Source organism: Anabrus simplex, chromosome 11, assembly GCF_040414725.1.
Source record: "Anabrus simplex isolate iqAnaSimp1 chromosome 11, ASM4041472v1, whole genome shotgun sequence".
Taxonomy (NCBI): Eukaryota; Metazoa; Arthropoda; class Insecta; order Orthoptera; family Tettigoniidae; genus Anabrus; species Anabrus simplex.
Window position 1 is genome coordinate 42,106,954 of NC_090275.1, and position 72,089 is coordinate 42,179,042.

General features: G+C 38.6%; 2 protein-coding genes across 4 annotated transcripts; one reads left to right on the forward strand and one right to left on the reverse strand.

The window, feature by feature from the left end:
• Positions 1–605: 605 nt before the first annotated feature.
• On the forward strand, positions 606–33,331 carry Tpt (tRNA 2'-phosphotransferase). 3 transcript variants are annotated; one of them, XR_010861232.2, is made up of 6 exons: positions 606–765; positions 939–1,202; positions 7,581–7,812; positions 24,186–24,293; positions 27,980–28,085; positions 30,930–33,331. XR_010861232.2 is itself a non-coding variant. In XM_067155558.2 (5 exons), exons 1-5 carry the CDS (start codon positions 754–756, stop codon positions 28,000–28,002), a joined length of 639 nt encoding a protein of 212 aa, XP_067011659.1. In that variant the 5' UTR covers positions 606–753; the 3' UTR covers positions 28,003–30,909. The 3 variants fall into 3 exon arrangements, 1 of the variants encoding a protein (XP_067011659.1); XR_010861233.2 differs by having other exon boundaries at positions 27,980–28,072; XM_067155558.2 differs by lacking the exon at positions 30,930–33,331 and having other exon boundaries at positions 27,980–30,909.
• A 6,131-nt stretch (positions 33,332–39,462) lies between these two features.
• LOC136883318 (SAP30-binding protein) lies at positions 39,463–41,261 on the reverse strand. Its single transcript, XM_067155557.2, has 2 exons — positions 41,211–41,261; positions 39,463–40,674 (listed from the first exon to the last, which is right to left on the reverse strand). The coding sequence occupies exon 2, from the start codon at positions 40,647–40,649 to the stop codon at positions 39,792–39,794; it is 858 nt and encodes a 285-aa protein (XP_067011658.1). The 5' UTR covers positions 40,650–40,674; positions 41,211–41,261; the 3' UTR covers positions 39,463–39,791.
• Between the last annotated feature and the right edge of the window lie 30,828 nt (positions 41,262–72,089).

Genomic DNA, 72,089 nt, shown 5'->3' on the forward strand with positions numbered 1-72,089 from the left:
GACCAGTTGACCCGGGTTCGATTCCCAGGCTTGTCACAAATATCAGGATGGAACAAGAAACCCTCAGTCTCACAACAGAATAGAGAAGTGGGTTAAGGACCAGGACAATTCTACGCAAAGAGGATCCTACGGCTGGTTTTCTGTGGCTTTCTTACGTCAACTTTAAGCGATTGGCAAATGCCCGCCTACCATCCCGAATGTACAGTACAGACAACAGCCGCCAACCTCCAAATTTTAGTCCCAATTAATAACAAATATAGTACAAACACCGCCAACTCAACACATTTTGCGTTACCAGGATAACTCTAAAAAGAGTCAATATTTAGATCAATAACCGACTATCTACTCTGGGCAAGTGATATCCCTCGATCGGCAACCTATTTTTGGCCTATCCGATATTGCCCTTATAAGCGACATCATAACCTAAAATCTAACATTAATTCGTACAGTAAACGTTGCCCACAGATTAATCTTCATAAATAAATTCGTATAGATTTCATTATTTTGTGTTGTTATTTCATATTATCTAACAAATATAAGATGTTTTAGTTTCTAGATGCTTCCGAGTTATTTTGAGAATGAATATTCCTCTCTTTGGAATAGGCTATACGATGAAACCCGACAGCACCAGTTCGAAGCAGTCTTGAATTTTCCCCCCGTGGTTTTACTGCGACTGTGATTAGAAATTCGGTATTTCATTCCCGTATTTACGGCGTAATTGACGCGAGAAATGGTTAATAATGCAAGACAAATATGAATCGAAGGGTAATAGTTCTCTATAACTAGAGCTACTTTGCATTTAATTAAAATGTTTTTAACCTAAGAATCAGTTTTTGTTTGACATATTTTAGCCACCTGTCTTCGGTAATGGAACCGGAGTAAAATGAGTTGTTTTCCTCGTTGATAAGATTTTAATCTAATCATATTTTATGTTGCAGCCTCTAAGCGGTAGAGATAAAGCACTGAGCAAGACCTTATCTTGGCTGCTGCGCCATGGAGCAGTAAAGGAAGGACTTCCGATCTCGGTAGATGGATATGTGGAAGTGTCAGAAATCCTGAACCATAAGTCTTTAAGGAACAGATACACTATCGAGGATATTCAACGAGTTGTTGATGAAAATGACAAGAAACGTTTTACGTTGACTTCTTGTACCGAAACAGGTCGTCTAAAAATCAAAGCCAACCAGGGGCATTCCATTCAGGTACCGGTACAGAATTTCGTTTCCAGCTGTCGGTTTTCTCCACATGTCCCCTAGAAAATGAACGTTAAATAATTAATTTCATACCACTCACATGTTTAATAGGTACGAAGTAGGCCTATGAGATTAAGTTGATACCCTAAGAGTTTTGTTATCTGTAGTCTATTCCAGATAACAGTACCGTATTCTGTTGATAGGTACCGTACAGATTTACCTAAGTGGATTAGGCGTGAATACCCATTCATTCTCTTGAATTTACATAAATTAAATGTGAATTTAGTGCATTTCAGTATTGGGTTATCTTCAGTCTGGTGTAGGCTACAACATTATAGGTATAATGCTTTGTAGACTACTTCCAATGTTCTCTTTTGCTTTCACTTGCCTGGATGAAGAGGAAAAGAGCTTGTAAACTATAAACTCTGGATCAGACATTTAGTTTATAGTCTAATATTGTCCTTTCTCTTTTTCCTTTCTAACTTAACCAAAATATACACTAGATTGTGCATTTCTTGCTTTCTAAGAAACTAATTAAAATTTTGTAAGGGCTATTGATCTATAAGAGGAGATTGCATGCTGATACTGATGAGGTTAAACCGTACAATTCTGTTGATAGGTACCATATCGTACAGATTTACTTAAGTGGATTAGGCGTGAATACCCATTCATTCTCTTGAATTTACACAAATTAATTCACACTAATAAATGTCATTGTATTGATAAGGTGGACCCCTAATAATTTTAATTATTGTAATCCCACTTCAATACGGATCACGAAAAAAATATTTTAGATATCAAAGTACAATTCCTGTCAGAGACTTGTAACTGGTGAGACATGATAAGGTAATTACAGGACCCATGGGTTAGTGGTGTGGCGATACAGAGGGTTGAGAAGATTGCGTTTCTAGGCAGCGTCATCAATGAGCTCTATGTTCAAGAAATAAAGTGCCATATTGAAAAGGCCAGAGCTTCCTTTACAACCCTATGCCAAGTGCTCTACAGCCAAGAATTGCCACTGCAGTTGCGGGTTGAAATCGCTCGGTGCTGTCTGTTTTCCATCATGTTGTACAGAATCGTATTCTTGACCAAGAATGTAGCCACCATGCAGAGACTTGAAGTATTCGAAATGTCGGTCTACCATTGCATGCTTTGTATCAGCTGGGTGGATAGAATGCAAAATGAAGAGGTATTGGCCAGACATGCAGAGAAAAGGAACTCTGTAGGGCTGTTAGGATAAGAAACTCTCCTACTTTGGTCATATCATGAAGCACCTGTAAACTTACAGCCTCCTGCAAATGATAAATGCAAAGAAAGATCGAGAAGAGTGGTCCTAGGAGACCCCACATGACCTGGCTGGAGAACCTTAGGCAATGGTTCAGATAAACGACCACCTCGCTGATCTGCACAGCCACCTGCAAGACTATGGTAGCCAAAATGATTGGCAATACAGAGAAATGTGTTTCAGATTCTATGTGAAATTTGAAGTTCCATGGCAACAAACAAAGTATCAATAGTCACATAAAACTGCAGCTTGTCTATCTTTCATACTTCCTAACTTCCCTTGATCTAATCTTCTTCTTTTTCCTCTCCTCCAAGCTCATTGTGGTCTGTTAAGTCTTTTAAGTTCTCCCACCTTTCAGGGCATTTCCTTTCTTTTACAGAAATCTTCATTCTTTGAGGGGTGAGAATTTTTCCACTTCCTTCTAAAATTCATGTGAAAAGGGACTGATAAACCTGTTCCTTTCCCTTATAATATTAACCACCATTTCCACTTCCATAAAGCTCTAAAGATTCTTGATTTGTTATCTTCTATGCTGGGTTTTAGAAGTATCTCCAAAAAACCGATGTGACTACATCCTCAGATCGAAATATAAGCTAACAGGAGTGAAATATAGGAAGTATAGGAAACATGGCAACTCACTGCTCTTGCATCTGTTTCCTGTATGTAGGCATAGGCCAAAAGATTAAAATATTCTAGTGCTGTACTGGATTTGAACCAGTCATTGTTGATTTATATGGCTAGCAGATGTGCTGTATAATGTCAAGATTTGAAAACCTTCACACACACACACACACAAAAAAAAAATAAAAATAAGCTGAACTGCTTTAGTCACTCCTCTTCCTTCTGTCCTAACATACCAAAGACCTAAGACTCAGATTTGCATGTTAAATTACCAGCTAATCACATCTACCAGAGCCCGTTTTGCTTAGCCATCCCCATACAGAAAATCCACAGCCTGTTTCCAGTCATTCGATCGGGTCAGGAATGGAATGAATGAAGCCCCCATCTAGCGGTGAGGATAGGAATTGTACTGGCTGCCAAAGCCTGTCGCTCTCCTCTGGGGCAATGATTAATGAGTGACAATTGAAATGATAATGGAGAGTGTTGCTGGAATGAGATATGACAGGGAAAACCGGAGTACCCGGAGAAAAACCTGTCCCGCCTCCGCTTTATCCAGCACAAATCTCACAAGGAGTGACAAAGTCTCTCATAGTGCATTGGCACTGCTGGTGGTTCCAAGTAGCCTACGCAATGGCCTCCATGGTATGCACTAGTCATGTGTCTTGGTAGGTGTGCTATTTACCAACTAATGAGCCCAACTTAGCATACTGGGGCGAAATGCTGGCAACCAGGAATGAGTTAGCTGGAAAATTTATAATGTCCAATAACAGATCATTTATATTGGTTATTATTATTATTATTATCGTATGGCATTTACAAAGCATAATCTGTAAAAATATACAATTAACATACAAATTAAAATAAAATAAAATGAATTATTCATCCACAATAAATGTATTGATCGGTGGAACATTTTTCTTATCTATTACATTGAATCCAATCAATACGGAATATGAAACTTATAAATAATAAAACTCTGCATGAATTGACACCAAGTGCAGTGGACTGGTTGTCGAAGCTGGACATTCTAGTTCAATTACCTCTATATTTTAAGTCTCCCACAACTTCTTCCCAAAATATCTGGGTGTCACACTGGATCGGTCCTTGTCATTCAAACAGCATTGCTCGAATCTGTCAAAGAAGCTGAGTACAAAAGTAAATCTACTGCATAAACTAGCGGGCAGCAACTGGGGTGCAGATGCAAACACTCTTCACACTGCTTCACTTTCTCTAGTATACTCGGCTGGTGAGTACTGCGCTCCTGTGTGGGAAAACAGCGTACATTTGAGCAAGATTGACGTACAGCTCAATGAAACCATGAGAGTTGTTACTGGTACAGTGAGGTCCACTCCTACTCAGTGGCTGCCTGTTTTAGCAAACATTACTCCTCCAGATCTGATGAGAAAAGCAGCAAAAGTACAGTTGCTCAAGAAGACCTTTGCACACAGGAACTCAATTTTGTTCAATGCCTTACGAGATCCACCTGTGATGAGGTTAAAATCCAGGAATCCACTCTGGACTGATCTACACTCCTATGAAAAATTCAGTGTAACAGCAGAATGGAGACAGCGATGGGAACAATGTCCACCCACCAACGCCTTTCTGATTAAAGACCCAATGAAGAAAGTGCCAGGTTTCGATCTTCCTCGACATGAGTGGTCAAAACTCAACCGTTTCAGAACAGGCCACGGCAGGTGCCAATATATGATGAAAAAGTGGGGATATTGTGAAAGTGCTGTGTGTGAGTGTGGTGCTGAGAAGCAGACATTGCTTCATGTTGTTGAGAGCTGTCCACTGTCAGCATTTAAGGACGGTTTACGGACTCTGCATGAATTGTAATAGATAAGAAAAATGTTCCACCGATCAATACATTTATTGTGGATGAATTATTACACTAGTACCGGTTTCGACCGGCCTCTAACCACTAGGTTCTGTGGTTCAAATCCCGGTCACTCCTTGTGAGATTTGTGCTGAATAAAGCGGAGGCGGGACAGGTTTTTCTCCGGGTACTCTGGTTTTCCCTGTCATATCTCATTCCAGCAACACTCTCCATTATCATTTCAATTGTCACTCGTTAATCATTGCCCCAGAGGAGAGCGACAGGTCGAAACCGGTACTAGCTACTCTAAGTCCCTCACTAATAAAAGCACAGAGCTGGTCATAGGCTTCATTCACGTCAGTAGATAGATTTGTACATGTATTTTTTATGAAAAAATAATTTAGCTTAGTGTAATTTATTTTCATGTTTGTTTGTACATTTGCATCACTACTGAATGGAGAGCTTTCTTTAATTTGTGTTGTTACTTCTAGAATTAGAATATTATGATCACTAAGGTCGCTTACTATATTATATACATAGTAATCAGCAGTGGCAAAGTTTGAGTGTATATGATCAATTAAAGTTGGGGATGTGGGTGTTATTCTTGTTGGTAGCTTTGTATTGCAGGGGTAAAAATTGTAACAATTCAATAAGGATGTATACTTCCTATAAATATTGCTATCTTTTAGAAAATCTACATTATCGTCTCCTATAAGCAATGAGTTTGATTTTCGGGTATTGCACAAAACAAGTTCAAGGTCTATCATAAAGTTAGAAATATTACTCTCCTTTGGGTTGTAATATGAAATTATGTTATATCTCTGGTTTTTGCTAAATACTTCTATTTGGAAAATACTGTGATAACTGTTAATGACCTTAATGACTTTAGTTGTCCATTTTCTTGATACATACACTGACAGTCCCCCTCCAGTACCCTCTGTAGCTAGATGGTAAGATTCAAAGCTAGGTATGTTATAATAGGATGTTTCTTCATCTGATAGCCAATTTTCTGTTATAACTATAATGTCAAGTTCTGTAACCTCATCAATAATAAGCATAATATCCTCAAACTTGTTCCTAACACTTCGTGCATTGATACAGATACATTTAAATTTAGAATGTAAAGCTTAATTCTTAGTTTTTAATTTATAGTTTTCTATAGTATCACACTGGATCTCAACAGAAATTATTTCCTTACTGCTATAAATGTCCTGTACCATTTAAAATCAGTATAAATTCATGTGAATATAGTACCTGCAGGGTTTACTGTCCGAGTTTATTCTCGAGGTGTGCGATCTGATCTTTTCTCCGTTGCTGATGAGCGTGCTTGGTCCATCCCTAGCTTCGCGGATGTAGACCTTGCAGTCCCTTGTCCATGTGGCAAATATTTTGCCATTCTGCTTCAGTAGCCTGCACCTTCTTGCAATGTTCTCATTCTTGGGCGAAAGATGGTCATTAATGAGTACTTTGCATGATGGGCAGTTCAGTCCAATATCCTGGTTGTTCAACACTCTGCTGTATTCTTGCATTCACTGTTTCGTCTTTCTTCCACCTGTTAGTGAATTTCACCATAATTCTTCCAACGTCCTCACCTCTTGACGGCAGACGATGAGCGACGTCAATCTCCTGAATACCCAAATCAACCCCCAATGCCCTGGCTGTTTGTATTACTAAGTCATACACATTTTCTTTTGCCATTTCTGGCATTCCACTGATTAACAAATTGTTCCTGCAGGTGTTCTGTTTAAGGTCTTCTGACCCATCTAAACCCTGTTTGGTATCATTGCTTTCACTCGCCAGAGATTTTTCTAATTCAGATGTTCTTTTCTTCAACTCGCCTGTGAGCGTTTTGAACTTCTCAAACTGGTCATTTATAAATTCTGTTGCTTCCTTAATAGCACTGAGTTCAACCATGAATAAAGTTTTCAGTTCTGTAACAGATAATTGTATCTTCTCCGTTACCTCCTTAACTACGTCACATTCACTTGGGTTAGGTAGCGGGTGGCAATCGTCACGTTTACATTTTCACACCTTTTCTGGATCACTTCTTACCGCTTCGTAAGCCTTCTTTGACATTCATGTGCATTAAAACAAGTTCTTTTAGAATCACCAGTAAAACTATGAAGAAACATATTTATTATACTTGTTTCAACAGTCCCAATTACACAACATGCAAGATTTAATCAAAAACTAAATAATATGCAAAGTTTTAAAATTTATGAATGAAACTATGTTAAAAATTATCTAGATATTTCTTCAGTACTGAAATAACTACCTCACAGTACACTTATTTGACACTGTATAAGCTTACAAGGAATGTGATTACAGTATTAAAATTGCTTTCCTCTTCCCCCTTCAGCCTTAAGTCCATTAGAAAAACAACTTCCAAGAGGAAAGCTATCCTCGATTGTCTTGCCGACCTTGCCTCAAACAGAGGATGACCGAGCTTGCAAATACCAAAAATATTATCAGTCCAAATTACACGGACTTCCTGTATGTACTACAAAAATAATAAAATTATATTTTCCAACTTAAGGTTTCATTTCCAAGTGATTGTCACATACATGTAGAGACTGTAAATTGCAAGTTGTTCTATGCTTACCATCAAGTATAGGAGAGCTTAAGAGAGAAATGTTGTAAAGACTTGCTTATTCTTTTTTAGGCTGTGTCTGATGACAGTTTGACACCCATCACACATCCTACTGAAGTCTCTGCAGTCATACATGGCACTTACTTCAAATTCTGGGATAAAATCAGGACAGAAGGATTAAGTCGCATGTCTAGACTTCACATCCATTTTGCCCCTGGTGAACCTGGTGATAATCAAGTCATTAGTGGAATGAGAGCATCCTGTCAGATTTATATATACATCAATATGGAGAAAGCTCTTGCAGGTTTGTTTCTTTGATATGTAATCAGACGTCCCAACTACCCCAATTTAAGCAGAAGACTCTCTATTTTTAGTCCTTCCTCCCTCTCTCCTGATCACAGAGACTTATCTCCTGATTTTGACAACAGATGTAGTATTCCTGTTTTTTTTAAATCCCAGGCTGTTTCTCATTCTTTAAGTAGTTGGGGAGAATTGATGTTCGGTGGGCACTGGCAAGATAGATGCAATCAGTTGGTAGTGTTCTTAAATATGACAGAATCTCTAATGTAATGCTTTTTATTTTATTATTTCCACATAGCAATGCCGGTTGTGAGAATATTTTTTAGCATATTTACAAGGATAAAAACTCAGTTCAGATCAAAACTTTCCGAAAAAGAATTCTGGAAAAAAATTAAGCCATAAAACCTGTTTAATAAGACCAGTGCTTTGAATATAAATCTAGTTCAGAAATTTATGAAGAGGCCTAAGGCAATGAAGAATCATGTGTTCTAAAGCTCAGATACATGCAATGACTCAGTATTTATAAATTAATATATGAATTAATTAATAAGAGAAATTACAAAATTGAGTAGTAGGCTATAATGTGTTAAATATTCTTCAAATTTGTCATGTGTCATAACATGTTGGGATATTCCGCAAAAGAAGAAACTCCTGGTCTGTATAATACAGCCTTATACAGGACTAGAAATAAGTAATGAGACATGTGAATTGTTGAAGTCCCAGATAATAGACACTGTGTATGCACAAGGATGCAAAGCATTGTTTACATGTTGGTGCAGACCAAGGATCTGGTATTTGCAGTAAGTCGACCGTTATCGTAAGTCATATCTAAATGCAGATAAAAATAGGAGTAAAATTATGATTTCATGACCGAAAAAGTTATTGTAAGTAAAATGTTACGTGGAAAAAAATAAATAAATAAATACTGTCGCTGCAGGGTTTGAACTTTCAACCTTGGAGTGAACATGCTACCACTGAGCCTACTAGACACATTGAGTGAAGCTTGAGCTACAGAGACACATTGGGCAAAGACAAGCATCACCATCATCATCTGGGTATCCTTCCAGCGGGCCGGGTAGGACTTCCGTGGACAATATGCCTCAATCAGTTCCTGTCATTATAGAGTTCCTCTCCTTTCACATCCTTCGGTGTTCTTTTCTTGATAAGGTCTGCATTTATTTGGTCTAGCCACCTTCTTCTGGGACGTCCAACAGGTCTCCTTCCAGGTACTGCCATTTCCAAGTATTGTCTGGGGGTTCTGGTCTCTTCCATCCTTTTCAGATGCCCAAACCATTTCAACCGTGCAATGCGTAGTCTTTCTTCCATCATACAGATTACTTGCATGTCATTTCTAATGCACTCATTTCTAATTCTGTCTCTTCTTGTTTTTTGCATAGCAGATTGTAAAAATTTAATTTCACATGCTTGCAGTTTGTTGATGTCTCTTTACAATAACACACAGGTCTCCAACCCATATGTCATAATTGGCGGGAGGTAAGATTTGAACATTGTTTGTTTGGCTTTTACGGGAACTGCTTTGTCCCACACTAGATTTCGTACCTGATAGAAGAACGTGGAACCTTTTGTCACTCTGTTCTGGATTTCCAATTTAGCACTCCCTTGGTTCGATACAATACTTCCAAGATAGCTGAAGCTTTCTACACATTCAACTCTCTCTCCATGAAGTTTGACGTTACATTCGCTGGGTGTTCTACTAAATTTCATTGCTACTGTTTTCTTCTTACTCACAGTTAACTTATATTCCTTAAATTTGTTGACCCGGCAATCTAATTTCCTTTGGACTTCTTGCTCTGTATCTTCCCAGATGGCAACATCATCTGTAAACACTAATGCATTCAAATCTCCAGGTTCTGCAGCTTTCATTTCTTTAATGATTACACCCATGAGTGCAAGGAAAAGTAGTAGAGATAGTGCACTGCCTTGTTGTAAACCTCTCTTTGTTTGGAACCATTCAGATCTACCATTCCCTATTTGTACACTACTTTCACAGTTTTCATACAGCAGTTGGATCTTACAAATTAGAGAACTTGGAGCCCCTAGTTTATGCAGACATTCGTATTTTTTGCTCCTTGGAACACTGTCATAGGCTTTTTCTATATCTAGGAACACTACTATCAGATCTTTCCCTTTTTCCCAGTACTTTTCCATTAGTTGTCTAATGGCAAAAATTAAGTCTATTATTTTTCTGTTGCCTCTGAAGCCGTGTTGATCTTCTTCAAACTGATGTTCTATCCTTGTTCTTAATGTCTTCGCTATGATCTTTTCCAATATCTTGAGGCAGTATGGTAGCAGGGTAATTCCTCTGTAGTTAGTACACTTTCTTCTGCTTCCTTTCTTGAATACTGGTATGGTCGATCCTTTTTTTGATTTATCTGGTATCTTATTTTCTCTCCAGCTTACTCCTAGTGTTCGATGTAGCCTCTGAAGACCTCATATACCTGCCGCTTTGATTCTGTCTGCAGGTAATCCATCTACTCCTGGTGATTTTCCTTCTTTCATAAGCTTCAGGGCATTTTTTGTTTCTGACCACGTAATTGGTCTTTCTTCTTCTCCATGTTTGATAGGTTCATTGTTTTCGTGCTTCTCTTCTTCATTGCCATTTAACAATCTGTTGAAATAGTTTCCCATTTCTTCTCTGATGTTTTCTATATTCTGGATTAGGATTCCATCCTCTGTTTCAATTGCTTTAATATCTTCTTTGTCTGATCTCCCACTCTTCAGTAATCCATACATCTTTTGATTCCCTTTTGAGTTCTCTAGTTTTTGTGTGAACATCTCTCAACTCTTATCCTTCTCTTCCTTCACAATTCTCTTCACTAATAATTTCTTATCTCTATATATTTGTTCGAGGTTGGCTATTTTTTGGTTATCTTGTGGTAAGAGGGAGCCTCCGTAGTAAGACACCTTGCAACTTAAAACTGTGTTATGATTATACTGTCTCAAAGTTCATATTTTCTACAAGTCCGAGACTTGCGAGTCTTAAACCATAAATTGATGAAAACATATGCAAACCGGTTTGCTCTCTTATAAAAATAACATGGATTTAAATAAACAACAACTTAAAAATAAAATAGTCTTGAAGAAACATTAGTTTAATTTATCACACTTCTTAAAACGTGACATAGAATCGTAGTAAAATACTTCAATAAAATCTTCAGATTCGCTTTAATGGAGCAAGGTGGATTGCTGGTAGTAGCGCAGCGAGGGCTGTGAAATCAGTCAGTTGGTGAGTGTCGTGCGAGATGGAAGTAACCCGTGTTGAGCAGTGTGCTTACATCAAAATAGCCATTCTCCGAGGGATAAATGCGATGATGTTACAGTGAATTAGTGGAAGCCCTTGGGAATAATGCCCTACCATACTATACAGTAGCATGGTGGGCAGGAAAGTTTCAGCAAGGACGTGTGTCAACCAGTGATGAGCAACGTTCAGGATGACCTGTCAGTGTGTGGACCAACGTGGCACGTGCCGTCATCGAGCAGCTCCTGGATAAAAACAGACGATGGACGCTACTGGAGTTAGAGAGGGCAAGTGGCATGGAGAAACGCACCGTCCACAGCATATTGTGTCATGAGCTGCAACTGCGCAAAATCGCATCGCGGTTGGTACCACATGCACTGAAGGAAGTTCAAAGATGGGTGCGCTATGCAATATGTTCCGACCACCTTGCACGCTGGCAACAGGACGGCGATCAATTCTTGTCACAAATAATTGCCATCGATGAATTTTGGGCCAGGGCATACGAACCAGAACCGATACGTCAGTCCGCGGAGTGGCGACATGACGGATCACCAAGGAGGCAGAAGGTCCGCCAGAATCCTTCCCTAGTCAAATTGATGGTGATCGTCACGCATGACGTCAGGGGTGTCATTGTTTGCCACTTTGTTCCACATGGCAGAACAGTGACCGCACAGTACTACAGGAACTTTCTGGTGCGACAGGTACGAAGTGGCGTTCGGGAGAAACGTCTGGATCTTGTGGACAGTGCAATGATCCTGCATGACAATGCACAACCACATAAAGCAGAGTGTGTAGGGCAGCTACTGCAACGTTGGAGATGGGAAGAATTGGAGCCCCCACCGTACTCACCCTATATTTCGCCCTGTGACTTTGATCTCATTCGAAAGATTAAGGAACCACTATGTGGTATGCGGATTGGAACTCGAGAGGATATTGCTAATGCTGTGCGCCAACAGGTGACCCGATTCACACATGGTGTGGCAAATGCTGAGGCAGATGGTATTCAGCGCCTCCCACATCGTTGGCAGCGTGTGGTGTCAGTAACAGGGGACTACTTTGAGGGTGTTTAGGCCCAGGTTTGTCATGTCAACTTTATATGTACTGTGTTGTCATTCTTTTGCACCGGGAAGGCCATATTTTCCTGTATACTACCATAATAAATTACTGTGTTACGATATTTCAGTGCTATTCATTGTCCACTCATGTAGTTATCACCTTGTCCTTTCTTCTGTATATGTCACATTTTCCAGCCGGACTGGTATCTTCAAGAAAAAAAATAGTTGCCATGACTTTTGCCCCAATCCTCGTATGATGCTACAACCAAAGGCAAAGCATATTCCTCTCTTATATGCCTGGCCATGGCTCACTGAAAGTTCCGGCCTGCTACACACGACAGTTCCATAGTGATGACGTCAGCCGTTTAGTGCATTGGTATGGAGGTACGAGTCTTGTTTTCGTGGTGGTTTGGTAGCACATTGTTGTTATTTCAATGTTATTAGAGGTGTTCGTTCGTGTTTCCAAGTGATAACTGTATAAAAATGCATCAGTAAAAGATGTATTTTCAGCACTAATATGTGTTAAATACTATTGCATTGTAATTTCAGCAGTCTAGTGTTAGGAAGTGTTGCTAGGTTATGCGAACTCACTGAGCTATTATGAACTGTCTAAAGTTTATTATTTAATTATGATGATTATTATAATATGTTAGTGTAGTGTATGCTCCTTTTTGCAAAATGGGACAAACGTGTAGTGTGCCTGGATGTACATCCAATTACCATTCAAATAAGGAGGTGGCTATCTCAACATTTGCATTTCCTTGCGATAAGGAGAAGCGAGCTGAATGGATACATGCTATACACCGAGATAATTTTGATCCCAGTAAATATGCCTGTGCCTGTAAATATTTTTCCGAAAATGAAATAATTTTTGTTGACACTGCAAAAAGACCAGACGGATCCGTTTCAACTGTGCCTAGTGTAAAGCCAAAATTAACTGACGATACTGTGACAACTATATTTCCTGGGCAACCGTCATAGGGACATTAACTGTTTGTCTAGTGACCATTATACTATATTTCAAATTATTGTGGAGAGTTACGCGTTAACTGAGACCTTGATACCTTATTCAAAGATGCATTTTTAAACAGTAGAAATTGTAGGGATGTTTCTTTCAGTGTTTTCATAATGAAAGTTGAAGTACCTGGTAATTTCTGTGGGTGTGTGCAGTAGAGTTAATGAGTGTTATGGCCAATATCTATCATATTATTGCAAATATTTTTTCTGTTATTCATAAATAATTAATACCACTATGTGCTCAAATAAATGTAATATAATTACATTTTAGAGACAGCAACAGTTTGCCTAGTGACCGTCCTTTTTTTTTCAAATTGTTGAAAGCTACACATTAACTCAGACCTTGATATCTGATTCAAAGATGCATTTTTAAACAGTGGAAATCGTAGGAATGTTTCTTTCAATGTTTTGATAATGAAAGTTGAAAAACCTCTGACAAGTGTGGATATGTGCTGCTGAGTTATTGAGTGTTGTGACCAAGATGTATCATATTTTGGGAAATACCTTTTTATCAGTTATTCGTAAATAATTAACAAAATCATGTGCTCAAACAAGCATAAAAGAATGACATTGTTTTGAGAGAAGGCCTGTGTCCAACCGATTTCAACGAGCTTAAATGTACCTGTTGGGAGACACTCAACAGTAACTTGTGTATAAGTGTTTAGGTCAATACGCTTTTGTTTCCAAAACAATTGAGGACAAATTTCATGATGCAGGATCCGCTTTGGACCAGGTGGAGGTGATAGGAACACTAAAAGATGAGCACATTTTACTTGAACATGTCAAGTCCGCACCTAATTATTTCTGAAGAATTGATGAATCCCCCGATCCCAATGCAATGCATATATACTTGGAGAGTTACAACATAGTCCAACGGAGCGGTAGCCAAGTGGTCATCATACTTATCTACAAACCACAATGACATGAGTTCGAGTCTCACCGTAGCTATATTCCTTTGTACAAAATAAATTATTATTTGAGGGAACGTGAAGGTAAAAATGCAAATAAAAATATTAGGCAAACTGTGTATCCCGCCAACCCAAAGGCTTATGCTCCAGGACACTGCCCTTGAGGCGGTAGAGGTGGGATCCCTCGCTGAATCCGAGGGAAAAACCAACCCTTGAGGGTAAACTGATTAAGAAAGAAAGAAGGCAAACTGCAGTGAACTTTATTTTCTCCCTCAAATGAACATATACCTACGAGGGTCGAGTCATAAGTCATGGCAACTATATTTTTTCTTGCGAACAGGAGGTACACGGAAAATCTAAGATATGCATTTGGAAATATAGGGCATGTGCTTATGCGTAGTGCCTGAAGACAAATTCTGACTGCAGGAGATTCTCGTTGGAAAGTGACAGAACACAGGCCATTGGTAAACAATGTTTTATTATGGTATAGACAGCAAATACACAAGACTACGTATAAAGGACAGGTCTCCACTGGTTACAGACCTTCGAAATAATCACCCAAGGTTTCCACTGTGCATTGCCAGTGGTGGGGCAGGCGCTGAATACCATTCACTGCATGTGTATCGCTAACGTGTGACACCTCTCTCTGAAATGCTGTTACGGTGTCCTCTTTGTTAGCAAACCATTGTCCACGTAATGGCTTCTTGACTTTGGGGATTAGATCGTAGTCACATGGGCTCAGATCAGGCGAATAAGGCGGGTGTGGAAGAACCTCCCATCCCCACCGTTGTAAGCTACGCTGAACGATGGCTGATGTGTGAGCTGTCGCGTTGTCGTGTAGGATTATGGCGCTGTCCAAAAGATCTGGACGTTTGGTTCGCACTGCACGGCGCAGTTGGTACAACAAAAAGGAATTGTAATAAACTGCATTGACAGTGTGCCCCTCACGCACTGGATGACTCACAAGAACATCTTGAACATCGTATGCCAGGATTACCATAACCTTATTGGGCGACTGATTTTGTCGAAACTTGTGTCTCCGTGGTGACCCCTGACGATGCTATTCACTGGCCTGTCTCTTCAGTTCAGGTTTATAAGCACGTGCCCATGTTTCATTGACTGCAATAATGCGATTCAACATGGCTTGTCCTTCTTGTTGAAACCTCTCCAGATTGATGCGACATGTTTCGTAACGAGTCCACTTCTGTACCTCAGTTAAGTGACGTGGCACCCACTTTGCACAAAGTTTATGCATCTGTAGGTCCTTGTGTAAAATGTGCCGTATTGTTGCTGCTGGTATTGCTGTACGTTCTTGCGATTCCGCTAGAGTCCAGCGCCTGTCCTCATGTAAACACTGATCGATCACCATTATCTGTACATCTTTGTCCATTGACACTGGATGGCCTGGGCGAGGCAAATCGGCAGTCGATACTCTTCCCCGTTTGAACGTCTCCACCCACCTTGCCACTGTTCTATAGGGCATGGCATGCGCACCTAATGCTTCCCGCAGCTCTGCATGGCATTGGTGTGCATTTCTGCCGTGGAGAACTGCTATTTTAACCCTCTTGGAGCCAGGAGCCGATCTGGTCGGCCGCTCACTAGCAGCTGGAAGAGGCCAGAGCTCCGCCTGCACTCTACTACTGTAAAGTGCCAGGCCGTTTTTAGTAGAATTACGTGCATTTTAACATTCGCGTATATCTACCGGTGTATGTCAAATACCGGCAAGAAATTTTCTACACGTCGACTACATAAAATAAACAACTGATTTAGAGTGATATAAATAATTAAAAAGTATTATTGTTGATATTATGGTTGTCGATAACGTTTACTTTTAGGAAGAGAAAAACATTTTTGCACTTTCTCTCTCAATATCTACTTTGAAAATATCATCTACGATACAAAAGAATATACGTCTAAATGCAGAATTTATTTCCAAATATAATTCTATAAAATAATTATTTTGAACGCGAAAAATAAAAATATAAAAAATTAAAATTCAAACGTATGTCCCTAATGAAAATAAGACAATTTTACTCACCGATAACATTCATGTATATATCGATGTATGGCAAACACTTAAGATAAATTTTATGTATGTGGTGTAGATTGTATAAAAATAGTTCTGAGTTATTAAAAAGTAAAAAATAATAGTTGAGATTATAGTTTTTATTTTATCGGAAATCTCCTTTTCTAGTTTTCTGTTTCAGTATCTATTTTAAAAAACATCTTACAATACAATACAATATGCGTAATTAAAACATCTATGGCACTAAAGCCCTGATGGGCCTTGGTCTACTAAGCGACCGCTGCTCAGTCCGAAGACCTGCAGTTTACGAGGTGACGCATGGTCAGTGAGACGAATTCTCTCGTTCATTATTCATGGTTTTCTAGACCAAGGTAGCTCTCTTAGCCTAAGATCTCTCCTCGATTTCATCACTTAGTTTGAGTTTACCTCGAACCAACACTCAGACCCAGGTAAAAATCGTTCACCTGTCCGGGAATCGAACCCATGACCTCCGAGTGAGAGGCAGGCACACTACACTTGACCCGTGGGGACCGGCATTTACGTAATGATAGAGAATTCATTTATGAACAGAATAATTGCTCTGAACGAGAAAAAGAAAAACAAAAAATGCAAACACAAATTTACTATGTCACTAGTAAAAAAGAAGGAAAATGACAAAATAAATTTACTCACCGAAAATTTTTGAGAAGAAGACTCGTCACCGCTATATAATGTTATTCAAAGTTTGAGACCACTGTTGAAGCACTTAAGGTTATTTACACTAACACTAATCACTTATCACTAACACTAACCACTTATCACTAACACTAATAGGAACAATAGAAAGCGTAACGCAACGTCATATAAAATCTCTGTGGATCCGTGGTAGAGTGTCGGCCTCCGGATCCCAAGTTAGCGGGTTCAAACCCGGCAGAGGTAGTCGGATTTTTGAAGGGCGGAAAAATTCCAATCGACACTCCATGTCGTACGATGTCGGCATGTAAAAGATCTCTGGTGATACATTTGGTATTTACCCGACAAAATTAATTAAATCTCAGCCATAGACGCCCAAGAGAGATCCGGTTTACTCTAGGTCCGCTAGATGGCAGACAGAGTAAACCGGAACGTCGAAATTGACGAGCAGACAGCCAGATGGCGTCAAATCGAAATGTCTGCAAACGGTAGCTGAGGCCATACGATTATTATTATTATTATTATCTGTTTTTTGTTCAAGTAGAAGTTTAAATATATTTTGTTTATTTAGGGCATTTATGAAGAGCTGCACACATAGTATGCAGGCCTTTATCGCACTTGATGCACACAGTTCGCGACCTCTTTCTCTGTTGCGGAGAGCTACATACAACGCACCGTCTTTCTAATGTACCTGACAAAAGTTTTACGCCACACACGGGAATATTCGTGATAATCTTTTGTCTATTCTCAAACCATTCAGTACTCAGAGATTCAATTATACTGGAGTACAACTGGAGCCTAGTCATTTTCTTTCCGTTACAGTTTTCTAAATACATCAAATAAGCATTTAAGACCATTCTCGAAATTATATTGAATGCAACTTTTTTCCAGAATTTCAAAGTTCTACGTTCATCTAAATAAAAATACACCATCATGTCATTTGTATCAATGCCACCCATATAACGATTATAGTCTAAGATCACGTTAGGTTTCCTCTTGGGTTGATTAATGTTTCTAGCAGTTGCAGGCACTTCTGTTTCTATTGCAGCTCCGCGTGTACTTATAAGCACCACCTGATTTTTCTGAGATTTTTTCTGTTTGGATCCCACTAGTAAAATTGGCCCCTGTCTGAAATATTTATTACAAACTAATTTAAATGGCTTTTTCACAGCATCTGGTAGTCCCTTCCTGTTTCTTCGTATAGTGCCAGTAATAAATGTTCCAAGTGAGTATAAATGTTTTGCAAGGGGGATTGACGTAAAATAATTATCTGCGTAAACGTGAAAACCTTTCATAAAATAATTCCCTAGGGACATGAGTTTGGTCACTACAGTGTAGGCCAGTACATTAATTCTGATTTCGTTTCTGTCTTCAGTGGATCTTGCTCCTCGGTAGGTATAAAAACCAACACAATACTTACTAACTGCATCACACAACATCCAAAATTTTATCCCCCACTTGTGATGGTGCTTATTCGGCCTGTATTGGAGTAGTTGTGTATGGCATTTAGTTCCAACTAAACTTTCGTCTATGGAAAGTTGCTGATGAGGAGTATAATGATGTCTAAATAGCCTATTAGCATGATCTACAAGAGGCTGGAATCGAGCACAGGGATCGTAGTTTGGAGAGCCAGGAGGAGAAAGCTTACTGTTGTCAGCTAAATGAAAAAATTTCAAAATAAGCTGAAACCTATTCCTTGAGAACATTTCACCAAACCAAGGGGTAATGAAATGGTCTACAGTACTCCAGTACGAAACAATGGTAGGTTTTCTTATTAGTCCCATATTCATGATGACAGCTATGAACGCCCTTATTTCGTCAATTGTAGTGCGTCTCCAACATCGAGAGCGGGAATTAGGTGACAGTTCATTACAAGTAAGGAGTTGGTCAGCATAGCGATTGGTCTCGGTGACTATAAGGTTTAGCAGAGAAAAAGTGAAAAATAAATTGAAGTATGATATGGGCGGAGAATCAGGCGCAGGGGCATGTTTAGGTCCAGCAAGTTCCATGAACGAAACAGGAGACTGAGGGACGTTGTCAGGTTCATTGGGAGAAATTTCCACAAAATGTTCTCCAGAGACATCATCATCATCATCATCATCTTCGTCATCACTAGTTTCATCAACAACAGTATTCACAGTAGCCTTACTGCCATTAGAAACAAATAAACGCCTCTTCTTTAGCTGTGGTGATCCCGGGGGCGTGTCTGGTATAATTTCATCACTACTCTCTGAACTAAATTCACTATCGCTATCCGATAAATCATCCGCGTTCATTTCGCATTGTTCCAAATATTCCATTAATTTATCGTCATCAATACCTGCTGAAAATATATCACGTGAACTACTTGCCATTCTGCTGTCAAGAATCCACTCACTGCAAGGAGCAATCACGTACTGACCGGTTAGCGGTATTTCTAAACACAGGAAACAACTCTTGTGAAAGCTAGAACACCCTCTTAGAAATTCCAAAGCAAGGTCAGATACACAATAACTTGTAGCCCATTTACTACAGGTTGTCACAAAAGTATGCACGTCACTATAGACTGCCAAAAAAGTATGTATATCACAGAATTTCCAGCCGGCCGATGTAATCGGCTCTGGCAACTTCCGCACGGATATTTAAAGGCCGATCTCATCGGCTCTGGCAATTTAAAGGGCGGACGCTCGCAGTACCGCCTGGCTCCAAGAGAGTGACGCTCTCACTCGCACACTTAACTTGGGGCATGCTTAGACCCACACTGTTGTTTACATACACCATCTAGTGGCATCGTATGCAAGTACGTACTGTATGTTTCCAAATGCATATCTTAGATTTTCTGTGTTGTCTCCTGTTTGCGAAAAAAAAAAAAAAAATAGTTGCCATGACTTACGACTCTACGTACACATATATAGAGTGAGAGAGAGAGAGAATTTCAGCAATAACTGTGAGGTCATTTAGATCTGTATTAATAATTTCAAGTAGAAAATAAAGTTTACTGCAATTTGCATAATATTTTTGTTCCCATCTTTATCTTCATGTTCCCTCAAATATTAATTTATTTTGTGCAAGAAGTATAGCTGCAACGAGACTTGAACTCACGTCTTTGAGTTTCGCAGACAAGTACAGTGACCACAAGGCCTCCAATCCGGTTGACTGCAATGGAACTCTCCAAGTACATATGCATTGCATTGTAATTGAGGATTCATCAAGTTTTCAGAAATAATTAGGTTGCGGACCTGACATGTTTAAATAAAATTTATTCGCCTTTTAGTGTTCTATCATCTTCACTTTGTGTGAAGCGGATCCTGCGTCATGACATTTGACCTCATTTTTTCCAACAATGAAGGCGTATTGGCCTAAACCCTTATACACGAGTTACTGTTGAGTGTCCCCCACAGGTGCATTTGAAGCTCGTTGAAATCAGTTGGATGCAGGGTCTGGCGTCTCCTTGTTAGCCTCCAGTATTTGGTTTGGTATCCTTCTTACTTCCACCTCTTTCGTATGTACAAATTATATTTCTTTCCATTCTGTCTGAAAGCTTTTCTACTTGGATTTCCTTCCTGATATCCTTATTTGTTTACAGTGCCCTTTCTTTTCCTTCCTATCATACTACTTTAAAATTTAATATCGTTTAAATTGATCTTTGTCGATAGCTTTTAAAGCTGTTACATCTACTAATCATTCAACATCCTTGCAGACTGGCTGAAATCTACCTTCATCAACCTGCCAAAGAAATCAAATTCTAAATGATACAGTTATCAGGCTAAATAGTCTAATCAGTCACACTGAAAGTATTTTTGAGATTTCTTCACTCTGAATTATGGACAAAATTAGAGGAAAGAATTAGTGAAACTCAGTTTGGATTTAGAAGTGATCTTCATTGATTACAGAAAAACTTTTGACTGAGGAAGTAGACAGTGAAAAGAAGGTCATTTATGAACCAACCGTCAAGTATTGTAAGGAGAAGCATAGTCTTCGAGATATATTTATTAAAGGACTCACGATTGATGTGCAGGGAACAGTGCCGAAACTTTGGATGAGCCAGGGTTTGGACAAGGAACTGCTAAATTCAATTGCTCTCACTTCTCACTTCCTTAAGAGGATCAATTTTTATTGTGAGGAATCATCTTTATAGCCTGTAATAATAATGATTAATATTACAAATGTATTTTTTAAAGTGGTAATTGTTTATGTATTATATTTGGTCACAAGGTAGATCTCAAATGAGGAAAGTTTAAATAAATAAATTGAGAATCTGTTTGAGAGTTCTTTACACTGAACAAACTCAGCTTGTTCTTGTGTTGTCTGTTGCTGAATGGATGGTTTTAGGTATTGGTGATTTGGAGGAAACCCTTACAGACAGACATGTGGAATTATTGGTCCAGTTCAATAAATCTGATAGCACGTAGTTGGTTCTTTCTTGTATATTGATACAAATAGTGATATGGCCATTTTCTACTGTCCCAAATTTTGTTACAATATTGAATGGAGGATATCAATGCCATTTTCACCCATATGGTTTATCATCTCAGCAGAAATGTTATCTAATACAATGACCTCATATTCTTTTAGACGTGACTGCGTAGTAGGCATATTTAGAGAGATAGGAACATACAGAGCAGAGTGTTAATGCGCTATGGTTGTGAAGTCAAGCTCTACATTCGGGAGATGAGCGAGTTCGAGCTCCACTGTTTTCTGTGTTTTCCCATTATCACTGCCAGGCAAATGCCGGGACAGTTCCTATTCATAGGCCACAGCTATTGATGGGCAGTGCTCTCGCTCGAGACTGTCATCGCAGATCTTGAGACTGATTCTCCTGTACTGCAATTTGTGCAACGTTCCGGTAACTACAAGTGTAAGCTTGATAGTATATTAGCAGTTATATGGAAATGTATGTGCTGATAAATTTTGTCAAAGACCTGGAAAAGTACCATGAACCTCTTAATACCATTAACGAAAGTGAAAACAGAATGTCATTATCTTAAACTGTTCACAGCTTATTTGAGGTGGACATCTGAGCTGAATAATCCTGTATAATTTGTGAATAACTCTAGACAGGATGTACACCTGCCTGGATATTAGAGGCGTGCATTATTCGAACGTGAGATGGGGCAAGATGTGCCTTGCTGCATGTGCAACCACCATTACTCATGAGTGGAACTTGTAATCTAAAATGCCTGAGTTTGCTCCAATTCTTTCTACAGGGAAGTGATGTGATCTGTGCGACGTCCCAGTAACTACAAGTGTAAACTTTATAGTATACCGTCAGCATTCTCATATGGAAAAGCACGTGCCGATAAATTTCGTCAAAAGCTTAGAAAAGTACTGCATGTTCAACTATGAGCCCCTTAATACCATTAATGAAAGAATCTTATACAGTTCACGAGTTATTTGAGGTGGACATCTTATCTGAATAACCCTGTGTAATTTGTGAATATCTGTAGTGCCTTCCTCATTCCATAAATACATGTCAACAAGCAACTAGGACATAATTTGTTGTTGACAGGATAGCTTCTTGTGATACTGACCAGGCCGGATGTGTTCTCTGTGACTGTTCGCCTTCAGTGATATTATGTATTTTTAAGTGCCAGACCATCCCAGAAGTGTTTCTTCTGGCGTATTTTACTTCTTTTGAATAAACAACCCAGTGGGCTGGGCTACGTGGCATCTCTTCAGAATAACCTACATCGATGACTCGTGTTACATTTCGGACATACTCTTGAAGTTGTCACGTGCTTTTAGACACAATTACACATTGCACCGTCATGTACTGAAGTACCTAACTATGAGGCGAATATTCTATAACATTGTAAGGAATTATTTCCTATGTCACCAAAATATCTGTAAACACAAGCATTGGTCATATAATCTTGAATGTGGGGTCTGATAACATTGTACACCTACCTGTCAAAAGAATTGGAGCAAACTCAGGTATTTTAGATTTTCCAATCCACTCATGCGGAATGGTGGTGCATATGCAGCAAGGCACATCTTGCTCCATCTCAAGTATGAATAATGCACGCCTCTAGTATCCAGGTAGGTGTACCTACAGTAGCCATCATTTTCTGTATTTAGCCTATTCATTCGTATACTTACCACTGCATACAGTGCCAGAATGTGTATCCTTTATAATTATGTTATTACGTACTTATTTCCTTTAATTCCGGTCCTCGACGAAATTTCTCCAGCTTGTTCTATCTGCTGCCAATGCTTTCACCTCTCTCCCTGTCTTGTTAACTCCAGCAATCTCCTTGTCTGTCGTTCTCTTCCAAGTAATCCTTGGTCTGCCTTGCCTGCGACTACCTTGTATTGAATTGGTTGAACTTCAATTATTTTTAATTTTTAATGTACCTTGTGGATTCCTACTCAATGCCTGCCTTGTGATACTTTCTTGTGGTCTTCTCAGGGTGTGCCCAATCCATCTCCATTTTCTTCTCATTAACTGTTCCTGTATGGGACTTTGACTTGTGGCCTCCCAGAGGTCTGTGTTCGAGATGGTCTTTGGCCACCATATTCTCATAATGTACCTCAAACACCAATTTATAAAAGTCTGTAACCTTGTGGTAATGTCTTTGGTTACTTTATAATTATTGTTATACTCCGCCAAAGTAGACCTCGGTAGAAATGAAAGAAATGAACGTCCTAGTTGGTTGTTGACATGTATTTATGGATTGGAGAAGGCCTGTGGTTGGCTATTCGCATACTCGGCACAAACAACATTCAGCTCTGTCTACCTGTAAGCCTACGATGCATAGCTTGCCTCACAATGCAGAGACAACACACTGAGATTTCTCTAATTTCTCACGAGAAACAGTGTCTGCGTTAGTCTCGAGAAATCTTGAGACTCCGTCTCAGACTGCCCTGCTAGCCACAGCCGATTCCTTCGAAATTCTTATCCAGTTTCATTCACCATCATTCATTTCGTCTTCTTTAGCTCCTCAACTGAAGATGATATCAGGAAGGGCATCCACCTATATAAACATGCCATATAATTTCATCTCCTCTTGCCCGACCCCTTGTGAGGAAACGGGATTAAGGCAATATTCAGTAGGCAGAGAGAATATGAAATGGAACACAAAATAGGCTTTTCAGTGTGGGAAGAGGAAAAGAGGAGACAACAATCACAAAAGGACAAGGACAACCTCCACATATTCATATACTGCCATCTTCGGATAGATAGGATCTTTTCTCAGCCTTCGACGAACTTGTTTCTGCTTCCCAGCTTCAACAGGAGGCCGGGCTTGAACACTCACTGAGGGCCATCTTGACAGATCTTCAGTCACGATGCAGAAAGTGTAGGATAAAAAGAAAGTCGAATAAATACAGGGAAAAGGAAGAAACATAAGATAAAGAAAAGTACAGGTGGTAAAAGATTAGGAACACATGACAAACATAGAAGTATTGTGTAATAAAAATGTGTTCATTTTTGTTTATTTGTGAATTCCTTGTGTGTTTCAGATGGGATACCGTTTTACCGATCTGTCAATAATGTTATCTTGAGTCCTGGTAATGATCAAGGCTATATAGAACCCAAATATTTTTCCCAGGTTATACAAGTGTCTCCAAGTAAGTATTCTTGAATTATTATGACTATGTTTGATAAAAATGTGCTTATGTAGCCATGCATAAGGGTTGTTCAGTTGAAACATAGACAGAGCTGATGTGATCAGTCTGAGATAATCTATCAGCAATAACTTAAAACTTATGTTCATCTAGTCAATACTTAATTACCGTACAAACTTTAATTGGCTAAATGCCGTAGATGTTTCAAGAACCCATATGTTCTCTTCTTCAATGGCTGAATAATCTACCAAGCATTCCCAGGACTTGTTAACATCACTATTTTATCTTACCTTACAGATAAATTACAAATTATTTCTCATTCTAAATAAAATATTATAAACTAAGTCTAAGAAATTGCTGGTAGATTAGTTTGAAGTCAGTATGGATCTAAATAAATTATGGTTAAAATATACATTCGATCTGAGACACGCATCTGTTGAGTAGGGGAGAAAGTTTAAGTAACGGTGGTATGTAATGGGTATTTCCAAATGAGTACAGTGTGACGTGATTCAGTTCTTATGCAAGAAGGTACTCAGATAGTGAAGTCTTTAGTCCAGTATAAAAACCGTCTTATGGCCTGTTTACACGTGGACAGTAATTTAGTGGTAACTAAATTTTTAACTTAATTTTAAGTGACTTGCAGCGTGTGAACTGTGACTTTAGTGGTAAGTGGTAAGTAAACGATTAAGTAACAATTTAGTCAAGTGGAATAGAATCCAGTCTATTTTTCCTTTCAAGTAGACTTCTCACCAGCTGCGCGCGCACCCATCGGAGTAGTGGGGGAGCACTGTACTTGCAACTTACCACGTGCGAACAGGCGCAATTTAGTCAAGTTCATAAGTTGTGGGTAAAGCTACGGAGCTGATCATCGTTGTGAGTTCCTCTTTTCTTTTGATCGTTCATTCTAATTGCCGACAACAATGGCTAGATGGACAGAAGCTTTTAAGTCACTACAGAATTGAAACAATACTAATTATTGTGATAGGTTTTTGATGTGTATTCACTAATATTTAAAATCAGTAAACCTTTGATAATAGTTGTTTTGCTAAACAATTGCTTATATATAATATTGTAACCAATATGTGTTTGTATTTTTCCCTATCTGTATGAAATCTTTCAGAGCAGTGTGTATATATATATATAGCTTCATATACTTCCGGAATCATTAAAGATATACTGGCTTTGGAAACTCTGAAGAAATGATGAAGGCTTCGGACATTATTTCCCGTCGTGAGCATGTACAGCACGATATGCAGTTTCTTTTTTTTTTTTTTTGCTAGGGGCTTTACGTCACACCGACACAGATAGGTCTTATGGCGACGATGGGATAGGAAAGGCCTAGGAGTTGGAAGGAAGCGGCCGTGGCCTTAATTAAGGTACAGCCCCAGCATTTGCCTGGTATGAAAATGGGAAACCACGGAAAACCATCTTCAGGGCTGCCGATAGTGGGATTCGAACCTACTATCTCCCGGATGCAAGCTCGCAGCCGCGTGCCTCTACGCGCACGGCCAACTCGCCCGGTGATATGCAGTTTCAGCTTTGCTGATGGTATCTGTCTTTTGTATCATTGGTTCAACTTTATGCAGTAACTCATTAAATGTTACTTGTGACATTCGCAAGGATAACATATATTCCTGTCGATCCTCCTCGGCTAATTCTTTAAAGAGAATTGTACTTGCCCCGAGATTATTTCTTCTGGTAATCCATTTTCGCTCCCATTCTCTTTTTCTTGTAACTTTGGTCACCTCATCCTCAACATCCTCAACACGTTGATGGCTGTCAATCTTTATCTCTGATCTAGTTGACGACACAGGAACGACTGAATCACGTGGCTTGAGTGACAAGCTGCTATGTACCACTGTACTAAACGCTGTCTTACGTTTAAACAAGCCTACGTGAGTTAAGTAGTAACTTACCACTTACTACTGTACTAAACACTGTCCACGTGTAAAAAGAGTATGGGGAGACATGTTTAACCTTTTAAGTGCTGAGGTATCAGTATAGCTTTCATAATTATTTTAAGGATCTTGTACCTCTTTCATTCAGTCTAGTTTTACATCCTATGCTGTGTTGTTAGCAATTGTTGAGCTGTAACTGTGCACATTAGATACAATCTAAATCTTATAAATGTCTACAGAAGTGATATATAAAATATACTACATCTATTTGATAATTCTAAGTTGACATATGTTTTGTGGAATAGCCATAAAATGCATTATTCTTCACTCTAGAGAATAATGGAAAGCTAGCCTGAAAAAAAAAAAAAAAAAAAAAAAATCTGTAGATTGGTGCAAAGGGAGAATGTAAAGGCACGCACACCAACAAAGACCCCTTTCACCACTCAGTTGAGAGACCAGGGAAGGCTGGTGTCCGGTTGGCCATTTTTGTTCTGTACTTAACATACACTGGCATGTACTATATGCACTGAACAAGGAAGCATAAGCTGAAAGTTTTTTTCAAGTACAATGTGGTTGTGAAAAATTTAATATTCACACTTTGCAAAATTTTAAAAGAAATAGAAGTTAATCTGTTTACGACTCACTTCTGCAAACAGAAATCCCTTTAGTTGGCTAGCCACAGTATGTGATGTTGATGTATTCCTTTCCCCTAATGTTTAAAACAAAGGGGACGGAGAACGGGCGGTCAGGTAGAGGGCTGTATTATTATTTATTTACCACAAATCATACAGATTTTATGGATGGTGTAGTGAAAAGGCAAGCCCCATGTACATTAGTTGCTTCACAGACCTACTAAGCTAATATTTACAATAATATTACATTATTCACATATTTACACTCTTACAGTAATCCATCCACTCGACGACACTTACACTCCTGCCCATGCACACACAGAGATTTACATCTTTTTACATGGTTTGTAAACTGTTAGAGGCAAGGCTTTTATTTTAGGTGGTAGCTCATTCCAGAGACGTGCAGAGCGGCCGTAGGACCTGGATTGGTAGGAGGTGGTATGGGCAAATGGAGGGAGAAGATTAACGCCTCTGCAGACAGAGTGAAAAGATAGGGAAAGGGGGCAAAACGGGTCAAGGTTAATGGAGGCGGCGAGGGATTTTCGGAGGAAGATCAAGTCAGTTCTTTTGACATTGGTTTTTATTGAGGGGGGGTTAGCCGAACAAAGATGAGAGCAGTTCTGTATTTTATGAAGTTTAAATTTGTGACTGGTCTTACTGTACTGTACTGAGGTAGGCTGTTGGTAGAGCCCCTGATTTGAAGCCTTTTAGATTCCTGCCAAGAAATCCCATGACCCTTGGTCGCATGCAACAGGGTGCCAGACATGCATATGATTTGCCCTGAGTTTAAAACGTATTTTCTTTATTTTTCTGCCGACTACTAAGCATTCATCATATAGAAGAAATTTCATAATAGGTTTTGAAACAACAAAAAGTCATATTAAAAAGCTCTGGGATGGTGTATTGTCCGTATCAATAAGTAGTGAGATGGTTTGAATTTAAGAAGTACCAGGATGTCACTAGGCACTATGTACAATTCGTTCTCAGGCGCACACTCTACTATAAAAGAACTAAAATATAATAACATACCCATATCAAAACTGTTCTGTAGTTCATTTGTTAGCCCTTCTCATCTTGTCCTATGAAATACACTGTATATATCTCCTGTGTCTCTTTAAATGTTTGTATGCTGAAAGTATTTTATTTTTTACTTTTTCAGGAAAGGTCTTATCTCTGAACTAAATATGAACAGCAATATATACCTGAGCCATTTCTTGGACAATAATGATATAAATGTTCAAAGCCAGTGGAGGTATAATAATAAGGTACCCACAATATTAACATTACTCAATCCATTTTTTTTTTGTTAGGTATTGGAATATTTTAATTTGTATATTCTCGTAGTAAAGCCTATATTTATTTGTATATACAAAACCGAATGAGTGTTTTCTGCAAAGGAAGCTTTTCCATCCAAGCTAACAAAAATTCATATCGTGAAGGTTCAAATGAGAAAATCTGTGGAACTATTATTTACCTAGGCTAATAAACATTTGAGGTTGTAACATAATTGATAAAAATATAGATATTCAAATAAATGGTATTATCTTTATTAATTATATTTTTATTTATAAATAAACCCTTATTACTAAATACTAAAGGACACAGTGTACAAGGCGTATTTTACTACATGGTATAGTTCATAAAGCTACAGTAAAACTGGCCTTCAGTGGAATTGCAATAAGTCAAAACGGCTTACCTCAGTTCCATAAGATGTTCTTCATAAAGAATTTTCTGTTGATGAAAGTTACACTGTGCTTTTTTTAAAATCCGGCATTCCATTTTGTTCAAAATATCTGTTTATCCATTCGGAAATATTCGTAATATTTCTCGAGGTGAGCTTTGAGTTGAGGTGACAAAGTACGGGGCCGGGCGAATCTGTTCATTTCATGGACGTTGATTATTCTTTCTTGTTTAATTTTATGATTAATGTCATCTATTGTCAACAAAATACACAATAGATCCTAACGTGATAGCTGTATGATGCCAACTGATGTACGCTATCGCGAGTGGTGCACTTATAGCCACCACCAGCTAGAATCGCACGTGTTCACCTCGCTGTTTGCAACTCCATGGTTTACATGATAAAGTGAGAAGTGGTGCACAATGGACGTACCCTAAGGCAGGTTTTATTGTATAGCTTACATTCAGGAGAGGATGGATTCAAACTCGACTAATGGCAGTCCTTAATATGGTTTGCCATGGTTTTATACTAGGAAGGCAATCCTAGTCCTCTCCTATCCCAGTAAAGTATTTATCATTTGTCACTCGCTTATTTGACAGTCCGTATAATCCATCAGTGATAGATAGAGAATTTAATTTTTTAACTTTTGGTGCTGTGATACTACATACTGGTCTATTGAAAAAATGAATTCAACTTCACTATATCAAACTTTTTTGCTAACGCAGTCTAATGTAAATAATAATGCATAATACGATCCTGTGTCAGCAGACAATGTGCAATGATGGACAGTATAGTTTTAACACACACACTTCTTTGGATTTTTGGTTTTAATATGTACAGTATGTATGTATGTATGTTCTTATAGTCAGTCAGTATTATATTTTTTTGAAGGATGTTGTTTTTATTGCATTGCATTTAGTGGAGTTAATATTAAGATATGTATTTGAGAACATTTTATTTTTGAGTAGTCCACCTCTGTAGCGTAATGGGTAGTAATATTAGCTGCCATCCTCAGAGGCCCGGGTTCGATTCCCGGTACTGCAAGAAATTTAAGCTTGCCTAGAGGGTGGCATGGTTAAAAAGATGCAGCTCAGCTCCCTTGGGAGTGTGCCTGAAGAGAGCTGTGTCACACTGAACTGATGGCATGAGTTTATTTTTGAGTATTTGCACTAAATAATATGTTTTTTAAATTGTACTAAGTATAACAATATATACCAAGAGTCATTTCTTGGACAATAATGATACAAAAGTTCAAGCCAGTGGAAGTATAATAATAAGGTACTCATGTTATTAACATTACTCATTCAATTTTTTAGGTATTGAAATATTTTAGGGCCGATGGCCTTCGATGTTAGGCCCCTTTAAACAACAAGCATCATCAAGAAATATTTTAATTTTTATATTCTCTTAGTAAAGCCTATATTTATTTCTAATTACATAACATTTGAACGAAGGGAGTACACTATTACTGACAACCGTAGGACATCCAGGTCCGACAGGATGAAGTTTTGGGAGCGGTCGAAGAAGCTGAAAAGCTGACTCTCTTTAGTACTATTAGACTTTAATGTATATGACCAATTAAAGTGCTATGTAAAAAAAAAATACTACTTTTATTCCATATTTTGCATTATATGATCTTTTATTTATGTATCCAACTCATCCAGGTCAGTTTGTGTTGAATAATCGAGACTCTACCTTATTATTAAATACAGTACCTACCATTATTAATGCAATGTCACACAACTTGAGAGAACAGACGAACAATGTTAAGACATTACTTCTCCACTTATGATACTGCTTCTTTTCCTCTATGTGCTCCTACAGTGTAATGTGGTGTGACTAGCCTTAAGGAAAATAATGTATAAGAAGAACATTGGTCATATATGCATTTTTTATTTTTTTTATTTTTACATCCCAAATCTCGAATTATGTGTTTCTATCTTCTACATATGACTGTTTGTCCTTTCTCTTACTTGAATGGTAAAAACAAACTCAAATGCACTGAATGTCTCTAATACTAGGTATACTGAATAACAGTGCACAAATTTAACAGAGAACTGCGTTCAAGTATTGGAAAGGAATAAACAAGTGGCAAATCATATGTGACATGTTGTGCAGGAAGGGACCCAATGCCAGCAGTGGAAATTTTACAGCAGAGTTGAACAAAAGTGTCTAGGGTGTAAAAATTGCATCTCTGTGTTTTGACTTCTTGCGCTACCTATGGATCTTCGTAACAAACTAAGTTACGTAGCAGTTCGAGTCTTCACCACTCAATGTCACACAATCTTGGTATATTTGGTGAGAAAATTTGTGAACGTTGTAATTGCATTTTTCTCAAAATACACTTTTCTTAATAGCAAACAGTCAATAATATCTTCTGAAGTACTGAACCTAGAAGCATGAACACACTATTTTTTTTTTTTTTCAGTGCTCAATATGGACCGTGCTAGAGGAGCTGTTTTGACTGCAAGAGCCTCTAGCGCAAAGAAATGACACTATTTGCTGAAGGTATTACTGTATGCTATTCCGCATGGAATTCACAAGTAGTAACTCGTATTATCTTGTTCCTTCTAAGGATACGTTGCACAAAATTGAGATATGGCTTCGGAAACTAATTTACGATTAAGTGTAGTATGCGTTGGATTTCGAAAAGTAAAATGGGATTCATTATAAATCAGGCCTTCCACCTTGAAAAAGGGCAGAAATCTTCAAATAAGCCTTCATATATTTGATGTGAAAGAAAGACTAGAAGAAGGAATATCTGACAAGTGTTAAAAAAAAAAATTGTATGTGGTTAAGTGTAAGAGAGGGCCAAGAGCCCTAACTTCGCCACTTAATAAAGGCACAAATAAATAAATAAATAAATAAATAAACAGGAAACTAGTGTCAATCAGCAACCTTATTCTGTTAAAATCAAAGTAAGATTTATTATTTATTTTCTAATGTTATATCAAGGTAATGTTTCACGATAAAACACTGAAATATTCGATTTAACGTACAGCAAATTATAAAACCTCAATCTAAGAATGTTTTTTGGAAAAATAAAAGACATTGTGTTTTTCCCCCACTTGCTAAAAGAAGAATGCAAAAATGAAACTTCTGTAATTTCAAGTTTGATTGTGGAACAGTTGAACAGAATGAAAATATTAATTTTGTTAATAGATATCATAAAATTATTGAAAACAAGTGTACGTATAAAATATATAGATACTATTCAGTGGTTAATTTGTCATCATCGTTGACCAACTCCAGTTGGGCCAATGACCTTCGATGTTAGGCCCTTTAAAACAACAAGCAAGCAACTCCAGTTTTCTGGGTGTGGTATACAAGCCCCTTCCATTTTGTTTGGTCCATGAACCATTCTTTGTTCACAATCCGCTCCCAATCCTGACTTCTCTCCTCTACATCCTTCTTCACTAAGTCTGTCCATTTTTCTCTAGGTCTGCCCATTGGTCTCTTTCCCCTTATTTCTCTTTCATACTCTTTTCTTGCAGACCTGTTGGCACTCATTCTTTTCACAAGACCAAACCACTTCAGTCCAGCCTTTTGGATCTTCTGGAGTAAGGAATCTTCTAGTCCTATGTCTTCTCCGACTTTTTCATTCCTGGTTTTATCCCTCCTTGTCTTCTGGATCATTATGTATAGGAACTTCATTTCTGCTATTTGGAGTTTCGAGTTGTCCTTTCTTGTTACCGGTAATGTAGCAGTTTCCAGGCTGTATGTGAGGATAGGGGTGTAGTATGATTTATACACTGTCATCTTGGTTTTGAGTGGTACTTGTTTATCCCATAGTAGCTGCCTTACTTGGAGCTAAAAATGTATTTGTCTCATTTGAAATTTCAAAAAACAAGTAATTATGCAGTCTGAGTGTGTGCAGCAATTTTAATGCCAATGTAAAAGTGACAGCAAGCCAGATATATGTGATATTGCCTTTCAGACAAGGGAGGCAGTTAGGGTGCCCAGCATGGTTTCATGGGAGGAAAAAACAAATATTTGCCAATCAGCAGACTCATATTAAAACATTGCAAGATGGTGATTAAAACCAACTGGTAAAAGTCATTCCTTCAAAATAAACCTATCTGTTCTCCTGCTGTTAGGTACAACAGGACTAACGAGCATGTAACGGTGAATCAGCATTGCTTATCACATAAATGTTCCGTAATTCGTCCAGGGTTGTGCATTAAATAAGAACAACCGTGGTTATGCTGCAGCCCAGATTCCGTCTTTATACCTGCATCACTTGTTATTGAATGAGAAGGAAATTCCTGTACTGTTGACATTCTCTTCTACTTGGTTTTTCGTATGTCTGACCTTTCTTCTCTTGTACCTCGTCATAACATTACCTACTGCATCCTGCATCTTGTGTGATTGTAGGGCCATGTGTAATCTTGGTATATATCCTGGACTATCAGGCTCTCTTGTAGGTGTGGCATTAATAAAACGCTCACAAACTCGAGAATGTTTTGTTGGGAGTCCACGGTTTTGTCAACTGTGTCCCGCCTCACAGCAATAATCCAAGCCTTTTATCAATTTGCATGCCGTTTTTCAAGAACTTTGTTCCAGAATAGTTTTTGTATACTGTTTTTCGTTCGGAAACTAAAAGAATTTTGTTCCAGGAGAACTGTTTTTTGTATGTAAAATTACACTCCACGACAGAACCACAATCACGAACTTCAGCCATCTCAACCAAAAGATTCATCCTCCATTACTGCGACATGTGCATACACATTTCCCAGAAGCTGATGCACGGCACTGCTGCCAGGGTGCAACACTTGCAGTGTGCATGGTCCCTGTATCCTATGCCAATTTTACAACCAAAGAATCTCACAAATGAAAAATCTGACTTTAGGTCCCTTTCCGCTTCGTCAGGAGGGTCAGCATCAACACTCGCTGAGAAGCCATCTTGACGGATCTTCTGAGAAATGTAGGATAAAAAGAAGCTTAAAAGAGAGTTCACAGAAGTCCCATCTTACAACACAAACATCAGTTTAATTAAAATCAATTATTAGTACATGTTGCGTCCTTATATCATGGACATCATCAGCTATAACGTAAATACCATTTAAAACCAAAAGATAAAGGTATCACGTAACAAGAAATGGGTAAAATTATATAAAGGCTAAAATATCAAGTCCTTGTTGTCTAAAAGTCTTTGGTTGCTGTAAAATAAGTCACCAACTTGGGCACTTCTTAAAAGAATCATGTTCATTTAGATGTTCTAATACTACCGTATATTATGAGTTTGGAGAAAATCGTCGACTTGTGCTGTGTGGGACGTTCTATGAAATAATGCTCAAGCCAGGTTGTTAAAAGTTAAGGTATTGAAAGAACGTATCTGTAACAAACAGGAAAAAGCCGTAAGCGTTCAGAACAAAAAATAAGTGGGGGCTAAGGAAAAGTGGGATGAAAAGCAATAGGAAAACAACTTACATCCTCGCTGGCTTAAGTTGTTTTATCCAAGTCTTGCTGTGGAGGGTCTACTGTGCCTAACTAAGTGTGTTGCAGGCGTGATGGAGGGGATGTCAGCAAGGTGGGGAGTATGTTGACTGGGAGAGGCCTAAAGTGTGGACATAGGGAAGAGTGTGGAATGGGAAGAAAAAGTAGAAAGCTGATTTGGGTTTGAACAAGACATCTTGTTCAAGGAACAATTAAAAAACTTATTAATTACCACGTTTATGAGGATGTTAAAATTGATTGAAGTTTATAGTATGCAAGGATAAAAAGAAAGCTGGATAAACACAGGAAGGAGGAGGAGATAAAAGTTTAAAAATAAAATCCGGTGGTAATGAAGGCTGGGAAGCAGAAACAAGTATGTCAGGGACTGAGGAGAAATAGATGTAGAACTGAGACCAATGAGGAGAGAGACCATCGATCTGAAGGTGGCAGTGCATGAAGATGTTGATATTGTTCTTGTCCTTTTGTATTTTCCTGTTTGTCCGTGGCTCATTTTCTATTGCTCTCTCTCTCTCTCTCTCTCTCTCTCGTGATGCTGACCTGCCATTATGTTTATCCTATTGTGCGTTCCTATCATTTTACACAAGACTTGATTTGACAGTTGTTTGTCCTATTACATCGTATTTACAAACTCAAATACAGTGAATGTCCTAAATACTACAGTCTAGCTCAAACCTCGTGACAATTCACAAGCACCAATAGTGGGCAAGCACGTCATATTACAAGACTGGCATCTGACAGAGCCAATCTCTCGAGCTAAGTAACTTTCTCTTTCATTTAAATAAACAGTTATTCAGAAAATATGTTCTAATATCTAAACGATGTTTATCAGAAACTAAATAAAATAGTAATTATGTAACATATGATTATATAAGAAAATAAGACAAAAGTAAATATGGACAATGAATAATAGATTTAAAGAACACATCTTTTGTAATCAGTTTTCATCCTTATCGAGCTCCTGCCTATTTCAAGCATACAGCTAATGATGTGTCCTAATTGTCATCGTCACTGTCGTTGTTCTGTAAGTTATTAATAACGGGTCCCAAAAATGTCTAGTTCAGCGCTTTAAAAAATCTCTATGTATTCCTATCATTCTCTGTTTGTTTCACACAAGCGATCCAGTTTTCCCTAGCTATGTTATTAATTTTGTCATTAACAAGTTTTTCAACATCTGAAATTTGGAAAGTCTTGTTTTTCTTAGTGACTTCCCTTTCAGTTTGCACACACACAAGTTCTACCACTTTATACTGGCAATGATAAGGTGGGAATCTTACAACTTCATGCCACCTTTCACTGACCAGTTGATAGAGTTTGTGCATTTTCTCACCTACTTTGAAAGGCTGTAGCCTACTCCTTATAAAAGCTCCTTTGTTCTGAGGGAAAGGAATTCATGGTATTGTGTTTAGATGTGGAGGTATTGGGTATTTTGTACAATAGAACAGAATTATATGGTGCATTGTCCATTATAATGAAACTTCCTTTCTCTAAATAATTGAAAAGTCTGTTCAGAAACCACTCTAGAAATGAGTCTGTCATTTCCTCATGATAATCTCTATGTCAGTATGGGAAGACTGAGCAATGGACATTGATGAAACTTTTTTTTTTTTTAGCCAATCCTATATGACAAACCATTAATCTGCTCCCCTTCCCTACAGGCACTTTCAGACCCCCATTTCTAGTAGAGTCCTGCCAAACATATTAAATGGTATGGTTTCTGGTTGATCCATGTTTCATCTAGGTAAAATATAGAACAAATATCCCCTTAATCCCTGATAGTGCGCATTGTGTGCATGAACTTCAACCTTGCCACAACTATATCACTTCATTCCACAAGGAATTTTCAACCGCCATAGACTTTTCTGTACCAAAATTCCAACTGTTTCAGTAGGCCTAGCCTATTAGTAGAGGTAACGGAACCACTCTAAGCTAATTTTTCCCTTAGCAAAAGTGTTAGTTTCCGGTTGAACAAGTCAGTTGCTAAAGACAACCATACCAAAAATGAAAATTAACGCTTTTTGTGAGTAGTCCACCTTTTCAATACTATATATTCACTTAGTTGAAAATTCCTTTAAAATAGTTATGTTTCCATAGGGGAACCCGGGGTAATTAGAACATTATCATATAAATACCAAAAAGTAACTAATGATATTTCTGCATTCCCACACATTATAGGGGATTACTCAATTGTCAAGAGCTCAATTTTGTATTTTATTTTCCTACATATGGTATTTATATGATATGTACTAATTACCCTGGGTTCCCCTAGCAGAATGTGTTTCGTTCTCATTTCAAGGACATCTTCAGCTACAAATTCACATTTAGAATAGTTTCCAATATTTAAAAAAAATATATACAGTACATATGTGGATTAAAATAATCTCTAAAATACGTTAAACATTAGGAATAAGGTTTCCCATTTTCAAAGCAGGCAAATGCTGGGGCTATACCTTAATTAAGGCCACAGCCGCTTTCTTCCCGCTCTTAGCCCTTTCCCATCCCATAGTTGCCATATCTGTGTCGCTGCGACGTAAAGACCATTGTAAAAAAATGACTTAAGTCTTAAAATCCGTAATGTTTGTTATTATGAAAATAATTATCAGAATGCCTACCTAAAGCCAAATACATTGTTATTGTCATAGAACATCAGAGTTTAAAATCTGATCATACATTTAAACGGATTATTCATGTGAATCTCAATGATATTACAAGTGGAAAGATACCAGCTTCACATTGTGGAAATTACAGTCCTATTTAACTAAGGCAGAACATTTTAGTATTATTTTATTTTTACAATCTGCTTTACGTCGTACCGACACTGATAGGTCTTACGGCGATGATGGGATAGGAAAGGGCTAGGCGTGTGAAGGAATTGTCTGTGGCCTTAATTAGGGTACAGCTCCAGCATTTGCCTGATATGAAAATGGGAAACCATGAAAAACCATCTTCAGGGCTGCTGACAGTGGGATTTGAGCCCACAGTCTCCCAAATGCAAGCTACGAGACTCAAACAGCGTGGCGACTTGCTCGGTGCTGGGGACTAATTGAAATGGGGAACACCTCTCAAAAAAGTGAATAGTGGTGAAATATCTTCAAGGACACGTAACTTGGTGGGAAGAAAACCAATGTGGAACTTGTAAGAAAACTGTAGATATGCAATTGTGATAGAATTGTTATTCCAAATATGCTTGAGAGGAGTTCCTTGCTGGTTCTGTTAGCCTTGCACTGTCCAGTATAAGCTCGCCAGTGCTCTAATATAAAAGCCACTCAGTCTGGCTTGATTATGGGAAGCATTCATATTATACCCTACACAAAGAATTTTATAACAGTTTAAAATTTCCTAGATAAATGACTACTAAAGCAATCGAATTCAGAACAATAAGTTATACCTTGACAACTATGAATTTTTAGGTTGTGGCTATCTATATCCCATTATACAACAGACCCGACAGGTCCAGAGATAGAAAATTGAGTTTACCATGAATTCTAATTAACTGGCGTGTAGCCTCTGGAGAGTCCTGGTGCTGGTCTTTTGAGTTGACACCCGTTAGGTGACGTGCGTATCTGTGAGAATGGGGCCCTACCAAAGATGAATTCTAATGCTGAAGACAGCTTACACACCCAACTCCCAAACCATCGGAATTAGCCAGTGAAGGTTAAAAAATCCTGACCCCGGAAATCAAACCTGGAATCACTTAAACCGAAGGCCAACACACTAACAACTTAACCGTGGAGCCAGACACAAATTCTAATGAAACAATACCACAACCCCGTACTTAGCCAAATCAAAATTTTCAAAATGATCCCTACTTTTTCACAGGATCCTCGAAATGCAAAGGCATTATGTGGTGAAACAATAACAGACCATAAAACTGTACATGGCATATTACCACAAAATCACTTCAGATATTAAAAATTACATATCAATCAGGACACAAAATACTGTTAATACTTGTTTAAAAAGGTGGTAATATTGGTTTGTTTTAAAAAAATGATATTTGTTCGTGGTGTAGATCCCTGTGGATCTTTTGCCACTACTTGCACCGTATATGAACCTGCGTGTAATGGGAATTGCGGAAGTGTAGAGTGTTGAATGTGAGGAAAGGAACATTAAGGACGACACAAACACCCAATCCCCAGGCCAGGGATATTAATCATTTACAATTAAAAACCCCTGAACTGGTCGGGAATCGAACCCGGGACCGCCGGATGACAGGCGGACGCATTGCCCCCCTACACCGTGGGGCCAGACATTTTGCTTTATTACTTTGAATGCATGAGAGGGGAATCAAAGTAACAAAGCCTAACCATCGTTGCTTAATCCACCTGCAATTGATAATGTATTTACCAAGTGTTCCCATGTTCCACTTTCCAAACCTGTCATTCACCTCCACATGGAGTTCTGGGCTTAGGCCTAATGAACAAATTTTCCCGATTTCTGATACTCAAAGTCAATTACTGAGAAGACTGTTCATGGAACATACAATCATGGCCAAGAGCTTGAACCTATCTTAGCTTTGCAACAATTACTGTTCTATTTCCAACCAACATCAGCATGATTGTACATTATGTTTCTCTTCCATTCAGGCAGCATTTCATTATCCTTACAAATCATTTTTGGCAAATATGAGAGTTCTAACATGGAATTTGTATGTCAAATTAAACACAAGTTTTAAACATTGTGTTGTATGGGAATGTCAAAAGCATCCCAAGAAAAGCTTGAATTATCCACAAATTCAAAATTTTGATTCAACCAAATTCTACTGTACAATCGAGTTAACAGGCCAACCTGGTGAATAAATGTCACCCACGGTTTCTCATGGTCCTGAACACCCATACTGCCTTCTACCCCACCCCATTCACAGATAAATTTATTTTTTTGCTATTTGCTTTACGTTGCACCGACACAGATAGGTCTCATGGCGATGATGGGACAGGAAAGGCCTACGAATGGGAAGGAACCAGCCGTGGCTTTAATTAAGGTACATCCCAGCATTTTCCTGGTGTGAAAATGGGAAACCATGGAAAACTATCTTCAGGGCTGGCAACAGTGGGGTTCGAACCCACTATCTCCCAGATGCGAGCTCACAGCTGTGCACCCCTAACCACACGGCCAACTCGTCCAGTCACAGACAAAATTCAACTCGTTTCACACGGCTTATTGCTTGCAATAATAGACGTTGTTTTTAGTCACTTTACAAGTCTAATATGTTTGAAAATAATGTTTAAAATATCTTTAAGTACAGCACTATAAATTGTTGTATAAACCCTTTATTTTAATGTTGTCTGTTTCACTTGCCATTTTGTTATTCAAACAAGGGTCTGGTCTTAGGGAGGCTGGTTAAAAGGACTCCACTGTATACGCCAAAGCATTATGCTTGGAACTTTTTGACTAGCTTTTTTTATGTTGCCGATCTATAGCCATGCAAAAGCATTACAAATTCACTCACTCAGAGAGGATCTTGATAAACTCACGTATTCAATCACTCAGGAAAATTGCAAAACATATCAAAGATAAATACAATATTTTCACATTTATAAACATCTGTTGCATAAGAAAAACCACAACTACATTTCTGGACAATTAGTTTTCATATATTTTCAAAAGGAAAACTTTAAACTAGAATAATTCAACCAAATGTTTGTCCACTGATACATAGGCCTACATTAAAAAAAAAAAAAAAAATTCTATTTGGTCCAACTTTCTCAATAAGTATAATTAGGCAACTAACATGATTTTCAATTAATCAGGTTGTAATAATGAAATTCCAAGGCATCAGGTACTCGTCCACCTGCAGTGAACACTGGAGTCTACAAACTGCTATATAATACTTTTGTCATACTTTCGGCCTCTTTGTAAGAGCACCAAATGCTGGAATTACCGACGACTTAGTACCTGAAACGACGGTAGTTAATGGGGTGATTGATGTTTTAGCACCAGAAACAAGAGTTAATGCTGGCTTCTGAAGAAATCCTGTTGGATTCCGAATATGTCCTTGTACTACACTACTGGTACCCTTCTGATCCCACTTTGACTTCCTTTTGCCATCCTCATCTTGGCCTATTCCTGAACCTGGCCTCTTCACAGTTCCAGTAACAACTTGCACTTTGGTTTTTTCTTTCCTTTCTTTCATCAGTTTATCCATTTCCTCTTTCTGAACAGAAGCCAATGCTTCATAATATGATTCTTTTCCCCAACTAAATGGATCATATATATGTCGAGGAAAATTACTTCCCAATTCTTCAATCCCAACAAATGAAACCAATTTTTCATAAATACTAGGATTACGAAACTCTTTATTATGCTGGATCACTTCATTGATATCCAAACCGGCTGTTTCCATCTTTTTAAAGTAATTGTTCACTCTCTCCTGAAGCTCATTGGAACAACGACCTGTAGGCTCTGGATATAGCTGAACATCGTCTGTAAGTTTGGATTCGGGACTCAATTCAGGACCTTCCCATTGGTCCTCATCTAAGAGATCGCCTGAAGTAGTATCACCAGCCAATGTGTCATCATTATAAGAAACTAAACCGGAAAGTTTTATGGATTTTTCGCCGGAACTCACACTATCTGACGAACTCCTAACTTTGGCCTCACTGTCATCACCAATGTTTACATTTTCTGTATCAACATTTTCATCATCTTCTGGTTCAGAGTCCATATAAGTGGCAGTAATTGAAGCTAAAGCCATGTTCTTATAGTCTCCCGAATCAAATCTGTAAACAAAAATAAGCAGTTTTCACTTCACATCAAATCCACATGAACCACATCAGCAAACACAACACACGAATTATTTTCGTGCACACCATCAGTCCCTTAAATTGCCAGTCTACTTTAATTATTTTCAATAAATGTTCAAGCATTAAAATAACATTTTCGCAAATGTTCTTAGCTGAATCTTAGAAACAACCAAAACTCAGCTAACTCGGGGAGGAGCTGATATGAAATTCAATCACGAAGATTATGATAAATAATCCAATATAACACGAGGACAAATTTTTAACTGTCCTCGACTGCAACAAGTTGTGACAAACAGATTTCAAAATTCACAAGCAAGAAACATAACATGGTCCCAAAATGCACTTATAGTATAAACAATCGTTCTTCTCTCCAAAAGTCATTTTCGCAGAACACAACACGAAGTCACGATTAAGCAGGAAAACGTCAAGTTTGCCACCAACATCAACTGGAACGGTAAATGTTCCGTTCGTGGTTTAACACGTAAAAGTGTGGTTAAGAACAATTCAATTACTGATCCGGTTTTCCTCTCCAACCAGTTTCCAGAATCTGGATTTCAAAGATGTACGTAATATGTTGAACCCAAAGAGAATGAGTAGTTGATCCCAGAGTTTCAAAGAGAATGTGTAGCAGAGTCCCAGATCGTTGCCTAAGAGCACTGCCTGCTAGATCTGCATCCGATTGCTGCTCAGTGCTTCCTAAAGGCCGGTCTCCACTGATTAACATTTATTAAATGTTGAATACTGTTTCATTTAACATTGTGTCCACACTTAATAAACATGTTAAACTTGACTTTCTTTGTTTATACATAGGTAGTTCATCATATCAATTTGCGGTAATACATTTAGGTGGTGTCTAGTATTTTCAAACAAGGACAATGGACTCAGATGAAGAGGATTTGGCCTTTGTTACTGCCACTGTTGCTTCTTGTTATGATTTGGAAATGCAGTTTTATTAAACACATTTCCCCCCCTCATCCTGCTCATTTCTTCAAATAAACTTCGTTCGCTCCCGCTCCCCGACTTTCCTGATTTTTTTGCAATACTCGACTGTACTGAGAGCGGAGGGACGCTAGGTTTTTTTCGATGCAATCGCGGGAATAATTATAGATAATTTAGAATTCCTGGACACTGTCGGCTTTCTTCGCTTTATCTCTGTATTCCTTTGATGGAGACATCCCCTCCAAGCGGTGGACCTCACGTTATGTCGTATGAACATGGTACCCTAGCAGACACGTACACCAGTGATCATTTTCCTATTATTATAACGTATGGTAATAGCCCATCAGTATCACAGTCCTATGCCTCACACATAATCAGTAACGTACGCTCATACAAACATTTTAATATCCAAACTTATCAAGCATATATCCATCATATTCTACAGCATGAATGTGGTACCCCTATCACTTTTCCAACTTTGGTTACCTATTTAACTCAATACTTAAATACGTTTCATCCGTGTAGGCCTATCAAAGCATCGAGTCTTCCCACGGTTCACGAAATTAAATGGTGGGATGCAGAATGTCATGAACTCATCAATAAAAGGAAACGGTTATTTAAGCAGTATCGTCAATCCATGAAACAGCATCATTACTTACTATTACGTAGGTAAGCATATTGCAAAAACAAAGCTTATTGTTAACACCAAGAAACGTAAGGCTTGGCAATCTTTTATTTCCTCCTTAACTCCTCAGCTACCTGCCGCGAAATTCTGGAATGCCATTCGTATGATAACTAGAACGTTTCAATATCAATCTCAATATTCCGTTCCTCGAACGGTTTTAGAAGACTTTCTCCATACAATCACCCCAGATTCCGCAATTCCTCCCTTTCTACCCTTATCATCTGGTGATTCTCGTCATTTTACTATTTTGTCACAACCAATCACCTATAATGAACTTCAAGCTGTCCTATCTAATGTTAACTGTTCCTCGCCAGGACCCGATGCAATCACGTATCTTATGCTGAAATCCCTTCCTTTGCAAGCACAAGTTCATTTACTACAATATTATAATGATATTCTTACATTTCTACAAGTACCAAAACAATGGAACAACTTTTTTATAACCCCCATATTAAAACCCACCAAACGACCGAATGCACCCGAAAATTTTCGCGGAATTGTATTAGGAACATTTTTACGTAAAATATTTTGCAAAATACTCATGAAAAGAATAGCGTGGATTTTAGAATATTATTCCTTGTTCCCTAAGTACCAATTTGCTTTCATGCGCACCCACAGTACACAAGAACCTTTTATTATCTTGATAATTGATCTTGTATTAGCTAAATGGCGGAAGCAATCTACCATTGCAGTTTTTTTTTTGGACATCAAATGTGCGTATGATTCCGTTTCATTACATATCTTATGGGAGAAGTTGTCTATTTATGCCTTTCCCTACCATTTCATTTCTATCTTACACCAATTATTTACTAACCGCAATTTAACAATTAAATCCACTCAACATCAAATTGATAGTCGGCATACTTCACAGGGTTTATCACAGGGATCTATACTAAGTGGAATCTTGTTTTCTCTCTATATGAATGATCTAGAGTCTCTTGTAACACCGTATGCCCGAATATTAGCCTTTGCAGATGATTATGTCATTTATTATTCACATCATAACGTTGACAATTGCAGAACCACAATATCACATGTTCTGAGCCTGGTTTTTCGGTGACTAACGTCTTATGGCCTTTATCTTTCCTTACCTAAGTGTGCGGCAATGATTTTTACTAACAAAAGAGTTTTTGATAGAAGTCCTATTATTTTCCATGATTACAGCATCCCCTTCGTCCCTCAACATTTATATTTAGGCTTATACATAGACCAAAGGTTAACATGGCATCATTAAATTCAGCATTTAACTAGAAAGTCCGATCGCTAAATCAACATTTTGCGAACAGTAACGAAACGTACGTGGGGTGCTAATCCCTTGTCAGCGTTACAGCTATACCGCGCTACCATTCGCTCTACCTTAGATTATAAGTCACATATCATTGATTTAGCTTCCAAACAAAATCTTTTAACATTAGATCGAATACAATTTTCCGCTTTACGTATAAGTATGGGTACACTCAAAACAACACCTACTAACGCCCTGTTAGTTGAAGCCTCAGAAGATCCTCTTCAAATTTGACGATTAAAAATTGCGAAAATTTTTTTGCTCAAGCACATCAGTAGATCGACTCTATTCTATTCCCTAAACTGAAATTACAATATGAATACTACCAACAGCGTCCCCCAAAGAATCACCAATACCCTGCAATATATACGGCATATGTTGAAATGCAACATATTCCCGATTCCATTCTACGAACACCGCGTTTCATAATGTACTCATATATTTACGATATTATCATATTCCGTCCATCCATAATTATAGCGTCCTCTTGTCCACCTGCCCAATCCTCCAGTGGGATTAACTTGCGAACTTGTCCTCGAAAGAGATTTAAAGGGTTATTACATTCCCAAGATTATCATCTATTTACTGATGGGTCAAAATCGTCTATTGGAGTAGGAGCAGCATTCTATGATCCACAAACACACACAAGTTGTCGAATAGTTTAACTATATTTACAGCAGAACTCTATGCCATATACCAAGCTCTTTTATATGTTCAAAGATTGAGTTCCCGAAAAATAAATATTTTTAGCGATTCCCAAAGTGTGCTTCAGGATTTACAATCTTGTTCACAAAGCTACAATGCGTATGTATACGAGGTTAAATACCTTCTCTTTCAACTCGAGAAGTCTGGTTTTACTATAACGTTACTTTGGATAAAAGGACATAGTAACCACGTTGGTAATGATATAGCTGATTTAGCAGCCAAAGAGGGAAGTGCTGATATCACACATGTATTGCAACTTAAAATCCCGGTTTCTGATTTCTTTTCACGTATTAAACAGGATGCTCATCAAACGTGGAACACAATATGGCGATTTTCTGCCGGTACGAAGGGACAACACTATTATCAATTGCAGCCTACCATTCCGAAACAACCTTGGTTTGCCAACGGTAAGTACACGCGACGCCATATTATATTATAAGGTTACGTTTTAATCATGCACTAATCCCTGTTTATCATTGTCGCTTTCACATAACAGATAGCCCTTCTTTTTCTTGTGGATATAATAATGGCGACAGTGATCATTTATTTTTTCAATGTCCCCAATATGCGCCTCAACAGAGAATCTTAATGCGGAAATTAATCAGTCTTAATATACCTTTGCCCACGAGAATTTCAATCTTGCTATTCTAACCTTCACCACAAATCATCACTATTCTTAACGAGTACGTTGATTCCACTCAAATAAAGTTGTAATCACGCGATAGTAATTCAGTTGTTTTTCACGAATGCTTGGAAGTGACACTTCTATAAGTTGCCTGGGCGAGCATAACGTCCCTCGTTTTTGTGCGCCATATACCTTTTTCTTAGTATTACCTGCTATCAAGTATTTTAATTAGTTAATTAAGTGCGATATTCAGAAAGACTTGTGACTGGGAGATAGAACAATCAATCCCAACCAATCTCCTCAAGAAAGAAAGAAGAAGAATATCCCAACCAATCTCCTCAAGAAAGAACGAAAGTTATGAGTCCGTTCGTGTGTCTCGTACGGTGCGGATCGTTCTTTGGTTGCAGTCTGGTGTTTGCCTGCGGTGACAAGTAGTGTGTGACCGTTTGGCGAGTGTGTGTCTGTGTACGCTTTGGTGATGGATACTGATAGTGGAGGAGATGAGGCACCGGATCCCTCATCTAATGCCAATGTTGGTCGTGAAGAAACTGTGCCGATGAAGACCGATTTGATTAATCTTACTTCAAATATGAATTCATTACAGCAGCCTTTACAACCTCAACAGTCTAATGCCGCTCAGCCGCCTCCTCCACCTCCCCCACCTCCTGAAGAGTTGGAGGTTTATCAACAGGCTCATTTTGGTCCATTTATTGTATTTGTTGAATCAACTAAGTCGAAAAATATTGGTGGGCTACATCCCATGGCGCTTGGGCGCTTGTTTTACGATAATGATATTTTTGTGAAAGGTATAACACCCAAAGGACGAAATAGATTATTGGTGGAATTTAGTTCCGCGATCCAAGCTAATTCCTTTCTACGTCATTCAATACTTGCAACTCACTCATTGAAAGCATATATTCCCAGTTCCAATATCTTTCGTGTTGGACTTATACGCGGTGTGGAAAAGAATGTGTCTGATTCTGACATTCTTAAATACCTTAAATCTGATGTTCGGGTCAAATCGGTCAAGCGGCTTAACCGTAAGGTTGTGGAGCCCAGTGGAGTGACCTACGTTCCAACTGGAACAGTTAAGATTGTTTTTCGCTCTCAAACTCTTCCTCAATATGTCTCTTTGTTTCAAGTGCATTTAGAGGTTTCCCCTTTCATATTTTCCCCGATTATCTGTTCAAAATGTCAGCGATATGGACACACGATTAAAAACTGTCAAGCTAAGTCACCACGATGTGGGCACTGTGCGTTACATCACCTTACATCAGAGTGTCAGGAAAATATTCGCCGCTGTGTTCACTGTCATCAGGCACATTATACTGGCTCATCAAACTGCCCTACTCATCAACAGCAAACTGCCCTTAAAAAGCTTATGTGTACAGAAAATCTATCCTTTTCCGAGGCGTCTGCTAGAATACCCTCGACCCAATTTGACACGTCCAATAATACCCATCTTTTTCCACCTCTTCCTTCTACTAGTTCCACTTCACCTGTGGAAACCCCGAGGAAACGTAAATTTACTCAGGTGGTTATGAACGAGCCCCGTCCCACTCCAACACCTGGTTTTGATAAGTCTGGGTATCTTAATCTCATCCGACCCCCTCCAGTGTCTTCACATACCTCGGTCTTTCCATCCACTTCATCTTCATCCTCCCCGTCCCCGATTCCGTCTACGTCCCGTAATTCTCAGTGTTTACCTTCAGCTCCTTCTCAATCATCTAGTTCCCCTGTACTACGCCAAAAGGCGTATCTCCAAAGTGGTATTCATCAACTATTTCTGCAACTTATTCAATTATTAGGGGACCAGCCACATGTCGCACACACACTTTATAAGCTTCGTGACTGTGTGCACACTATGTTCTCTTTAGATGCTACGTATCCTGCAGTGGAATGCTAGGAGTATTACTTCTAAACGGTATGAGTTACAATTTTTGATAAATGAAATTTCCCCATTCATTATAGCATTACAGGAGACTTGGTTTTCCCCATCCTCTGAGTTTTATTTAAATGGCTTTAATGTTGAACGCTGTGATGGTGTTGGTTACGGTGGTGTTGCTTTATTTATTCACCATAGTTTATCCTATCAACGTCTTGATATCTCGTATTGTCTACCCCATACATTTGTTCTTGGTATCTCATATAATCGCCTTTCCATTATTAACCTTTATTGCCCTCCAGATCTTTCTATTTCTCACATTCAATGGTGTCGATTCTTGCAGCAATTTTCTTCTCATAACGAGCTTCTCCTCTTAGGGGACTTTAATCTTCACCATTCTATGTGGGGAAGCAGTAGTGATACTTCCCTGGGTTCTTATTTCCTCACTGCCTCCCAATCGCATGACTTTGTCATTTTAAACGATGGTTCTCCCCACGCGCCTCACTCCCCCCGGCTCTCCTCCCAGTGCTGTGGATTTATCATTATGTCGTCCTGCAATGGCTTCGATTGTAACTTGGCACCGTCTTACTGATACACATTCTAGCGACCATTTCCCTATTATTCTTACGTATGGTCTTGGTAGGTTTTCTAGTTCTTCTTCCGCCCCTACATGTACCAGTAATGTTCGCTCCCTCCGTCACTTTGATAGAGTATCTTTTATTACTTATGTTACCCATCGTATTGAGCTTATTTCGGATAATATTTTGCCCTTTTCTACTCTCTTTCAATTTATACAAGATTATCTCGATCTTTATCATCCCTATAAACCTATTTCTTCCCACTCTGCTCGTCCCTCTTCCTTTTTACGATGGTGGGATTCAGAGTGCCATAATCTGGTTCTTAAACGACGCCGTTTATTCCGGATATATCGGAAAACATTAGCCCCTCACCATTATTTCCGTCTTAAACAACATATTGCTTATACTAGACGAATTTTTCTTTCTAAACGCCGTGCTGCATGGCGATCCTTTATTTCCTCCCTAAACGCTCATACTTCGTCTTCTCACTTATGGAGTGCAATTCGTTCCCTTACCCGAGCTTCTCAATACATTCCACCCTCTGTCACCCCTCCACAGATTTTATCTATCTTTCTCAACTCCCTCACTCCTGATTATGTCGTGCCTGACTTTACTATCCCCCTGTCTCCATGCTCTTCCCGCTTTTCTGTATTACTCCAACCTATACACCTTTCTGAACTTGAGGCCACCTTGTGTAATGCAAAGAGTTCGTCTCCGGGCCCTGATTATATATCATACGATATGCTCCGGATTCTCCCTCTCCGTGCTAAACAAGCTTTATTAGCTCTCTATAATAATATACTTCTCACTACTTCTGTTCCTACCTCTTGGAATGATTTTTTTTTTAGTACCTATCCCCAAACCTGGTCAACTTCAAACTGACGCTAATGGCTTTCGAGGGATTGTCCTTGGTTCGTGTATCCGCAAGACGTTTTTAAAAATTCTCCTTCAACGACTCCTGTGGTCTCTTGAATATTATAATTTGGTTCCCAAATATCAATTCGCCTACTTTAAAGGTCGTTGTGCTCAAGATGCTATTAACATTTTACTTATCGATATTTTATTAGCGCAAATTCGTAAGGATTGTCTTATTGCTATTTTTTTGGACATACGAGGAGCTTTTGACTCCATACCACTGCATCTTCTCTGGACTAATCTTGCACAGAAAGGTTTTCCTGCTCATTTTCTCCACATCTTGCGTAATTTGTTTACGTATCGGAAACTTTCACTTAAATCCGCTTATTCTTCTCTTCCTTGTCGTCTGTCATCTGTCGGTGTTCCTCAGGGAGACATTTTAAGTGGTCTGCTTTTCGCCCTGTATATGAGTAATCTTGAAGAATTGGTTACCCAAAAAGCTCGCATTCTTTTTTATGCTGATGATATAGTTCTTTATTACTCTCATAGTAATGTCGATGTGTGTCGTCACCATATATATCAGCTAATGGAACAAGTCATTACATGGCTTACTTTCCATGGCCTTCAACTTTCTACCTCCAAATGCTGTGCAATGTTTTTTACCTCTAAGCGTAGGTTTAACTCTGAGCCACTTGTTTTCGATTCTCATGTCATTCCTTTTTGTTCCTCCCATAAATACCTTGGTGTTATGCTAGATCGCTCGTTATCTTGGAAACATCATATTACTCAGTTACGTAATTCTTCTGATATGTATATTAAAATTCTCCAAGTGGTAACTAGACGATCATGGGGTGCTGACCCTGGCACAGCTCAGTTGTTATATTCCGCTACTATTCGCTCTAGACTCGACTACTGTGCGCATGTTATAGATACTGCGTCGGATTCTGTTCTTAACCACTTAAATACTTTACAATTTAAAGCTCTGAGATCTTGTGTTGGAGCATTGTTGTCTACCCCTACTAATGCTCTCCTTGTCGAGACCGGTGAGTTCCCTCTTCCCATTCGCCGTAAAATGATAACATCTAAATATTTACTTAAAAGATTTGCTCTGGCTCAACACCCATTGCTTCCTAAATTGCAGTTATTAGATGAATATTCTCTTCTTTCACAGGCTCGCCGTCGTAAGATGCCTGCTTTGTTGTATGCATATCAATTTCTTCTTTCCTATAAAAACACTATCTTACGCACTGCTTCTTCCCCCGTTTATTCAGTAAATTTTGATTGTTTATTTTTTGTCCCTTCTATCATTATCTCCCCTACATCTTCTTTTTCTTCTTCTATTCCTGGTTCTTCGTTGACTGGCCCACCTTTTAAGAAGCTACGTTTTGCTCTAAGTGATTCTGGCGTCCAGATATATACAGACGGCTCAAAATACTCTTCTGGCGTTGGAGCAGCGTTCTATATTGTCAATACTAATGTTGCTGAACTCTATCGTTTACCCAGTGACTTTTCTATCTACACTGCGGAAATTTTTGCTATTCGTCAAGCTCTTATGTACATTAAGCATCATTCTATACCTACGCAGCTATTTATACGGATTCCCTCAGTGCCGTTCAGTCGCTCAAGTCATCTCATCTTTCTTTTAACTGGTATTTGTATCATGTTAAAAGTCTCATTTATACTTTGCATCAATCTGGGGTGGTTCTCACTTTTGTCTGGGTCCCTAGTCATATAGGTATCTATGGGAATGAACAGGCGGATTTATTCGCGAAGCGAGCTGTTCGTGATGGCAAATCCCTACTTAACCTTGCAGTTCCTCTACCCGATTTTTATCCAGTTCTTAAACATTATGCTTATGGTCAGTGGCAAGAAAATTGGACTAGATCAGCTTCTTATAAAGGTCGCTATTATTACAATATTCAGCCTTGTATTCCTCCCTATCCTTGGTATTTGAAGGGTAACTATTCTCGCCGTCACATTACCAACATTATTCGTCTTCGCTTTAACCATGCTCTTACTCCTCTGTATAAACATCGTTTTAACCTCTCCCCCCACTCCTCCTGTATATGTGGTACTCTGAGTGCTGATGTAAATCATTTATTATTCCAATGCCCTGTGTATGATTCTTTTCGTCCGGCTTTTATTTCTCGTCTTCTCAGTCTTCAGAAAGCTCTCCCCACCAATGTCTCCTGCTTGCTTACCGATATGTCTTCTGCTTTAATACATGCTATCAATCAATATTTGGATGACTCTCATCTTCATTTGTAAATTACTGTCTGTTTATTGTTCGCACCGTTACATACTCCTGCTTCCACTGTTTTTTGCTTCTACGCACTTCCTTTGTTATGTTTCGCGTTACTTAAGGTGTGTACATAGACCCGATGCTCAACTGTTCTTGAGACCTTCGTAGTGAAATTCATTGCGTGTGACCTTCGTAGTGGACTAATTGCGTGTGATTTCGCATTATAAGTGTAATATCACGATAATAAGTGTAGTGGCTGGGTGAAATAATAGAGCCCATAACCTCTCCGACAACAACAACAACAACGAAAGTTATATATTCCTGAACTACTTCAAGTGCTTTGAACCCATTTTGTGAGTCTGCTGCATGGTCTACTTCCCTCAATCTTCAAGTACTTCGTACTCAGAAAACATTGTCAAGTGCATTGGTGTACTACTTTATTGAAATTGTGTGCGTGTGTAGAACTAGTACAAATATAATACAGTATTGTGTCTGGGTGAAATAACGAGCCCAAATCAACTTCACGAACAGAACAGAAAGAAAGATATAAATGTGGTATTTGGCGGCAAAGTTTATTTGAATGTGTTGTTGATAAGAAAAATTGTATCATCTTCTCAAGATTAATAGAAAAGATGCCACCAAGATATAAATCGTGCATGGTCAGAGGTTGCAAGAATAATACACATAACTCCAGTGTGAGGTTTCACACCTTCCCGACAACACAAGGAAGGTAAGAATATAATGAAGCACGAGCCATTCAGAATTCACACCGATATTTGGCTAAACTCTCGGACAACACCAGTTCGGTGTCATTCATGCTGAGATACATAGTTGTCAAAACTATGATGGTGTGTTTATGTGTGAAAGGTCAGATGGACTCCACCCCACCCTTAACATAATAGGTTAGACTTCGTTCAGGGGTGTGTGTGTTTATGTGTGAAAGGTCAGATGGACTCCCCCCACCCTTAACATAATAGGTTAGACTTCGTTCAGTTGTGTGTGTGTGTGTATCATTGGCCGAGATGGTTAATAGCTGGGATCAGAAGGATGAACAGAAAGTGTCCGGGAATATTTTCGAGTGGCTAAAGAGGTACTTGACAAAATGAATATGTTTTGTCAAGTCCGAGGGTTTGATCTTTAACCCCTATCAACCTTCATTCGGCGTCCCACAAGGATCACTGTTAGGGCCTCTTCTATTTTTTTGTTTCTAACAGTCGTTCAGAGCAGTGAATGTCTCTTGTACGCTGATGACTTGAAACTGTAGGCATGAATACGCTGGCAACGCGCCGAAAATGTGCGAACGCAATGTTAGCGATTAAATGCTCGAAGAGTAAAGTGGACTGCCCGGCTATACTGGGGTTGATCTCACTTCATGTTCCAAGCAGAAGAACAAAGCAGAAATGTGCATTCTACCTGCCCAAATGTAGGACGGTTGCACATGAAAATTCTTGGTTCATGCAAGCCCTTAGGACCATAAATCAGATGGAAGGGTCACTCGACATTTTTCACCACCCTTCCACTGCAATTCGGAAAGTTCTTCTGAAGGGTGGAATGTGATAATTTTGTAAATTATGTAAATAATCTGTAAAAAACATGTGAAGATTTATATCTGTTTGTATACCGTATATAAGTATATTGGTATATATAAATTATTTCATTTTTTATTTAATTTTCTATTACATCATCTGTAATTGGGACATCCTGTAGGTGATAAATAAATATATTCTATTCTATTCTAAGACTGGCTACAGTATCTTCAAAGTGAAATTGTTAATAGGGTTTTTGGTAACAATCTGTAAACTACCTTCAGGTAGTTCTTGTTATTGTTGATAGTTCACGCCGAAGGTTGCTGTTAGACGCCCTAGGCGTGTAGATAGTTGTAAGTAAGCTCCATAGATTGCACTCATGTAAACATGAAATGAGAGATTTTTATAATGAGACTGTTGAATCAAGGCCACTGCACTCTTGGTCAAGTCGTTTCCAAGTTGACCCTCTTCCGATAGTGAATTAGGAGCATAACTTGAGTTTTGTAGAGAAGATGTATCTAGATAGACTACTACTACTGTTACTACTACTACTACTACTACTACTACTACTACTACTAATAAAATGTTTTCATGGTGAGGGGTTGGCGGCCGTGGCCCATAGTAAGAACTGTCCCGGCATTCGCCTTAGTGAAGGAGAATGGAAAACCACGGAAAACTACTCTCAGGACAGCCGACGATGGGGACTAGCCGTGAGGTCAAGCCCTTTCCCGTCTCCCGAATACAGAGGCATAGAGCCACAATAGAGCCGTGGCCACCCCTCCTGTGCTCGGTTGACTGGTCAGAGCGCAGAGCTGTAGGACCATGGACCAGCCATGGCCACTTGTGGGCCGAGACCCACTCTTCATCTACCGACTTCAAGACCGAATCTCGGCCTTGGTTTTATTGCGACATCAATAAATTGGGAAGCTTTGTTCAAATTCGTATCGATTCAAGCAATAAATCTGTTCTTGGTTTTAGCAGATAAGAGTATGAAGTGCTGAAACAATTTCTTTTGAACTCTTGTGGCCGCTGTAGAATTTCTTTTTCTTGCTTTACGTCACACCGACACAGATAGGTCTCATGGTGAAGATGGGATAAGAAAGGCCTGGCAGTGGGAAGGAAGTGGCTGTGGCCTTAATTAAGGTACAGCCCCAGCATTTGCCTGGTGTGAAAACGGGATACCACGGAAAACCATCTTCAGGGCTGCAGACAGTGGGATTCGAACCCATTATCTCCCGGATTCGAATCCTATTGTTGGCAGCCCTGAAGATGTTTTTCCGTGGTTTACGTTTTTTAACATACTTAATTGGCCATTGACTGCAATAAACATTCATTCAGTTTCACGCCTGGTAAAAATGTAAACATTTTCCTTTGGCTAATCTCCCTCCATAAACAACGTTGACACACTAAAGGATTATTCATCCCTCCAAACTGTTTGACGTACGAATTTTTAATTTTAAAAAATTTTTGAAGTCATAGATGTCATACACGATATAATTCAAAATATTTCATGTATATAAGCATTGGGACCTGTAGAAGTTGAAGTTATAAAACTAAATCTTCACAACAGCCAAGGTACTCAACAGAATTTCCTATTTCTCTTCTTTATACATACACACATACATACATTATCATTAAAGACTGGTATGCCTTTCAGTGTTCAGTCTGCAAGCCTCTGTGAATTTACTATACGTCACCACAATCCTCTAATTGCAACTAGTGCTGTGGCCTCATTTAGTTACATACCTCTCATCTTTAAATTGCTAGAAACTGAGTCTAACCATCGTCGTCTTTGTCTCCCTTTACTTCTCTCAACCTCCGTAACAGAGTCCATTATTCTCGTAGTTAACCTATTCTCCTCCATTCGCCTCACGTGTCCCCACCACCTAAGTCGGTTTATGCGTACAGCTTCATCCATCGAGTTCATTCCTAAATTAGCCTTTATCTCCTCATTCCAAGTACCCTCCTGCCATTGTTCACAACTGTTTGTACCTGCAATCATTCTCGCTACTTTCATGTCTGTTACTTCTAACTTATGAATAAGATATGCTGAGTCCACCCAGCTTTTGCTCCCGTAAAGCAGTGTTGGTCTGAAAACAGACCGATGTAAAGATAGTTTCATCTGGGAGCTGACTTCCTTCTTACAGAATACTGTTGATCGCAACTGCGAGCTCACTGAATTAGCTTTACTACACCTTGATTCAATCTCTCTTACTATATTACCATCCTGGGAGAACACACAACCTAAATACTTGAAATTATCGACCTGTTCTAGCTTTGTATCACCAATCTGACATTCAGTTCAGTTGAATTTCTTACCTACTGGCATCAATTTAGTCTTCGAAAGGCTAATTTTCATACCATACTCATTGCACCTATTTTCAAGTTCTAAGATATTAGACTGCTTACTACATTTCTACCTAACTGAATCCCTCCCTGCCATTTTATACCTTTCAGCAGATGATCCATGTAAACTACGAACAGCAGAGGTGAAAGATTACAGCCTTCTTTTTACGTTTACAAGCTGCTCTCACTTCTTCATTCCACCGAGATGTTTGCCTTTTCCCATCTTTACACACAGTTGTTCCTAGGCATTTCCTTGCTGTTTCTACTACAGCATCCCTGTATGCCACCCATTCTCTTTCTATATCCTGAACTTGCTTACTGTCCACTGTTCGAAACTTCTCACTGATCATATCCGTGTACTTCTGTCTAATTTCCTTGTCCTGGAGATTTTCTAGCCTTATTCGTTTGCAGACAGATTTCACTTTCTCGACCCTAGGCCTAGAGATACTTAGTTCACTACAGATCAGATAGTGGTCTGTATCATCGAAAAATTCCCGGAAAACTCGTACATTCCTAACAGATTTCCTGAATTCAAAATTGGTTATGATATAGTCTATTATGGATCTGGTACCCCTAGCCTCCCATGTGTAACGGTGAATAGCCTTATGCTTGAAGAATGTATTCGTAACTGCTAAGCCCATACTAGCACAGAAGTCCAGCAAATGCTTCCCATTCCCATTAGCTTCCGTATCTTCCCCACATTTACCAATCACCCTTTCGTATCCTTCAGTTCTATTTCCAACTGTCGCAATGAAATTGCCCATTTGCACTATTCCATCCTTGCTGTTGACCCTGACCACGATGTCACTCAATGCTTCATAAAACTTGTCAACTTCATCCTCATCTGCACCCTCACATGGTGAATACACTGAGACAATTCTTGTCCTAATTCTTCCAGCTGACAAATCTACCCACATCATTCGCTCATTTATGTGCCTAACAGAAACTATGTTGCGTGCAATGGTATTCCTAATAAACAGCCCTACCCCAGACTCTGCCCTTCCCTTTCTAACACCCGTCAAGTACACTTTATAATCTCCTATCTCTTCCTCATTATCTCCCCTTACCCGAATATCACTTACTCCTAGTATATCCAGGTGCATCCTCTTTGCTGACCCCCAGTTCTACTTTCTTTCATCCATAAGCCCCATTAATATTGATAGCTCCCCATCGAATTCCATTTCGTTCGCCAAGTTGTTTCCAAGGAGTCCCTCACCTGTCAAATGGGAGTGGGACTCCATTACTCCCATAGGTTCGAGGCTTGCTTAAAATGTTCTGAGCTCAGTAAATTCATGAAGTGAGGATCTCTGGACTACCGGTGGATTGTATAGTCCTAGCCACCTGAGCACAAGGAGGGCCATGACTTGGAATATGTCCGAGATGCCCACTCCCAATTCTTAGCAACTGGTATCCCGGCTCTCAGGACCAATTACTAGGCCACTCAGCCGTTGTCCATGGTTCACAAACTAGGACGTGACTACAGTAACCCACACCATGAACCATTCTCTTCTTTATTGCCAAAAATATTAATTTGTAAAATTTAGGGATTTAGGCCTAATTGAAATAATCTTAAACTTAGTACACAACTGGAGGAACAATTTTTGAGAGTGTATGCCATTAATGGTACCGACGTATTCTTGCACACATTGAATGTGTAATTTTTAAAGATTTAAACCTCTCAAATTACTAATTGAATTCCACAAGCTTAATACATATACTACGCCTCAGTATTAATGGAGGTAATGGAGGTTTCATCTCGATTTTATCAGAGGTCAGTGCTGTCCTCTATAAACATAAAATTCTTTCCTAGATTTTAAATAAACTGTACCGGGCGGTACACCTCCACACCGTTTATTTAAAAGTTGCGCCAGTTGAAACTCCTCTTCTGGAGGAAGTCTGAACTTTATCTACGGTCTTAATTTCCAAATTTCTCAGAAGATGTCACTACCTGGAAATTTTTGAGTTTGTGAACTGTGTCATTTTTGACGTACTTTTGTCTTGCTTGTATTAAGAAGTGTGAACTTTCTCTTCTAGAGGACACTACTGAAGATCAACAATAGTGCACCCTAGTGCGGAGTCAAAGAACTATTTTGTTGGAGAAAATTTAATTTCAGGAGTTTGTTCTTTGTTAAATTTCTTTCTGTCATTGTTTAAGTTGGCAATATTTACCCCTTTCTTCCCCTTGTTTTGAATGTATCCAATCACGAATTTTTTCAATTAATTTCTGACCAATCTGGTGTATCTTTCCCCAACTTGAATCTATTGCGGGGTCCTACCCAATAAAATCTTTGTGGGAGGGTGTTTTCTTTCCCCTAACGCCTAGAACTTTCTGCGAGAGTATTTAAACTGCTGATTTTAGGGTCTCCGGGCCACTTCTGTTCCATCTTTCAGTGTATTAAGTACATAGCAGGAGGCGGGAAGCGCCTCTTTCCTCGGCAGCGGTCAACAATAAGGTAATGGCCGATTAATAAATTTTTTCTTTGCCAGCTCAGCAGTTTAACTTTCGGGGCAGGTTCTAAGCGTTCCCCTATGTAACCTTTTCCTAAAATGTAACTTCTCTTTTCTTCTATTCTCTTGTAAAGCGACATACTGGGATAGAGAGTGTTAACCCTCTCGAGCTCCCACTCACATTGTTTGAGGTGAACTTATTTTTCGCAATCTATTCTTCAGTAATGTAAGTTAGTAATTTCTTAAGTCACCTCTGTAGTATGGGATTAGCCCTTGCATCAGTGGCCTTAGAGCCAAAATAGGTCTTAAAGACAAAGTGTATTAGGAGTGCAAGTTCGCCTCCTCTCAAATGGTGATTTTAGAGGTCATGTATTAACTTTCTTGTCATTTAACAGACCTCAGTAGATTGGGTATTTTGCCCCTGTGTATATGTCCTTTGAGGACGGCTTAAAGGTGGAGTTCGGAGTGGCCTATGATAGGCTTGTATTTTAAGGGGAAGTTGCCCTTTTTGAAAATTGTGTTTCTGCCTCAAGGAGGCTTTTGGATGTAATTGGAAGCCGGTGTTTCTGGCATGTTTGGGGGTTTTCGGCCCCTTTGTTGTATGGTGTTCATTGTAAGGTTGGGCTCATGGCTCAAGAATTATGTTTCTGACTTTTTGAAGCCCCAAATGGGGTACCTATGTAAATGTATTTGTCAATCGTGTTTCGGCTACTAAGTACCTGTTCTATTTGTTGTTACCTAATTTTGAAAAGAAAATATAACCTTGTTAAATTTTAAAATTAATTTCACTTTAGTAGCTTGAGACCCCTTCACCACCCAGCACCTTCTTTCATGCATAACTACCACCAAAACACGGTAACATAAACAACAATACAATACATCCCTAAGGGGTTTTTAATGGGGGTGAGGTATGATGACAAAAATATGCATTTAGATAAAGCCATTTGAATTGCAAAGTTCAAACTTCATATGATGTTCTAGGGGGAAACTAACAGAATATTTTAAACAAATTTAATCCTTCAGAGAGTTGTATGGAGGTTAAGATCCAGAAACAAATATATTCCTTCCTTCCTCTGAAATAGTTTAACATACGAAGACAAAATTCCAAATAGCGGTATGTATTTTAAATCCTAAGTGTGAAATAGTAAATATTTTTAAATGTTCCATCCCTAATGTGTTAAAATGGGGTTAGCTCCAGAAACAAAATTATTCATCCCTCCAAAACCGATTGACGTAAAAAGTTGTAATTTTACGAGAAGGTTCTTTTATGTCCTAGGTGTAAAATATCATATACTTCAAAATATTTCTCCCCTGAAATGAAATGGCGTATGGCTTTTAGTGCTGGGAGTGTCCGAGGACAAGTTCGGCTCGCGAATTGCAGGTCTTTTGATTTGACGCCCGCTGGCAATCTGCGCGTCCTGATGAGGGGTTAGGATAGTGGTTGACTCCTTAAAACACAATATCCATTCTTCCAAAACTGTTTCAGGCACGAACTTAAAATTTTACATGAAGGGTGGTGTTCCCCTAAAACAGCATTTATTCCTCTGTTACTGTTCGGCGTACAAAATAAAAATTGCACAGGTTGGTCGCTTTTACGTTCTAGATATTAAATAAGATGGGATTTGAAACATTCTAATTCTTCTGTACGGGTTTCAAAATGAGTGTTAGATCAGAAAATAAATAATCATTCCCACAAAACCGTTTGACGTATTAATTTAGGGTGAATTTTTCAGGCTCAGCCAAGAGTGGACTCTCCAAAATGTAAAACTTTGACTAATAACTTTCAGTTTAAATCCATAGCGAAGCATGGGTATTTTACTAGTGACAAAATAAAATTGAATACAATCAGAAGAAACATCTGTACAAGGAGTTTTAAAGCTGAAGTTGAATTCCCACAAAACTGTATTATGGAAAAGTAATGAGAGACTGTTTGAATCTAGGTCACCGTACCCTTTGTCAAGTCATATCCATGCATCTATCATTTTGACCATAATGGCCACCTATTAAAAATGTGCACTCTAACATAAAACTGGTCACAAACAATCTTCAGTTAAAATACATTAAAAGTTCAAATATCAGTAAACATTCATGTTATCTCTACCCTTTGATAGCAATCAATTGTCAATAGGACCATAATGAAATTCATGTGTAACATTCATGTTATGTCATATCCTTATCATATAAATGTTGTGCGAGAGTTCATATATATTATGCCGATTTGCAGTTTTTAAATACTGTACTGTTGTGGTGTGGCTACTGTGTGACCTTCATGTTCCAGTAATCCTTCATAGGTCTCATGTTGTTCTTCCTAATAGTGTTGATGCAGTATGTGCCTGCTTTGACATTTTAAGTGATTTTAACCTGTAAGCTGAAGAAGAGAATACTCGTATATTCTCGAAACATGTACTTATACAGTGAGATTTTTTGATCTATTCAGGGGATTGTCGCTCGCCCAGTCGCCTAAGCTGTGAGCCTGTCTCCTGCCAAGCACTTTGCCGTAATACAGCCAACGCTCGCCCGGCACTGAGTCATAGAGTGTTTTCGCACAAGATTTCCCGTACTTTATAAAGGTATTACGTATATACACACGCTAACATAATGAAAATGGAATTGGAACAACACACTGAGCACTAAAACATGAACACTTGACTAAAGTGAACCTTACGCTGATTGAGGTCTCAGCAGACTGCAAAAGGAGGGGAACTTGCGTTGAGAATCCATATCGAAGTGCTTACCAGGAGACAACTTGCAGCGTGGGTAACCGGGCGAGCAACAATCCCTTGAATAGATAAAAACTTTCCCTGTATATCTTTGCGTTAGACAGTAAACTACGCATTGTATTGTATTGACAAGGTGGATCCTTAACCAGGAATAGTGAAGTTGTTTCCAAGTTAAGCCTCAATCTATGCTCATGAAATTTTGCTACACATCTTACTAAGTGAATTCTTGGCACTGCAGCTTTTTCTTACCTGGGTGACTGCAAATTGGAATACAGGGAGAGTTTTTCACCTTGTACCTCTAGGAAGAGACAAAAGTTAGACATAGGTCTATGCAGTCCTGTATAATTTATATAAAACATATCAAAGTGCTATTCCCTAATATGAGATATACTGAAAATGAACGTATTTCACATAATGATCCAAAATAGATTTACAATCAAGTTAACTACCTCTTTCAATAGAATGTTTCCATTTTGTTCGGTCAGCAACATACTTTCTTCCCCTCTGTTGTGATGTTGAAGGCAAGTTACCTTTGTCACTCACTCCAGCACAGAACTGAGATTTAAACAAGTTGAGTTACAAACTCCTCGAGTTGTTCAATACAATGATGATTGTCAATGCATGGCAGAGAGGCTCCTTATTCCAACTTTCCCTCCAAACTGCTTTCTAGCATGCTCGGGCACAAGAGTATAAGTCAAAAAATGTAACTTTTCAGTAGAAGCATTTTTCTTCTTTATTCAAGTACTATACCTACTACAAATCGTGTAAGTGTTTGAAAGTGTTAGGTTCTTAGTCTAAATGCTGTAAAATAAATAAAAATTGATTTCAATTAAATATTTTAGAAAACTGTTGACTTATACTAGTTTTACTACCTACAGTTTTGCACTTATGCTGTTTGGACCATTCAAGTTTTCAGGTTCAGAATAGCTAAAAGTACATAGAATTTTATATGTAAACATAATAAAATTGCACTAATTTCAAGTAAGAGATATAAAAAGTGTCACAGAATTAAAAGCACTAAAATGATACCCTAAAATGCTGTCAGTAATCGTTCTGAGGCATTCGGTGAACTCGATGTATAAACTGGCTTTCCTTCATCAGCTATCACTGTATTACTGCATAATGTTTGTTTCTAGCTCAGTCTTCATCCTCGTTTCCTTCCCCATCTGGATAAATGTCTGCAATATTGGATGTTTGCATATCTTTATAGAACTGATGGAAAGTACTTGGAATAAGAGGAAGCAAGTCTAAAATGTCCTTTTTCTTCTCCTTAGAAATGGGAAGTTTGCCGTTGTAGCACCTGCTTGGTCTAAGCACTTCTTCTATACGGCCTCTTGAGATCCAAGGTTCTAAATGAGTCCTCTTTTTTCAGTGTAGTTTTGAAGTACATTACACCCCAATCCCTGGTATAACGTATCCACTTTACATTATGCCAGCTGAATGGGTTACCATCAGTATCTTTTTTGCGGTGCATAAAGGAAGTTCTGTACAGGCCTCCAAAATCCAGAAAGTCTTTGTGGGAAAGTTCGATGACCTGAAACTTCTTTTTCTTTCCCACAGAATGTATCAGCTGGCTCCAGTCATGGGGTTGATAGATAGGAAACTGCAGTCTCTTCTTCTGCTTCTCTATGAGCCCGTGGTCAACATCACAATCTAAGTGCCTATGGCCACTAACCATGAACTTATGATCTATCAATTCTAAGTTTTTGTTAGCGTTCAGTGCACAGAAAAACATAGCGGAAACATGGGAGTTCTTATTTTGCCCCCCGCATGTGTCCGAGTACATGGTAACCTTCTTAACCTCTGGTGGAAGGCCTGTGAATTGTTTATAAATGCAGGTTGCGACCTGATTTGCCCCACGTCCTCCCTCAGTCTCATTCCACAAGTAGCATGTTACATCTTTCTTGCTTGTTTCATGCATAGTGAGATTAAAGGTCCACAACTGTCGTTTGTAAAAAGAAACGGATGTCTGAAGGAATGGTGTTGGTAAACACTGTTGCATATCGAACGAGTAGCACCGGGCCGTAAGGTCCTCTTTGCACAGCTGTTTGTCTTCGTCCTTTGCGAAATAAGCTGCATCTGCTTCGTTATGATGAAGTGCAAGTTCATCTTCCAATTTTTTAATTTCTTTTTGGTCTTCCTCAAGTCTTTTTCTTGTGTGTAAAACATCACATTTGTGGCATGTGTCTACTTTGGGTTTCTTAAAAGAAATGTTCATTTTATGGAACTCTTTTTCGTATATTGGACGGGATACAGGGTCGCATGTGTTCTTACAATACAACTTGTACATTATTTGCAAATTTAGGTGGGGTGGTAGATACAGACGACTGCTTTTCCGCCTCGGGTAGTGCGATTCGTATGCTGGGAAAGATGAGATGTGCTGCCTAACTTCTTGTAATTTACTGTCACTGTGTTTGTTAGCTGGTGGGTGTCGCCCCATCTGATCTGGTTGGATTGCACCGGACACACTAGCACTTTGATTTGCGATAACAACAGTAATGAACATTTGTGACACATCAAGTGTTCGCATGAAACAGTCTCTACAAACCCTATATCTCTCACCATCAACTCTGAAATGAAACAGGTGAGTCGCTTTCCTAGTTTTTTGTCTATCGGGATCAGTTGTGCGTTACCGCGATGTAGCTGGCTGTTTCGTTTCTACGAGTTGAGCAATGTAATTAACTCTTTTGTTTCTGTCACCCAAAGACCAAAATTCATCAAACAGCTCTTCCCTGATCAGTACTCCCTGTGGATTGCCTCCAGAATCCTCTTGCACTTCATCCGACAGTCCTTTAGTGGCTTTGACCTCTTAGCTCTTATAACATTACCCTTTGCGGTTACATATTCCTTTCCTGTATTTCTACTCAATTTCTGCTCAGCTCTAAGTTTTCTGGAAAACACTGCAACACGATTTCTCACTTTTCTTGTATGTATTTGCGAGCTGGAGGTGCCTTCGTTTTGCGGACTGCCTGAATCACTGCTTTCGGGTATATAGATCTTGTCACGATCAGAATCTTTGAAGTCGGATATTTCACTGTGGTTTTCATTAGAATTTTTAACCAGTTCTGTACAAATGTTGCTGGCTTTTTTAGGAGTGGTCAAAGTCAGTAAACTGAATTGTATAGCACACTCTTCGTCACTGTCACTGTTCAGGAGCTTCTGAACTTTTGCTATTTCCATCTGTTCATTGTTAAGTTCTGAGGAAGACCATGAACTGTCTTTTCTGTGTTCAAGTGTGAAAACTCCACTGGATTCTTGCTGATCTGAAATGACATGAACAACCACCATCCTGTCACTAAAAATATTATAATGTAAGGGGAAGAATTTGTAAAATTAGAAAGAAAGGAACAGATCATTATACCTTCTGTATCGGAGATGTCCACTTCCTGAGCCATAACTAACTCCAATATCTTCTTAGCCCTTGATACCATGTTGCATCACAAAACATTCACTCACACAGCAGAAAAAACTACTTTATTAGCAGCAGCAAGTCGCAGCTGAACTAATCCTTCTCATATTATTATACACTGTAATGAACAACAACAATAACCGGAATTGTTATTTGGTATTGTTAATGCATCAATCTGTGCATAGAATTGTATCCAACAATCGTAATCAAGGAGGGAAATGACTTGTACTCTTTTACGCAGTATGTCTTGTAGGAAGGTGCAGTGGTATAAACAGTACATGTTGACATATACTGTTCTGACCAAGCAAATAAATTCCTTTCTCAGTTATACTATTTCTACCATGTGCTCTTACAGCTCATTGCTTGTCTTCAGACTTATATCATTTTTACCATAGCTGTGTGATGACTCTACCTCACAGAATCTGGACTTCTCATTTTGGCAATTTTTTGACTTATACTCTTTTGCCTGAGCATAATAGTTTTGTTTCATTTCTTACTATTAAACAATCTGAATTGCATCCTAAACAACAATTAACATCGATCAGATTGTTGTTGAACAATATAATCATAGTAGCCTATCCATTCCATAATAAAACCAAGGAAATTGGCTGGTTTTAGCGTAACACAGGCACACTTTCTTTAGAGTTGCCGATTTTGCTATGACACGTAATTTATGCACTGACAGCTCTGAACATACTGCTTAGTCGAGCAGTTCGTTTCTTTTGTCCCAAGTCTTCTCAGCCCAAACTTTGTAATATTTTCGTAATGCTACTCTTTTTGTCGTAAATCACCTAGAACAAATCGAGCTGCTTTTCTTTGGATATTTTCCAGTTCTTGAATAAAGTAATCCTGGTGAGATTCCCATACATGGAACCATACCCTAATTGGGGTCTTACCAGAGACTTATATGCACTCTCCATTACATCCTTACTACAACCTGTAAATCCCGTCATAACCATGTGAAGAGATCTGTAATCTTTATTTACAATCCCGTTTATGTGATTACCCCCACGAAGATCTTTTTTCCCTTATATTAACATCCAGATACTTACATTCCCACAAGGACTTTCACCTCATCAACGCAGTAATTAAAACTAGAGGAGTTATCTATTTGTGGAACTCACAACCTGACTTTTCACCCCGTTTATTGTCATACCATTGCCTGATGTCCATCTCACAACATTGTCAAGGTCTTTTTGTAGTCACTGACGATCTTGTAACTTATTTATTACTCTTCTATACGGTATAGCATCATCTGCAAAATATCTTATCTCTGATTTCATTTTTTACTTATATCATTTATGTATATAAGAAAACATAAGGGTCCAATAATATTGCCATGTGGAATTCCTCTCTTAATGATTACAGAGTCGGATAAATCTTCACCTACTCTTATTCTCTGAGTTCTATTTTCTATAGATCCACCTGCTTGCTCCAAAGTTTCATGAAAGTATGAGATCTCAAAACCTCTAAAATTTTATCCTGGTTCATTTTTGTTCAGTAATTTAAAAAAAAAAATCATGCCCATTAAATCCAGTCCATTGAATCGAGAGTTTACTGTAATCTGTGATTCCCTTACTTCTTTTCCATTATATTGCATGTGTTTGTGCTTACCAACCTGGAAAATGTTGCTGTAGGCTGTTAGTGATCAGCATTTAATATTGATGTTGAAAAAATATCTCTATTAACGTACTGTTTTACTCTGTTACAGATTTGAAAACTGGTTGGCATTCTGCGACAATGATCTCTTGAAAGGACTCTCCAGGAAATATTGTGATCATAAATATGTATGCAGTGAACATTTCACCAGGGATGATTATCAGAATGAGCTACAAGAAAGACTGAACAGAAATGCTTTTCCATCAATACGACCATATCCTGATTGCTCAAATCCTGCATCTCTTGACTCAAATCCCACATCTCCCAACTCAAACCCTGAAGTTCCTTCTCCAGTGCAGCCTTCCTTTTCCCCTTTGCAGATTAAATCTGAGTATCCTGATCTGAAAGATACTCCATCTTTTGAGTCAGTTTATTTAATCCAGAACCCACCTTCCCCTCAGTCCAGTACCACAGATTCCAACCTAATAATAAACCCTTCTTCTTCTCCTCTTTCTCCTCCTCCTCCTCCTCCTCCTCCTCCTCCTCCTCCTCCTCCTCCTCCTCCTCCTCAGTCCTGTACCTCCCCTTCCTCCTGGGGTACAACTGGGATCAATGAGCGCAGCTTTACTGCATTGAAATGCTCCCTTGAGGAAATGCCGAATTATCACAAGTTATGCTATCTTATCTTTGGTGAAATGTCTCTGAAAGAAAGTTTGCGTTACAATCCAAAGTTTGATTGTATTGAGGGTTTGGAGGATCGTGGACATCTGGGCAGAACTAACCTTGCGGCCAAGTATGCTCTTATGTTCATGCTCCATGGACTGGTGCAAAAGTGGAAGCAGCCCATTGCTTTCTACTTCAGCAACAATGGGATGCCATCATCTGATCTTAGTCAGCTCATCAAAGAAGTTCTTAGGGCTTGCTTTGATGCTGGAGCTATTGTCATGGCGACTGTATGCGACTTAAATGTCAACAACGAAGCAGCTTTCAATGCTCTTAAGGGGGATGTATTCTTATCATCTGATCCCATCTTTTCCTTTGGAGGTAGAGAAATTGTAACCATTTATGATCCACCTCATCTCCTGACATGTGCACGGAACAGCCTCTTGAAATATGATGCAAAATGTTTCTTTAAGACACAAGCTTTTGAAATTAAGGGTATAGCAAGCTGGAAACACATTGAAACTGTGTACAGAGAAGATAAGAAAAATATATTTCGCGCACTCAAACTGGCTGATGCTCACATTCATCCTGATTCCCATGCTAAATTGAATGTAAGGCTTGCCACTCAAGTCCTCAGTTACCCGGTTGCTGCATATCTGCAAGCTTATAACCGATTAGGTAAGCAATTTAAGTGTTACTACTGGTTTAACATTTTTAAGTACTTTGTTTAATCACTCTTATGCTTAACCCTCTTCAACTCGGCCTATCTGCAGTTGGGACTATTTTTTTGTAATTTTGCAAAGAAAATATAAATAAAACAAACATGTAATAATTTAACACATATTCAAATGAAAAGAAAAAAAAAAAGACCTCATGCATAGATAAAACCATGAGCACTTAAGAAACAAAATATATCTTGGACTTATGTGAGGTCCAAAAAAGGTGAAAGTTACAAATTGGTTTCCTAAGGCAGATCTTGTTTCTTACATGAAATGAATAAGCCTTGCAAAATATTTGGTTGTTTGGACTATATGTAGGGTCACAACTGTATTGAATTTGTGAATACATTTGAAAAAATAAGCAAATATACAAAAATCATGTTTATTGTTTACAGAACAAAATTTACTTTGTATATTGGAACACACCCACACACACACATACACATTACCACTATCCATACATTATCTATTTTTAAAAACTAGCCCATAATTCTGTGATTGTACTAGAGAAAGTTTCATGCATACAGAATGAGATTTATAACTTGCTTTGAAATATGGATTGATTTATCTTCTTTTTTTAAAATATGTATTTCTGTCAAATGAAACTGGCAAACTTGAGGAAGAAGAAAATTTTGGAAAATAAGTTTCTGCCTCATTTTTTAACTACACTGTTGGATGTATTATTATAAGTAATATGGAAAAGAAGATGCTGTGAAACCTCTTATTTATGAACATTGAAGGGATGTAACAATTAGTTCGTATCTGTAAGGTATCCTTACTGGGAGGGAGGTTACTCAAAATAACTCTAAATTTATAATATGCATTAAATTATGGTTTGTTTATAGACTACACTTTGCACTATTTTGTGTTCAAAAGTACCTGAAACTATTGTATTAATTGAAGAGCTTCAACTTCACTATGATTTTCAAAGTGCATGTTGATTTTCTCAATGTCTTTGATAATGTCTCAGTTGTGTCAAGTGCTTCTGAAAGAATGACTGTGTGGTTTTGTACTTGGCACTAAGGCTGTACACTAAAAAGCAAATATCGCCACTGTATTCTCTCTTTTAATGGCTCATCACTGCTGTCGACTTGACTAGTTAAATATTGAAATCACGAAACTTAACTATCAACAAACTAACTTCATCGTAAGTATCAATAATGAAAGTTCCCTTACCCAAGTAACTGATTAAGATATTCATAATTAAGTCGGTTTTCAAGCTTAATGAGGAATTAAGGAAGTAAACTCTCTCTCTCTCACCTTCACTCAATTTAATGTTACATATTTCTGCCATTATTTTGATATATACATTACTATAACTGTATTCTTCTGTGTTTGCTAGATGTATTCAACTTGAAGTATGCTATTATTTGTTAGACTGAAGTGAAACCATGCTGTAATAGCACACACAAGCAAATACCCATTACATGTACATATGCCGCAAGTCAATAAATATAGAAGGGCCAAGTCTGCATACCATACCCAAGTCGAGACAAAAGGTCAGGTTAGGTTGATAATGAAATTTCCTTCCATTTCAACTGAACTGATCTTTATAGAGGAGATAACGTTGTTTCTTTTTTCGGAAGAGTTCTTGCAGATTTTTCTTGCTTCTTATACATCCTAATTGAATTCTACACATGAATCGGATGAAATAAGGAATGCTGTGTTCATCATTCAACAACAAGTACATTATTAAATACATTATTTGGACATGCCACAATTCTGCTTACCTAGTCTTACCCAAACAGGTTTACAGTCCTACAGAAAAAGAAAATATGCTTTACTTATACCCACAAAATGTAACTCTAGTGATTTTCACAATACGGTAGTGGCGATACGTATAATCTCACTAGTCACAAAAAAAAAATGACTGCATAGTGCCAACCTGAAAGATTAACAGTAACTGTAAGACGTTGCATTGGCAAGTAGGGACCCTAAACTGTATGGTTAGCGGTACTGAATCAAACTCAACAGGTAGAAAATAACTATAAATCACTACCTTCAGTATTAACAGAGGAGAAAGTAGTAAGGTTGTATCAATAGTGTATGTGCTAACATGGCAGGGACTATAATGAGGAAGTTTAGCTTTGCTGGAAAGTGATTTCTTGTTATAGATATTCCAGGTAAAGTGTAAGCTTTTTCATTTTTCTGTGTGGGTTTTGTTGGCTACTCTCATTGCCAATGTTTCAATTAATTTCTCCCCAGTACTTGAAGTTATTAATTTGTATGACATTGATGTGTTTGGCCTAAGGGATTCCTGGTTTGGGTTCTTGGAGTCTGTGTTCTCTCTTAAGAAATCTGAGGGCTGATTTTGATGGTGATCTTGTAAAGCTTCCTCAGGAGTCCTTGTTATATTTGCTAGCTCATCACCAAGGTATTTTAGGTTGATCCGTGTATCTTTTATTCCCATACTTATTACTGGTATTTCTTTCTCTCATGTTTTAACAATCTTTTCTAGTACCAAGTTGAACAGGAATGGGGACAAAGCATTCCTTGTCTTACTCCTGTTCTGATTTTAAATGTGTCTATCAAAGTTTGTTGGATTAATGCAGTTGTTTTATTGTCTACACTGTATTCATGTAGCACATTAAACAGGATGGTGTGGTCAGTCGAGTCATATACCTCTTTTGATGATGATGATGATGCTTGTTGTTTTAAGGGGCCTAACATTGAAGGTCATTGGCCCTATACCTTTTTCAAGCGTACTAAAGTGACCTCTGAGTGGTTCAACTGGTAGTGCTGGATTATCATCTTGAGGTTCCAGATTTGTTCTGAACATGGTCGGTGCAGCCGGAAGCCTGCCTGGTATTAGCTGATTGTATGTTCTGAGTGTTGCTCCACTCTAGTGAAGAGGAGATGTGAGAATACTCTGTAAGTGATTGGCAGGAGTGAAATGTCTTGGTAATTGTTTGAATCCGTTTGTTGCCCTCTTTGTGCAGTAGAGTCGTTTCACAAGCTGCAGGTATGATACTGTTCTCCCATATATTTGCAACGATGGCTTGTACGTGGTCAACCGGGTGTTCACATCTGATATTGAGCATCTCAGCGATTACACTTGTCTTCCCTGGTGCTTTGTTGTTTTTGGGGTGTAATATGTTGTTTTGTATCTCATCCTGTGCCAGTGGAACTGAGTAATGGTCTGCAGCATTTGCACAACATAACGCTGTAGGTTGGTCTTTGTTTTATTTGAAGTCGTCTGTCACTTTTAAACCATTACCTGCGAGGGTGTTGCTGGGTAAAAAATGCCACACTAAGCTCATTTCATTGATATTATTGCAGGCTTGGTGGCCATGATCGTTAAGGCATCAAGTCTACAGGGTTTGACACTGTGATTAGCTGGTTCGAGTCCTGTTGGTAGGGGGGGGGGGATGAATCAGAATGTTGACTGTCAAGGTAGGAGATGTGGTGGTATGCAATTTCTAATCACTAGATTGTGTGACAAAATCTGGATTCATTTCCAAACCTCTCACAACCATTTTTTAAAACTGTTGTGAAATAACGTAATCCTACCGATATGGATAGAAATGAAGTAGTGCGTCAACCTTGGTCAGCTATGGTAATGTCTCACGACTTTACCTGTACTGGCCAGCTGCTGATCCATATCATTCAATCCAATACAAACTGATATAAAAGAAGTGAAGTAATTTATGTATTTCAGTCATATAGCATAAATATTGGATATATAAATTTTACAATGTGACCAAGAACACAATTTTCCAACCATCCTAAGCCAAAAAAACATTGTCTTGCAAAATTGATTAACACCTTTTTTTCCATTGAAATATAATGTTCTGAAATTTATAAACAATTTATAAAACATTCCATTGCATATTGTGTTAAAATATGGATTCAATCAAATAACATTTTTTCGGAAACGCGGAGGTGCCAGAATTTTGTCCTGCGGGTTTAACGCGCCAGTAAATCTGCCGACAGAGGCTGATGTGTTTGAGCACCTTCAAATACCACCGAACTGAGCCAGGATCAAACCTGCTAAGTTGGGCTCAGAAGGCCAGCGTTCCACCGTCCAAGCTGTTGTATGTTGCATGCTTTTGTATTAGTTTTAAATGTTATGGCATCTAAAGATCCATTAGTTCTGTATTTTATGACTGATGTGTAACTAGAATAGGTAACTAATAAGATTAACTGAAACAATACTCGGCTAACTGTACCTTGCAACACTCAAGCCATTGAATCTAGCATACCGAGCTCGATAGCTGCAGTCGCTTAAGTGCGGCCAGTATCCAGTAATAGGGAGATAGTGGGTTCGAACCCCACTGTCGGCAGCCCTGAAGATGGTTTTGCGTGGTTTCCCATTTTCACACCAGGCAAATGCTGGGGCTGTACCTTAATTAAGGCCACGGCCGCTTCCTTCCAACTCCTAGGCCTTTCCTATCCCATTGTCGCCATAAGACATATCTGTGTCGGCGCGACGTAAAGCCAAAGCCACTAGCAAAAAAAAGGAGCGTAGCACTGTATTCTCACTCTTGGTGACGTCAGGCTCATCAGCTGATAGCAGCGCAGATCTCCGGAATGGCTTACCTGAGTTTTAGGATATTACCAAAATTTATTAGGATCAACCTATTCAATACAAATGAGTTTCCAAAGTTAGGATTTACATCTTATTACACTAAAATTTGAAGGGACATGTTTCACCCTTTATAAGGGCATCATCAGCCTTTTTACACATATACCTCAAAGATAAAAATCATGATCGTGATTGTCATGGTAAAAAATAAAATAAAAAAATGAAAATGAGTATATAAGATCGGAAATGAGTATTATACAATGTGAGAAATTGTTATGAGTTCTTAAATAATAATTTACAATTGAAATTTCATTTAAAATGTTTACAAAGAAAAGGATGAAGTTGGTATGATATTACACTAGTAATTAAAAATATTTTATAAAATAGACAAACTAGTCCTTATCCACATAATAACAAGAAGGTCTATGATCAAATTTGAACCATGAGACTACTTGTAATTAGTACCATCACACTGGGAACACCATGGGTCGCTTTTACTTGCGTGTAGTACCACTATGTTAGGTACAAAATAGGTTTGTGATTAGTAGCGACAGTGTGTGGCTCAGGATGCATTTTACAGTACCTGTGATTCGTACCCCTATATGAGTGACACCATGGGTTGAGCGACACCATGGTTCTGCCTTCCTATGCTTAGTACCCACTATATGAGGAACACCACGGGATAGTGTGAGTCCCTGTGGTTAGTCCACTTATGGGAGGAACGCCATAGGTTTGCGTTGCCTGTAAATAGCGCCGCAGTGTGCGAAATACCATAGGTCTGTGTTACATGTGCGAATTTCATAACCTGTGAGTAGTACCATAATGTGTGGAATACCGCGAGTCTGCGCTACTTTTGATTAGTACCACAACATGACAAATAGCATGGTTCTATTTTCCTAGCGATAAGTACCATTATGAGGGGCCGATGACCTGGATTTTGGACCCGTTTTGACTACAAGCATCATCGATTCAGTATTGTGCTCTAGAAGCAGTCCCTTGGTCAGTACTACTATTGTTTAACGCTAGTTTCTTGGAATGTGGGGCATTGCGGGTCAGATTCACTGATTGTTTCAACTTCATATCCATCCATTCATTCTTCGTCCTCACGTTTTTTCATTCTGGTCAGTGGAGGATTGTGGATTTTTAAATTGTCATAAAATTTCTTCTTATTTCGTACCATTAGGGGCTGATGACTTAGGTTTTAGGCCCCTTTAAACAACAAGCATCATCAACAATATATATATATTTTTAAAATTCTATTTGTTTGGGGCATCGAGCCATGTGGATCTTTTGCCCCTACTGGCACCATATTGTATGAACCTGCGTGTAATTGGAATGGCGGTAGTGTGGAATGTTGTGTGTGAGGAAAGGAAGATTAAGGACGTCACAAACACCCAGTCCCCAGGCCAGGGATATTAATCTTTACAACTAAAAACCCCTGACCCGGCCAGGAATTGAACTCGGGGCCGCCAGGTGACAGGCGGACGTGTTGCCCCCTCCACCGCGGTGCCGGACTAGTAATATAATACATAACTGTTAACTTCATTTAAGACATATTGTGTGTGCGGAATACTGAACTGTAATCCCTTTGAGTTATAGGGACTTTGAACCATGGAAATGCATAGTGTATATCTGTG

Excerpts from the sequence above, each read along its gene's own strand:
- Tpt (XM_067155558.2), top strand. Across the intron at positions 7,813-24,185 it reads TATGGAGAAAGCTCTTGCAG|ATGGGATACCGTTTTACCGA; the intron begins GTTTGTTTCTTT and ends TGTGTGTTTCAG. Across the intron at positions 24,294-27,979 it reads GGTTATACAAGTGTCTCCAA|GAAAGGTCTTATCTCTGAAC; the intron begins GTAAGTATTCTT and ends TTACTTTTTCAG.
- LOC136883318 (XM_067155557.2), bottom strand. The coding sequence starts at position 40,649 with ATGGCTTTAGCTTCAATTACTGCCACTTATATGGACTCTGAACCAGAA.